The following is a 72,089-nucleotide window of genomic DNA, read 5'->3' on the forward strand; positions in this document are numbered from 1 at the left end:
GAGTGAAGTGAGATGTTCAAATGCCTGAGACACCCAGGTGCCCAATAACGTAAACGATTCTAATATCAGCACAAAAGTAAAACTGCTGAGTAAACCTCTTCAGACATGTGCAGTCTCTGTTAAAAAAAAATGCAAACTCACTGAAGAATATGAATGCAAATTTTTAAAAAGTGGTGAACTTTTTCTTGTATAAAAAAATAGTGAAAACATGTAAAAGGCAGTAGGAAATCTGATGTAGCCTACCTTATAACTTGTATTTTACTTTGTGTAAGTATAAAAGATATTTTTTAACTTGAAGGACACTGAGTAAAGAGTGAGTATGTACTATAAACAGGATAAGACATAACTATGGATTACAGACAGTGTCCAAGAAATGAAGGATCAGGGAGGGTCTGAAGTAGGGACACCCTAAAGAGAGTCTCCTAAATTCACAACACGACTAGTCCCCAGGTCCATGGGCACCTAAAGCCACAGGCAGGTGGGGATTCACATGCACAGGAAACAGCATGGGGGATTTGCTGAGGCAGGGCAGTTACTGAGGGGAGCTGCACTAACACTGGGGGCTGTATAAGGGATGGAGTATGATAACAATGGCGACCAATCATGTTAAATAAGTGAGGAGGAACTGGGGGTATCAGGTAATGTGGAAACCTGCAGGGTAAGAGAGAGAGCAAATGTAGTTTCTCTTCTGTTCATGAATACTCATCACACCCTCATTTTGGACAGAAGGTGATAGTACCTCTACACCCTACTTCCTTCCTTTTGACTTTCAAGCAACTCAGAAATAAACTGGCTTGGTGACAGTTAAACTCTTAAAATAACAGAAGACAGTGGGCTCCCTCACCCTCTCAGCGTTGCTTCTCTTCCACACCCTACTTCCCTGACCTGAAGTCCCACTTTTTCCAACTCCATGCTTTCTCTACCATGCTTTCTCTTTCCATTTGATGCTCCCTACACCCTATGTGTTGTTTGCTACCCATGTTCATGGACGGCCCTCCCCTTCTATTGCCAAGAAGTGACCCAAACTATGATATCCCCACATAGTGCTTTATATGCTCCACAATTTTTGAAAATAAGGCAGGGAATTAACTACATAATCAGTTTCAAACCATGTGACAGCACCCACCTTGCCTCCCCAAATAGATTCTATGCATCATAATTATTTGTCCTCCCTTCCACCCACCAGGGACTGAGCTGTTTACCATTCCTGAATACTCTCTCTCCTTGTCATGTTTTCATTCATTCCCTCCTCCTGATTTTCCTGTGTAGCATTTCTTCCAAACTCTCTCATGATCCCTGTTTGCTTTCAAGCCTGCCCTGTTCTCCAGACAACTCTCTGCCTCCTGTTCTCAGCATGGGATTTCACGGACTTACATTCGCCATCCATCTGGTATGTCCTCTTGTGTCCTTGACCATCATCACCTATTATGTCTTCATGCAGGATACTTCTACATCTAGATTCGTTCCAAACTGATACTACATATTCCCACTTCTAGAAGCCTCATCCAAAGAAATTTCTTCATTATATGTCAACAAATGTATAGAGGATTCTCACATAGCAAAATTGGAAATAAAAAAAAAACCTGGTTCACAATGAGTTGCTTCTAAGGTGTGCATTGCAATACTGAGCATATTTTCACGTGAGTGAGGTCACTGTTACGAATTTACAAACATACTCTTAATGGTTTCCTGTAAATGACAACTTGCACAACAGGATATATGAGTTAATCTCATTGGTAGAAAATTCACATAATTATGGACAAATATGTATTCATTTGTGAATGGCAGAGAAAGCCTGAATACAAACCCAAAAAAATGGTTCTTATATTGGAAAGGATTGGAAGGACAAAAACTTTGTTTCAAATGTTTATATTCCATGATATACTGTGGATTTGTTATTTCATATCATAGAATGCTTAAAGTTATATAACACCTATATTAATGTGGAAAGTACTTCCATCATGAAGGCCCAAGGTAGAGAATGAGGCCTAGTGTGGCTCAAAAGACTTTAGCATAGGAATGAAAAACTATTTTGTCTGCTATTTGAGGTTCACTGATTCACTAATATTGCAAATCATATTAGAATGTCTAAAGAAACCAAATGAAATGTGAAAATATTTTATTCAGAGAGTATTACACTTTTCCTAAAGTATAAAATAAGATTTGCAGAGGTGCCAGGGGTCTCAGTTGGTTAAGTTTCTCACTTGGCTCAGGACATGATCTCACAGTACCTGGGTTCGAGCTCCACCTCAGTCTCTCTGCAGTCAGCACAGAGGCTGCTTTGGATCCTCTGCCCCTCCCCCTCTCAAAACTTAAATAATAAATTAAAATAAATAAAATAAAATATGATGTTAAAATAAAGGATTTCATGGAAAGAATGGAAAGACACTTTGAAAACTATCGTCTCAGAACTTATAGTTCAAGGCAGAAATTTGCCATGAGGGTGATAAGTAGAGAGCTAGAGGATTGATGTTGGCTTTTATTGTAGTGATTTCATTTTTAGCTTCATTGCATCATAATTGATATGTGGAGACTGCACATTGCATATAACCATGAGGAGGGGCTCTGAGAGATCAGGTCCTGATGTGCCAGTGGAGGACATGAGTCCCTGATTGAACAATTCTTTATACACATTATGTTTTATTGTCTTATAACCATTCCAGAAGTATTTCTAAATGTGTTTCCTTCCAAAACAGCTCATGAGGGTGTAGGCAAGAGTTCAACCCAACCTGTTCTTCCACTTGGGCCCTGTGCCAAAGGGCAACATGTCCTACACTGCAGACTTTGGCATGGTATTACAGCTAGTAAGCTGTAAGCCTTGTCTATCCATGTGGCAAGGTAACAAACCAGCTTTCAATTGTTTTGGCATGCTTTCTAGTGAAAGGTGGGGTTATTCCCTTCCCTGGGATCAGAGGGGACACTAGTGCTTACATGACATGGACAGGCACCTTAAAAATAATGCTGTGTAACTTTCACGTTTATGCTGGAAAAATTCCATGAGCCCCTGCTGGGTCACTGGTTTCACCACCCTGTGGAGCCCTCAGCCTTTAAGAAGCCTACATGAGCTGGAAAAGCCTAGGCCAATGGGAGGTCTCATTGAGGTCCTCCAGCCAAATGCATTTCCAGGAACAAACATGAGAAGGAGTCACATCCAGAGGATTCCAGATCAGTGCCAGCAAGCTTGTTTCCTTACTGAACCATGTACCAGTGACACCACAAGAAGCATTTTCAGAGGGTTTTACCTAGATATACTGACTTACTCTTCATTTATTACTTCATTATTACTCCAGTTATTAGATACAGAGAAGCTTTCTCCCAATTGAAAACATTCTTTATTCAGAGCAAGGTAATATTAACAGTTCTTTCCCAACCAGTTGACCCTCAGTGGGATAATCCTTGGTGAAAATAAAGCACCATGAGTATTATGCTAGTTTTCTACCTCATTCATGACCCATTAGGTTGGTTCCTTCTAGGTACTTGGATGAATCCACACTGGGAGAGTTTTGTCGCATAGCATTTTATTCCTTGAAGGGTACCTACTGCATTTTAAATATGGCAGACTCTCCATTTATGTGATAAAATTCACTTGTTCCATGTTTTGTGTAGCTGCTCACCTCCATTCCTATGGTTGACTTTCATGACCATATGGTGAGGATCATGGTAATTATAGGATGAATGAAGAGTCAGAACACATATTTAATTCTATAGTTTTGTTATCTGCCATTATTCATTTAGCAAATGGCAGCTGGGTGGCTCCACATGTTGAAGGTCTGAATCTTGATTTCACTCAGGTCATAATGCTAGGGCTCTGGGACTATGCCTCATGTTGACCTCTGTGCTAGCATGGAGCATGCTTTGGTTTCTCCCTCTATCTCTCTCTACCTCATACCCTCTCCCCATATCAAGATCTTCAGATAAGTTAATAAGTAAATACACACAGAAATAAACAAAGAAATAAATAACCACCTTAAGAAAAAGATTAAGAAAAAAATAGGCTTGATTATATTTTTACTGAATACTTGCATGAGAATATTTTGATACTTTATTAATTTCTCAGTGAATATGTATCACATTAGTGACAATATTCAAGGAGTTCAGAAGAATTAACTAAGTGTACAGATATTGTTGCATACACTGTAAATGTATGTAATATAGGATGATGATAAGATATAACTTGATACTTATGTTCCAAGAGAGTAATATGACTTTTTAAAATTGAATTCCTATTGATGCTCACTTTTTCTCTAGAACAAATTCAAATTGTTTTATCTAAATGTGTCACATTAATGAGGAATAGCAGAAATGGGATGGGCTGGGATTTCTACTCAAGAAAGGAATCTTTTTATTCTAAACATGTTCCGTTAATTCCTCTCCAAACTGAAACTTTCACTGTTAACTCCATAAGAAGGCAAAACATTTTTTTTTCTGTTATCCCTGTTTTCACAAACAGAGAAAAATATGGTGTGGGATAGGAATCAGGGTTTGAAAGAAAACACACCATCTTAAATGGCCCACTTGCCCATGAGGACACACACTAGGCCAGACAGGAGCAAGCTGGAACCACAGAATGTAGAGGTGCCTTCACTCTGGAAGTTCTCTGATGACCCATCGCCATGGAGATGTGATGATGCACCTGTACTTCCTTCCCAACTGTCACTGTGTGAGCTGAGCTGTTGCAGTTTGGTCACTGGTGAAAAGTTCCCCATGATAGGAAATGTGAATTGCCATTCTTTAGGTATGTTCGTATTCATTTACTGAATTCTGTTCTTTCAAGTAGGCTATTTTTCACTCAACTTTTCTATTGGTGTTCATCTCCACCCCCAATTTGTCAACTGATTTCTATGAAGGTAGTATCTTGTTTTGCTATAATACTTAAGTTCTACTTTTGATTTTTCCACGGAGCTGGATTTCATAAAGATCTTCCTTAATACTGAAAACTGTGCTGTTTCTTAATGCCCAGTATGTACACAGTCTTACTGAGTAAACACAGAGCGAACACACTGACACTGCTCTCACTGGGTCAGGAGAATCTTGATTCCACCCCAGCAACAGACATGACAGGGAAGGGAAGTGGAGCTCAACTCTTCTCAACACAGATGTTAAAATATGAATGTAAATATGAGTAGTCTAAATCGTGACATTTTTAGAAGGAAAGAAGCTGGGATTTCTTGGGTATTGTCATGGGTTGATATGGAAGGGACCATGAGCTGTCTGGGTGATGCCGGAGTGCAACAGAGAAGGGAACATGCCATCAGGTCTGTGGAATGAATATTTGGCAACTAAGTAGTGGACTGTCTGATAACAATCAAAGGGAGACCTGGGGTGGGGTCTCCAGGCTGTACACAAAAAGGAGATCCTCTTAGAAGAGACAGGAGTCTACCTTATGTACCTACAGTGCCCAGATAGGATAAAGAGACCTAAGAATAAAGACTAGATGTGGAGAGGAAGGAAGGAGCGAGGAGGTGTTTGCTGCAGCCACTGCATCCAAGCTTGCTCTAGGCCAGACCTTATTCCAGGCCCCTGAGGATTTTCCTCAGATCAATAGTAACACTCTAAGCATTGTAGGCTTAATTAATTCAATCCTCAAGCCCCAGAACAGATGGTAACTTTCCTGTTCATTCCCATGAACTTCTCATCCAGAGTTGGCCAGTTGAAGGGAAGTAAATTCTTGTCTGAGTCCTAGTGTGGCATTTGGTCTGGAATGTCCAAATTTTGAATCAGCTTTGGAGCCAAGCAGACCACTGGTCCATGTGAGTGGTCAAATGGCTGCTGGGAATGCCCTAGGTGAGTAAGCTTTCTGAAAAGATAGGGGAGGATGGCCAAAGGTGCACTTCCCTCGTCTTCCATTGGGGCTTGATTTGGGAAAACTGCACCGTATTTTCTGTCAGGAACTGAATCAGAGAGACAGCAGGCTGGGTTAAGATTCAGATTATTCTCCTAGCACAGACCCCTCCTGCCCAGAACCCACTGTCTCCCAAAGAAACCTTGGGACAGGAAGATGTCTGAAAGTGAGGACAGTTCTTGATTGAAAGTTCCAGAGCACTTCCTCACAGACCCTGGGCAGGTCTCAGGTGGCCAGGGATCTGTGACCCAGAGATCTACGTACCTTGCTGTCCAGGATTCATCACACATCATGGCGGACACTCCATTCAGGTCACTTCCTGTTCCTAAGTTACTGTGTCCACCATTGTAAGATATGAGTGATAGCCTGTACTTGCCCTCCCAACAGTGCTGACATGGGGTTGACAGGAGTAGATAATACATGTACTCTCTGAGTTGTAGAGAATAATTCCCATGGGAAGGCAAGAGAGTGAGCTTCCACCCTCTGACATGGTGCTGCCCTCCAAGTCTCTCTCAAGTCAAGTGTTATCATGTGTCTAGCTCCTTCTGCAGACATGCAGTAACATAACACTTACAGAGCAATTGTGAAGCACCCAACATTTATTGTTCTCAAGGTTTCACTTTTAGTACATCACTTTTAACCCCATCCTAGCACACAAATGAGCACAACATATTAACACGTTCACATGTGAGAACAGGAAATGGAGGAATGGAGCCCTCTCCTACCTCTCTCAGGTATGTGTAGATACTCATTGTGATGTCTACCCTGGCCATCACGTGTGGTGACTGTGCTTTACTGCATTTATATTAATGTCTCTGCTAAATAACAGGATTGGGCCACCAATCCTGACTGTGGGCCATTTTCAGTGCAAACCAAAGCTCAACATCTTTCTAAGTCCATTTTTGATGCATGAAATTTGTTGGGCAGCTGGTGAGTAGGAAGAATGGGAGTTTGAATATGAATAAAGTATGACGAATTGTTCTATGGTCTTCCGCAAGCAAGATGCCAACCTTACTCTCAATTTCTCTGCATTTCCCAGGAAATTGCTGTAGCAATGAAGCAGAAGATGTGCCTCTCAAGACGACAATATCCATAAAGAAAAGAGACTGCTTCTGCTCACACATCAGGGTGCACCCTCTTCCTGTACCAGAGGAAGGTACCGTGGAAATTTACTCATTAAGTTGATTAAGAATAATTTTTTTTTCAACGTTTTTTATTTATTTTTGGGACAGAGAGAGACATAGCATGAACGGGGGAGGGGCAGAGAGAGAGGGAGACACAGAATCGGAAACAGGCTCCAGGCTCCGAGCCATCAGCCCAGAGCCTGACGCGGGGCTCGAACTCACGGACCGCGAGATCGTGACCTGGCTGAAGTCGGACGCTTAACCGACTGCGCCACCCAGGCGCCCCGAGAAGAATAATTTTTTCATTCATTGTTCTATACTACCAGAACAGTATAAAATGTTGAGGCAGGTTTTTCTGTGATTCCATGGGTACAAATTTAAATTTCTTAAGTCAATCATAGTATAATTACTATAGAAATTAAGAAGCATTTCTATTTCAAAGCAGGATCTGTGTTGAATGGTACACAAGTGTCTAGGACCTGACTGTATGCGCATTAGCTACCTTATGAACAGAGATCAATATTGATCTCCTCTGAAACAGTGTTTCCAGATTTTTTTGAAAATAGTAGTCATGATTGACAACAGGCTCACCTAACATAAATTTTGAACAAATGATTCAGCAAGTTCCAATATACCACCCCTCCACTTTCCCCCATTGACAACATCTTACATGAGGGTATTACATATGTCACAATTCATGAAAGAACATCAATACTTCTTATGACATCAAGTCTGAAGTTTATGTTGAAAGACCTTCTATGTGCTTTAGGATTCTATGCGATTGACAAATGCAGAATGGCAAGTATACCCATTACAGTAACAGACAAGAAATTGTGAACCAAATGTTCATGACAGCACTATTCCCAGTAGCCTTAGAGACACCACCGAAAAGTCCATCAAGTGATGAGAGGATAAATAAACTACGATCCATGCAGATAAGGGAAAATTATTCAGACATAAAAAAACAAATTTTACAATATGCTACAAAATGGATGGACCTTGAATAAATAATACGCTTTTTGAAAGAAGACACATCTGGAAAAACATACACCTATATGAGATATTAGTCCTGAGTCCATGACGTTATTCATGTAAAGAATGCCATTCAGTGTGTACTTGCACAGTCATAGAAGGAACAAACTGGTGTATGTTTCATCCAATACAAATCTAATAATGCAACATAATAGAAGACAAATTCGGTAGCAGTATATATGCAGGCCTGGAAGTTGAAATGGTCCTATAGCAGGTGAATTAGTGGGAAAGTGGCTCTCCTTTCAAGTGGGCAGGACAAGTCAGGGGACTCTGTCACTGAAACACATTGTGCATTGAGTGTTTCCCTATTTGAGACTAGTGATTTCACACCGAGTAGATCTCTTTGGCTTGAAAGCAAAAGCTCTCTTTCTCGTTTCCTTCCTTCTCACCTCTCCTCTTTCTTTATCCACAAAGTACATTGGACCAGCATCTCAGGCCTTTCTCATTCAAGAATCACATTCATGCACTATGGCTCCGTGTCCACTCAAGCAAAACTCCCTGAGTCATTCATGAGCAGCACAAGCAATGTCCTGGCAGGTACTCTGTGTCCTCCCAGATGCCAGATAGGGGCCAACTGAAGACCTTCTTGGAGACAGGGCAGAGGAAGTGGTCCCATTTTGTTCCGAGGTAATCTCACCTCACTTTCTCTGAGATAGAAATGTTACTCTTTTCTTACCTCTTCAATCCAATGCAGAGAGGTAAATCTGACAACCTTAACCATGAGATATGCAGTTTCCTTGCTTGAGGGAATGCTGAACGAAAGTGTATTACAAAGTGACAGCAGCTACAAAAGGGCAATAAAACATGACAGCCCCCACTTCAAACTCTATGCAAGCGAACACCTTCCTCAGCAGGACATGTTCCTCCTAAAAAGAATTTTGCATTTGATGATAAGAATAAACTTGACACATCTGCCATAAAAAGCTCAAAATCCTTACATGTGTCCTCCTTAACTCGGGGGTGGGCAGTGACTCAACCACTGTACCCAGTCTTTTATTTCCTGATCTTCACCAAACAAAAGACCTGTGCCAAAGTGTATAGGATGGTGTGATCTTCATCGTGTTTTATTTTCTCAACTATAGGTCAACACTGGGGCAAAGGAAAAGTGTACATATTCAGGAAAATCAGTCTTTGGGAAAAACTAAGGGATAAAGAAGGTTGCGTCCTGATTCTGGGTTCCTCCTGGAAATGATGGTTAAGGTGTATGGAGAGAGATTGTCCAGTGAGGTACTGTGACCATGTATGCTGTATGACCCAAGCCCTTGTCCTATTACGTGGAAAGCCAAGGTATGAACGCAGGAGTCAGTCCCCAGTTGCTCTGGACTACTGATCTGTTCCCTGGCATTCAGCCATCGCACCATTAGTCACACAGGAAAGGAATTTTAGCAATGTATAGCTACCTGGAAGTGCTAGACTCTACAAAGCTCAACCACTTACCAAACCTACACAGTGGCCTAAATGGTCACATAAGCAGGGCACAGAAGTAGGTGCAGATGATTCGGACATGTCGTTGGTCTCACATGCACGTAGAAAGGCCACATTCTTCTGGTAGCCCAGAGATTCTGGAAGGTGTGATGCTGCATGGAGGACAGTGCAGGCCCACATCTCTCATAGCTGGGGGCATTGCTTATACATGGCCAATAGCAGGAAAGGAACAGAGAGATAACTTAGTGTATTTGGTAACATTTCTGTAAGCATTAGAAATGCTCCAATTCTGGGTCTTTTTGTGTGGCACAGTCAGTTCAGCATCTGACTCTTTATTTCAGCCAAGGTTATGTTGTCATGGTTCTGAAGATTGAGCCCCATGTCAATCTCTATGCTGACAGCACAGAGCCTGCTTGCATGTTCTCTCTTGTTGTCTCTGCTCTTACCCCTCTCATGCACTTTCTAAAATAAAAGAAATAAACCTTAACATAAAAGGAAAGAATTACTATACTGTAATCATATACGCATAGGCCATTCTGAAACAGCAACTCAAAGTAAAACTGGGTGGTAAGCTATATGTCTAGCACTCTTATTTCAAACCACCTTCATGGCAATAGTAGAGATTTTTCAGTGCTCATTCCAGGCCTCCCCTAAGTAAGGAACTTCTTATTTGTTGGATGGCGTGGGCCATGATGGACAGCCACTGACTCACTGGACACACATAATTTGTATAGGCAAAAGAAAAGTGGGAGGAGTGTATTAGGGGATCGATAGTGTTTCCTTTCACATGGTGGGATGTCAGTATATTCAAGGCTTGTAGATGTAATAATCTTTAAGACAAATGATTAATGAGGAAATCTCAGAGGATTCTTTTCCTAGGATGAAATACAGCTTCACATTCAAGGTTGCTTTTCGCCAAGTACAAATTTCAAAGTAGATATGATGAATACAAAATCCTAGCAAATACACGATGGGGATTCTGGCAGAAGAACAGATTTTCAAAGAGTCAGACAGTGATAACCTGGCTGAACTTCAAACAATCAAGAGAGGCTATGAGACTCAATCTTGACATACAAGGCCCTTCAGGGTTCCCACGATTTTCAAAAACTATCTCACCTGCACCAGGATCATCTCTGCTAGAAAGACAAGAGCCCTGTTGCCCTTTTCTATCTTGTTCCTCTTCTGTGCCATCCTTGGTCCCCATAGAGAATGCCCAGCTGCAGCACAGTCCATAATTACTATTAACTTATATGCACACACTCACCTCATATTCAATCAATAAAACCTCTGACTAGTTCCTGAGCTGCCCCCACCAGTGTCTTGACGGTTGCTCTGTTTCCTCCTAGCTCATCCCAAGGGCCTGATGCAAGAGTTTCCCAGAACAAATGCAGAGGAAGTACCCATAACACTTCCTGAGGTAAATATATTTTCTGTATCTGAAGGAGCACCATTACTTTACTACAATTTCAAGGGAATTAAGATATGAGCATCTGTGCATGTCCATCTGAGAGAATATATATAATTTCCTGTTGCTGAGGGTTTTTCCTGAGATTCTTTCACCAAATGACATGATTTCCCAAGAGAAAAAAATAATGACAAAACCAGTTGGAAACTGTATGGTAATAAGCATTTGTTGGGAGATAATCTTCCTCTGTGGACACAAATTTTGTATTCGCTAAAGTGACTTGTGAGAAGTGACCCAGAAATTGGGAGCCTTTTCATAGGTGACTTTATATAATTTTTTGAAGTCACTGACTCAAAATCTTCATCCTGACTAGCTCCTAACATCACCAAGAGAACAAAATCCACATGTAAACCCTGTGCAAAGATGATGTGAACCTTATAGTGTTGCCTTTTCTGTAATTCCAGGGTGAGGCCACAGTAACTGTTCACAGTATATATTCTAGAATTGGAATCTTGTTGAGAACAACTCTTGCTGACTATGAGGGTGAGGCTTTCTCATCTGTTTTGGTCTGGAGAGAATCCTGATTTCTGGGTTCCTGCTGGGAGTGGAGGATGGGGTTTTGTGAGAAAAACTGATTGTATGGTAAAACAATATAACCATGTTCTACAGGTCTGGACAGCCCAGAGGCCATTTAGGTAGTGTGGTTTTTGTGTATGAGGGTCGTGGGTTGTTTCAATGTGATGTGATGTGATGTGATGATGTGATGTGATGTGATGTGGGTGTGTGGAGTGTGTTTATTCAGAAGATATGTGCTTACACACAACAATGCAGGTATCCAATTTCCAGGACTATAAGTCAGGCTCACTGCATAAACAGCCTACAACAGCACATTCTTCCCTCAGAACAGCTGCACCTGAAAGTTTGTTTGATATTCCCTTTCTGGAGATGGAGATAAAGGAGAAATAAATGGCCAAACATCTTTCATACTTAACAGCATCTCTGATGTGGGGTCTAGGCAGCGAAGAATCAGGAAGGTTTCGAGTCAATTTCATAACAGTATCATAAGACTTAAGACATACTCAAACCTTGTAGTGTATACTGAAATGACTGTGGCAAACAGGAACCCAGAGTAAACTTTGGCAGTGAGGATTGTTCCCACCTCCCTGGTTGCATATCTCCTGCACAGTCAGGGAAAACACATTGTCTTGAAAATGTGCACAATGCAGGATCATTGCCTGAACTTCCAACAGGCATTAGGGTCATAGGACTCATCAGCAAAACATAGCATGCATCTCAGTGTTGGCAATATTTCACATTAATGAGATTCCTTGCAGCTAAAATTCAGAGGCCCTTTCCTGCTCCTTTCCTCTACCTTCCTTTATCTACCAAGGATGGCCTAGCAGCAGGTCAGTTGATACTCAGGAACTACCCATCTCCATATATTTGTATCCTTTGACCCCAAAAAGCAAAGCCCCTGGAACAATTCCTGAGCAGTCCCACTGGCATCCTGAAACTATGTGCATATCTTCTTAGGTTCCATCAATGTCCTGATGGATGAAGTTTCCAGTGACATGGGAGACAGAGACACCAAATGGACTTCCCATAGTAAGCTTGCCTTTCTTTGTATAAGAGTAAAGGTTGCTTTATTTCTCCTTAAATTAAATTAAGGTATAAAATACTCAGAATGTGCACATCTGTTGGTAAATACAACTTACTTTATAGGGAGAATGTCCAGTGAGAGTCTATTGCCAACAGATACATGATTACAAGGGTGTTTCAAAATAGCGTATCAGGTACCGTCTGCAGGACAGTGAGTTTTTTCTCCAGCAGCCAATTTTCATTCTTGGATATCATTTTTCCAATCTGACTTGGGAAGTGCATGGGTGGCTGAGTCATTTAAGTGTCCAGTCTGGGCTCAGGTCATGATTTCATGGTGTGTGAGGTCGAGCCCCACATAGGGGTGTGTGCTGACAGCTTAGAGCTTGGAGCCTGCTTCGGATTCCATGTCTCACTCTCTCTCTTCCCCTCCCCCAACTTCACTCTGTGTGTCTCTCTCTCAAAAATAAATAAACATGGGAGGGAGGAGAGGGTGGGTGATGGGTATTAAGAAGGGCACCTTTTGGGATGAGCACTGGGTGTTGTATGGAAACCAATTTGACAGTGAATTTCATATATTAAAAAAGAAAAAAAAAGAAAGAAAAAAAAAAGGGTGCACCCTCCTGGAATGTGAAAGCGATATGTATTCTGGAGTCCTTCACTTGGTGAGGAGAAATCTGGAAGATGAGAAAGGTAGGGCTTTCTTGCAGGCTTCTTGTGCAGAGCCACCCTGATTCCAGCTTCTGCTGGAATAAGAAAAAGACACATGGCAGTACATAGGGGTTTTCCTGGAAAAGACCTATGGTCACACTATAGTGTCCCTGGAAGCAGCCATAGTGCCATTAGGTGGTGTAGGTTTGTGTGCGGGGAGGTAGGTGTGTCTACATGTGCTGTATCCATGTGCTGCAACTCTCAGTGCTTGTGTGTGTGCGTGTGCGCTTGTATGAGTGAATTTTCTGTATGGTGTGTTTTTCTAGATGGAAGTATACTTCCCAAAGTAATGGTGTTGACTATCTCAATAAAAAATCCCGTCACTATTACATCAAGAGTGTTTATGCATATAAAAGTGCATCAAATAATAAAATTTAAATGTGTTCATTCTATGCCCAACACATGTAAATGTACCAGGAAAAGAAATCTCACCTCATACAATATCTGTCACAGAGGCAGTGACAATAGGACCTCACCTCCTGGTAGGTCTCGTGGCATGATTGGTCATGATACATCACTCTTGCCAGTTTCTTCTCAGACAACACTCTTCATCTGAGGCTCCACAATGAGTCTTCCCAACGTCACTTGAGTCACAGTGTGCTGGGGCAGGGTCTCTTCCTTCTGCAGGTGGCTTCCAGTGCAGTCACCTGCCACACACAGATCCATAAGCAATTGAAGAAAGCAGGAAATGACAGGATTAGCTGGGGAGAAGTCACTCCTTCTTTTGCCACCTGTTTAGAATGGGATCTGACATTTATCTTTAGATACTGTTGTTGATAATGAGCCTGTCTTTCTCAGATGGAAAATCATCACCCCCCACCCCAGAACCTAGCTGTAGTTGTGTATACTGGGAAAAAAGTGGAACTCAGAGACAAACAAGATCTTCTTCAGAGACTGAGCATCAGTGTAAGCACTTGGCTGTCTTCCAAAGAGCACAGAAGGGTACATTGTGTACTGCAAAGTGGGGAAAGAGAATCTCAATAGTGTGACTGGACAATCGCCACTCACATTTGTGTCCATCTGCCATTGGCAAGAGGGTCTCGATGTAGTCTGCAGAAGGGATTTACAAGTAAAGAACTTAAGATAGTTATTCTAAGACAGTATGAATATAAACAGAGCCAAATTATAATTTGAGTTTCCTTTAGAGGGTAAATCTTATGAAAAGTATCTATTTTGATAGAATTTTTTATTACCATATGTGTGTTTCCAAGAAAGAAACAAAAATAAAAAGGAGACTGCTGGATATATGAATGTCATTGTGTACTCCAGAAACTGAGTGGTTAAAGCAAGGTTGTCCAAGAAATTTTATCTACAGAGCATAATTTTGATTGATGGGGTTCATTACAAAGAGTCAAATCAGGACAACCCAGATCACCTGAGCCCACCTTGCCCACAATTACCACGTTATTGGGCTCCTTGGTGAATGAGGATGAGAAAGGATAGGGCCACCTTGCTGGTGTGAGACATGTGTACACATCTTCAGCACCTGGACAGATGGGATTCCTGTCATTTCTCTCCAACAACCTCTATGACCCTTCTCCCTGTAACTCACTTTATTTGTTTTTTTAATTTTATTTTTAACTTTTTAAAATTTACATCCAAATTAGTTAGCATATAGTGCAACAATGATTTCAGGAGTAGATTCCTTAGTGCCCCTTACCCATTTAGCCCATCCCCCTCCCACAACCCTTCCAGTAACCCTCAGTTTGTTCTCCATATTTATGAGCTCTTCTGTTTTGTCCCCCTCCCTGTTTTTATATTATTTTTGTTTCCCTTATGTTTGTCTGTTTTGTCTCTTAAAGTCTTCATATGAGTGAAGTCATATGATGTTTGTCTTTCTCTGACTAATTTCACTTAGCATAATACCCTCCAGTTCCATCCATGTAGTTGCAAATGGCAAGATTTCATTCTTTTTGATTGCTGAGTAATACTCCAATATATATATATTGGAGTATGTATATATATATATTGGAGTATGTGATATATATATATATATATATATATATATATATATATATATATATATATACCACATCTTCTTAATCCATTCATCCATCAGTGGACATTTGGGCTCATTAGTGCTGCTATAAACATGGGGGTGCATGTGTCCCTTTAAAACAGCACACCTGTATCCCGTGGATAAATGCCTAGAGTGAAATTGCTGGGTTGTAGGGTACTTCTATTTTTAGTTTTGTGAGGAACCTCCATACTGTTTTCCAGAGTGGCTGCACCAGCTTGCATTCCCACCAACAATGCAAAAGAGATCCTCTTTCTCCGCATCCTCGCCAGCATCTATTGTTGCCTGAGTTGTTAATGTTAGCCATTCTGACAGGTGTAAGGTGATATCTCATGGTGGTTTTGATTTGTATTTCCCTGATGATGAGTGATGTTGAGCTTTTTTTCATGTGTCGGTTGACCATCTGGATGTCTTCCTTGGAGAAGTGTCTATTCATGTCTTTTGCCCATTTCTTCACTGGATTATTTGGTTTTTTGGGGTGTTGATTTTGATAATTTCTTTGTAGATTTTGGAAACTAATCCCTTATCTGATATGTCAGTTGCAAATATCTTCTCCCATTCCGTCGGTTGCCTTTTAGTTTTGCTGATTGTTTCCTTCGCTGTGCAGAAGCTTTTTATTTTGATGAGTTCACAGTAGTTCATTTTTGCTTTTGTTTCCCTTGCCTCTGGAGATGTGTTGAGTAAGAAGTTGCTGCGGGCAAGATCAAAGAGGTTTTTGCCTGCTTTCTCCTCGAGGATTTTGATGGCTTCCTGTCTTACATTGAGGTCTTTTATCCATTTTGAGTTTATTTTTGTGTATCGTATAAGAAAGTGGTCCAGGTTCATTCTTCTGCATGTCGCTGTCCAGTTTTCCCAGCACCACGTGTTGAAGACACTGTCTTTATTCCATTGGATATTCTTTCCTGCTTTGTCCAAGATTAGTTGGCCATACGTTTGTGGGTCCATTTCTGGGTTCTCTATTCTGTTCCATTGATCTGAGTGTCTGTTCCTGTGCCAGTACCATACTGTCTTGATGATTACAGCTTTGTAGTATAGCTTGAAGTCCGGGATTGTGATGCCTCCTGCTTTGGTTTTCTTTTTCAAGATCGCTTTGGCTATTTGGGGTCTTTTCTGTTTCCATATAAATAGTAGGATTATTGGTTCTAACTCCGTGAAGAATGCTGTTGTTATTTTATAGGGATTGCATTGAACATGTAGATTGCTTTGGGTAGTATCGACCCTTTAACAATATTTGTTCTTCCTATCCAGGAGCATGGAATATTTTTCCATTTTTTTGTGTCTTCATCAATTTCTTTCATAAACTTTCTATAGTTTTCAGTGTATAGATTTTCCACCTCTTTGGTCACATTTATTCCTAGGTATTTTATGGGTTTTTTTGTGCAACTGTAGATGGGGTCGATTCCTTGATTTCTCTTTCTGTTGCTTCATTGTTGGTGTATAGGAACACAGCCCATTTTTGTGCATTGATTTTATATCCTGCAACTTTGTTGAATTCATGAATCAGTTCTAGCAGTTTTTTGGTGGAATCTTTCGGGTTTTCCATATAGAGTGTCATGTCATCTATGAAGAGTGAAAGTTTGACCTCCTCCTGGCCAATTTGGATGCCTTTTTGTGTGTGTGTGTTGTCTGATTGCAGAGGCTAAGACTTCCAATACTATGTTGAATAACAGTGGCAAGAGTGGACATCCCTGTCTTGTTCCTGACCTTAGGCGGGAAGCTCTGAGTTTTTCCCCATTGAGGATGATATTAGCGTTGGGTTGTTCATATATGGCTTTTATGATCTCGAGGTATGCTCCTTCGATCCCTACTTTCTTGAAGGTTTTTATCAAGAGGGGATGCTATATTTTATCAAATGCTTTCTCTGCGTCTATTTGAGAGGATCATATGGTTCTTGTCCTTTCTTTTATTGATGTGATGAATCCCGTTAATTGTTTTGTGGATATTGAACCAGACCTGCATCCCAGATATAAATCCCACTTGGTCGTGGTGAATACTTTTTTAAATGTATTGTTGCATCTGGTTGGCTAATATCTTGTTGAGGATTTTTGCATCCTCAGGGAAATTAGTCTATAGTTGTCCTTTTTAGTGGGGTCTCTGGTTTTTGAATCAAGGTATGCTGGCTTCATAGAAAGAATTTGGAAGTTTTCTTTCCATTTCTATTTTTTGGAACAGTTTCAAGAGAATAGGTGTTAACTCTTCCTTAAATATTTGGTAGAATTCCCCTGGGAAGCCATCTGGCCCTGGTCTCTTGCATTTTGGCAGATTTTTCATTACTAATTCAATTTCCTTACTGGTTATGGTTCTGTTCAAATTTTCTATTTCTTCCTGTTTCAGTTTTGGTAGTGTATATGTTTCTAGGAATTTGTCCATTTCTTCCAGATTGCCCATTTTATTGGCATATAATTTCTCATAATATTCTCTTATTATTGTTTTTATTTCTGTTGTGTTGGTTGTGATCTTTCCTCTTTCATTCTTGATTTTACTTATTTGGGTCCTTTCCTTTTTCTTCTTGATCAAACTGGCTAGTGGTTTATCAATTTTGTTAATTCTTTCAAAGAACCAGCTTCTGGTATCATTGATCTGTTCTACTGTTTTTTTGTTTGTTTGTTTCAATAGCATTAATTTCTGCTCTAATCCTTGTTATTTCCTGTCTTCTGCTGGTTTTGGGTCTTATTTGCTGTTCTTTTTCCAGCTCCTTAAGGGGTAAGGTTAGGTTGTGTATCTGAGATCTTTCTTCCTTCTTTAGGAAGGCCTGAATTGCTATATACTTTCTTCTTATGACTGCCTTTGCTGCGTCCCAGAGGTGTTGGGTTGTGATGTTATCATTTTCATTGACTTCCATATACTTTTTAATTTCCTCTTTAACTGCTTGGTTAGCCCATTCATTCTTTAGTAGGATGTTCTTCAGTCTCCAAGTGTTTGTTACCTTTCCAGTTTTTCTTGTGGTTGATTTCGAGTTTCATAGCATTGTGGTCTGAAAATATGCATGGTATGATCTCGATCTTTTTGTGCTTACTTAGGGATGATTTGTGTCCCAGTATATGGTCTATTCTGGAGAACGTTCCATGTGTACTGGAGAAGAATGTATATTCTGCTGCTTTAGGATGAAATGTTCTGAATATATCTGTTAAGTCCATCTGGTCCAGTGTGTCATTCAAAGCCATTGTTTCCTTGTTGATTTTTTGATTAGATGATCTGTCCATTGCTGAGTGGGGTGTTGAAGTCTCCTACTTTTAAGGTATTACTATCGATGAGTTTCTTTATGTTTGTGATTAATTGATTTATATATTTGGGTGCGGCCACATTTGGCGCATAAATGTTTAAAATTGTTAGGTCCTCTCGGTGGATAGACCCTTTGATTCTGATATAATGCCCTTCTGCATCTGTTGATACAGTCTTTATTTTAAAGTCTAAATTGTCTGATATAAGTATGGCAACCCTGGCTTTCTTTTGTTGACCATTAGCATGATAGATGGTTCTCCATCCCCTTATTTTCAATCTGAAGGTGTCTTTAGGTCTAAAGTGGGTCTCTTGTAAACAGCATATAGATGGATCTTGTTTCCTTATCCATTCTGTTACCCTATGTATTTTGATTGGAGCATTGAGTCCATTGACATTTAGAGTGAGTACTGAAAGATATGAATTTATTGCCATTATGATGCTTGTAGAGTTGGAGTTTCTGGTGGTGTTCTCTGGTCCTTTCTAATCTTTGTTGTTTTTGATATATATTTTTTTTTAATCTCTTCTCCCCTCAGAGAGTCCCCCTTAAAGTTTCTTGCAGGGCTGTTTTAGTGGTCACAAATTCCTTTAATTTTTGTTTGCCTGGGAAACTTTTTTATCTCTCCTTTTATTTTGAATGACAGCCTTACTTGATAAAGAATTCTTGGCTGCATGTTTTTCTGAGTCAGCACACTGAATATATCCTGGAACTCCTTTCTGGCCTGCCACGTTTCTGTAGTTAGGTCTGCTGCAAACCTGATTTGTCTTCCCTTGTAGGTTAGGAACTTTTTTTCCTTTGTCGCTTTCATGATTCTCTCCTTGACTATTTTGTGAATTTGACTATGATATGCCTTGTTGATGGTCAGTTTTTGTTGAATGTAATGGTGGTCCTCTGTGCTTCCTGGATTTTGACGTCTGTGTCTTTCTCCAAGTTAGGAAAATTTTATGCTATGATTTACTCACATAAACCTTCTACCCCTATTTCTCTCTTCTTCTTCTGTCACCCTTATGATTCTGATGTTGTTCCTTTTTAATGAGTCACTGATTTCTCTAAATCTTAAATTGTGCTCTTTTCCCTTAATCTCTCTCTTTTTTTCTGCTTTGTTATTCTCTATAAGTTTGTCCTCTGTGTTACTGATTCTCTGTTCTGCCTCATCCATCCTTGCCGCTGCTGCATCCATCTGTGATTGCAGCTCAGTTATAGCATTTTTTATTTCATTCTGGTTATTTTTTATTTCTTTATCCCTGCAGAAAGGGATTCTAATCTATTTTCTGACTCCAGCTAGTATTCTTATTACCGTGATTCTAAATTCTGGCTCAGACTTCTTGCTTTTATCTATGTTGGTTAAATCTGTGGCTGTCGTTTCTTCGTGCTCTTTCTTTTGGGGTGAATTCCTTCATTTTGTCATTTTGAAGGGAGAAAAGGAATTAATGAGGTAGAAGAAAGTAAAATAAAAAATAAATTAAAAAATATTAAAAGTAAAAAATTTAAAACACACAAAAATTGAATAAATGATGCTAGATTCTAGGTGTGTTTCGGTCTGGGTGTTGAAAGTGGTTTGACAGATTAGAGGAAAAATAAAAGGGGGGAGAGAAAAGGGGAAATCATTAAAGAATTTGAAAAAATGAACACTGAAGAAGACTAAAAAGAGATGATGGGAGTAAAATAGAGTTTGAAAAAATATACACAAATATAAAGAATAAAGTAGAAAAAATAAAGAAAATTAATAAAAATTAAAAATAAATTTGAATATTTTCTTTTTCTGTAGTCAAGAAAAAGAAAAGAAACTAAAAAGAAAAAAGATTTTTAAAAAGATTTAAAAAAGAAAGAAGAAGAAAAAGGAAATCGTTTGAAAATTTGAAAAAGTGGATACACTGTAGTAGACTAAAGCAAAATGATGGACGTAAAGAGAATTTCAAAAATTTATGTAAGAGCAAAAAATATAGGAAAAAATTAAAGAAAAAAAATTTTAATAGAAATTGAAAGTAAAAATGAAGTGTTTCTCTTTCTGCATTCAAGAAAAAGAAAAGAAAGAAAAAGAGAAAAAAGAAAAAGAAAAAAAGCAAATTGAAAATTTAAAAAGGTGATACACAGAGGTAGACAAATTTACACAAAAGTAAAAAATATAGTGATAAAAATTTAAAAAAATGTTTTTAATAAAATTGAAAATAAAGATGAATTTTTTTCTCTTTCTGTATTCAAGAAAAGGAATAGTGTAAAAGAGAAACAAAAGGAAAAAAAGAAAGAAAATTGAATAGATGGAGCTTCTAACAGATTGAAATAGGAATGAAATTACTTGGTTTCCCCTAGAAGTCAGACTACGTAGTGCTTTATAGTCCATAAACTAAGTACACAGTGAGACTTGTGTTCTTGAAGAGTGAGGTTGGCCCAGTTGTGCGGGGCTCAGTGTAACAGCTCTGTTCACTAGATGGCACTGCTAGCCTACTCGGGTGGATTGTTGCAGTGCTCATAGGTGTGTATGCACATGCGGTGAAAATGGTGTCACCCATCTACCCAGTCTCTAGTGTGGGAAAATGATGATCTCTCTGATCATCAATCGTGCACATGTCCTCTGTCTTCAGCTTTTGTTCACTCCCCGCTTCTTCACTCTCCATGACCAAACCCCAGGAAGTACCTCTCTCCCAAGTTTTGTCTCAGATGTGGCTGTTTTCCCTGGCCCCTTACTTTTGAAGAACTTCAGCTTTGACCTGTTCAGCCCCTCTGCCAGAGGGTTTCACCGAGCAGTGGCTGAATGAGCAATGGCCAAATGTCGGCTGCACCCAAGAACACTTGCTGGACCTTGCTGCTGCCAGTGCCCTGAGACTACTGCCAGGTGCCAGCCTGCCCCAGAAAAAGTCCGTGAGATAGTGTGGCAGGGGTGTTTCAGGGATTATGGAAAATCACAACACACATCTGGCACCAGGCTTCACCCCCAATGACTTTGCCCCAGCACCAGCGAATGTGGCTGCCTTCCGGGGTCTGCTGGGACCAGGTACTTCAACAGTCTCTACCAAATGTCCTTCCAGCAGTGGAACCGCTTTTTTCCAAGAACCTCCTGGACCCCACTCTGTTTCTGGTGATTCGCCCTTCCCACCAGAGCACCGCCAGGTATCGAGCTGCGGAGTTGCAGACTGCACTCCCCTTGTTTACAGTCTTAATGGAATTTAAACCCTCTCCTTTCTCCCTTTTTAGTTTAGTCCCTGCGGCTGTTTCCAATTTTCCACTTTCTCTCCAGCTGCATTTGGGGATAGGGTGCTTTTCCCATATTCTCCGCCCTTCCCCCTCAGTCTCCGTCCTCTCTCTGCTAACAAAAGCACCTCCCTTCCTGCACCTTCTTGCTTCCCAAATTCACTTCTCCATGCCGTGTACCTGCTGAATTCTGTGGTTCAGGTTGTGAAGATTGTTGTGTTAATCCTCCAGTCAGTTTACTAGGTGTGTTGGATGGTTTAGTGTTGGTCTGGCTATATTTCATGGACACGAGACACAGAAAAAACTTCCATGCTGTTCTTCCATCTTCCTAGATGATTAATTCTTCTGAATTCTCTTCTTTAAAATTTATACTTTGTTTTACTTATATTTTGGTGGTAAAAACACAGGGAATGTCACACATTTCCAAGTAGACAGCACATTATTGTTAAATTGATGCAAAGGGTTGTGCCCCATGTTCCAGACTCTTCCATCTAATAGGACAAATTCTCCACACGCATGGAATAGCCACACCTCATTGTCTCCTCCCCAATTTCTTGGAAATCACCCATCTGTTACTCTGCTACCAGGAAACCTTGAGTATTTTCCACTCCACATGTAAATGCAGTCAGTGAGTATTTGTTTTGCAGAGACTGACTTGTTTCACTTAGATGAATGTTTTCCATGACATTCCTGTTTCCCATAAATCACAGGATATCCTCATCATCTAAAAGCTAAATAATGCCATATCCTATGAATATATCTCTTTTTCTTTGAAATTTCTGTGTTTATGGGCACTGGAGTAAAATATCCGTATCATGGCTATGGTGTACATACTGTGATGCACATGGGATCACAGGTATAAGTTCGACATAATGAGTTCCTTTCCATTGGATGTATACTCAGATGCATGTTTACTGGATTTGATGGGAGTTCTATTTGCCATTATTTGAATAAACTCAAGACAGTCTTCCGTGATATCTTCCATTTTGCCTTATGATTAACCACAGTCAATGTTTCAAATTTTCCCCATCCTTATCAACACCTGCACTTGGTGTTTGTTTTTTGGTTTTTGGTTTGGATCCTAGCCATGCTAATAGATGAAGCGATATCTCATTTTCCTTGCAGTTGCATTTCCCTCGTGATTAGTTATGTCAGTATCTTTTCTTAAATCTGTTGGCAATTGATTTTGTTTTCCCTTGGAGCCATGAATATTCAAGTCTTTTGCCTGTTCTCAAATTGGTTAGTTGCCCTTTCTTCCCATTTTGCAAAAAACACTTTTTCTGATAGAAGGCTTGGCAATATGTTCTTGTATTTTGTAGGTTTCCTTCTCAATCTGTGGATTGTTCAAGAGACTACCCTTGCCCCATGTGTAGTATTGGCGAGTATGCCTTAAATGTGAGAGATTACGTGGGGGCTCTTTATACTTGTCTATCATCTATCCCCTTGTTTAATTATCCCAGTACCATGGTGTTTGCTTTCTGTATCTTTCTAATGTGTTTTCTTCTCCGCAAGTATGGAGCCACCAGCTCGTTCTTCATTCACAAGAATTTGTTGACTATGTGGGCAAATTTGTGCTTCCATATGTTTTTAGGCTTTTTGATTTCTGGAAAGTGACAATTGTGATTTTGATAGGTGTTTCATTGAAACTGTGATCACTATTCTAGGAAGTGGCTGTTGACTTTCCTCTTTTGGTGTCCCAAGGCCTCAAATGGTGCCTGGCAGGAGCCCAGGAACTACTTACTTACACATCAAATATCAGATCTGGCCAGAAATTGATGTCAGAGGAGTAAGCAGGGAACACATGTTATGTCTTCTTCATCTTTGGATTTCATGCTGTATGATTTAGTGTGGAATAGGTGTAAAACCAATTTTACACAATCTTTAACTCAGTGGCCTACACTATCATAATAAAATAACATAAAACCTCTGATTGCTCCCTCATACTAGCAACATTTCAAGTGCCCCATAACAGTTGGAATTTCTGGATGTGACATTTAGAGAGGCAAGGTGTAATGCAGATGTAGAAATGATAGTATGAAAGTGATTTTGTTAGTTTCTCTGTCTCATGGGAAAGTTTGAAAGTGTGATCCATGTCTTCTTGAAGGGCTCTGCCTCCACTGAACCCAGTGAACATTTGAGAATGGAACAGAAAGTTCAGGCAGTTGCTATATGACCCTCGGAAACCTCAACTTGAGTAGGACTGCTGGGCAAACCCCTCTTGCTAAGAACAAGATTTCTCATATTTGTCTTCTTACAGGTTTGTGTCTGGAGAGCATAGCGAACTCCAGCAGCGAAGAGGAAGACTCTGCAGGTAGGGAATAGCACTCAGTTAGGAGCAGTGGGAGAGGTCTTCAGGAACTGTGGGGATGCACCTGCTGCTCCAGAGACCAAGGAAGCTGGCTAGGAAACCAGATGGAAAGCTAAATAGGTGTATAAGTCTGATGTGTTCTTCTCTAGTTGATGGACATAAAATAAATGAAATTGTGTCCATGGGCATTGAGGGAGCTGTGTTTGTAATCAACATTTCTTACTTTGCTATTTTAAATCATCTTTCCCATCAAATCATCACTCCCCTCCCTTTGCCACAGCAAAATGTCAAAGCTTGGACTGTTTGGTTAGCACCTTTCAGGAAGTGTGCATGAGGGATTAGGGTCTTTCTTGTCATTGACCTACAATACACACGAGCTGAGAACCAAATACCCCTCTCCCAGATATGAGAACCAGTTCCAGCTTGAGCCAGGAGGTAGATGAGAGGAAACCCTCTCCAAGGTAACCTACAGGAGTTATAGCAAATCTTTACGTTTCTGTCCTGTTTGCTCTACCAAAATTACCTCCCCCTGAGCTGGATAAATCCCAGAAGATTTCCTCTGTGGTCATTATGTATCCTTCCATGTCCCTTAGCTCATTCCAGCCTTCCCACAACTGTGGAATTTGATGTATGAATGTGCTTCCCTGAGAAAGAGCCTTGAGCAGCTTCCCTGGAGACCCTCCATTTCCAGCATGTGTTCTAGAGGCCTGTGTGAAGGGCATGCTGGGCCTGCTTCCCATACTTGCTGTCACAGCCCTGTTGCCCTGTCACATGGCACTAGCTAGGCATAGGACAGAGCTTCTGGAAAGCCAGGCCATGGGGTCAATATCCCTCTCTGAACCCAATTTTCCTGCCTCAAAGCACAAGTCCTATCTCCATACACCGTGATCATGACCTCTATGTGACCATTCCTTAGTCCATCCCAGGGAACAAGCCCTCCATTGTTTCCCTTGATGACTAGTGAGATCCCTAGGAGTTACTGTGTGTTTGTATGGCTCTGCTGTTGGACACTTTCCAGGGTCTCACATAGAGATTCTGGAGAATTTGACTCACTACTGTCCTCTCATTTCCACTCATTCCCTGAAATGGTTAAGGAAAATATTGAGGTTGTTTTTGGCTAAAGTGTGTCCCAAGGAAGGTCATCTCAGTGACAAAACAGACACTGGATATGTTCATACTGTCAGTGCTCTCCCTTTCGGTACCCAGCAACACAGACACATGACAGGTGCTTCCCCAAACAGGAGAGATCAAGGATTGATTGAGTAGTACCAGGAAATCATCTATCTTTCCTCGTATTTGAGAACAGTATGACTGTAGAGGTTTGCAGAAGAATGGAAATGGAATATATCTGGAAATGGAGGAGGAAGGGGGACATGGAATATGAGTGGCAAGGAGGGAACAAAGCAAAGTCCTGCACAACCATGGGAACAGTGACCACCTGGGGATGGGAGGGATGACACAGGCTTCATTCCTGGTCATGGAGAGAACCTGAGATGGTACAATTGAGTGTTAGATACGAGACCCACTCCTCCCCTGAAGTGGTCAAGGGCCTGAGGTCCAGAGGACTCAGAACTGAAGACCCATCACCCTTTAGCCAGGATCCATCATTCCAAGAGCAGAGGACCACAGGTTCTCACCTCCACTAACTCTCCACTGCCCTTTTCAACAGCCACCCAAACATCATTGATGCCCTGTCCAAAGGAAGGCAACTCCAAGGATGGCAAGGATTCAGAAGAAAGGAGCAACGTGGTGCCTGTAATTCATCTCCTCCTCCATGTCTTGTACAAACTCTTTTCTGCCATCCATAAGCAGCTTTTTGGAGCCCTCCCCATTCAATTCTTTTATAATTCCCACGCTAATATACCTGGACTCATACAGGCACTGATGCCTTGCACATGCAGCTTGTATGCAACCTCTCTGCAGAATCTCTCAGTCCCTTTCTTAGTGTCCTTCTGGACACTTAGTGTCACCCTGGTGCTGAAGCATGAAGTCTGGAGAAAATGGCCGAGGAGGGAGTGGGTCTGGAACTCAGCAGGGCTGAGCCCAAATTTTTGGAGCTGCCTCAGGAAGTGGGGATCTACCTGGGTGATGTCTCTGTGTGCTTCCTCCCTAGATGGACCTGGTCATGCTGGATTATTCTCTTCCTTTCAGTTCCCAAGAAGCACCCCTTCACCAGATTTAGGATTAAAATCAAGGGAAGCAGGTTTGCAGTCACCAGAGGAACAAATGCAAATGTGGTAAGGAAACCTGGGCACGTGTTCTCCATCTCTGCATAGCTTACATGTCAATTCAGGAAAACCATCCAAAACCTGGGATGCTGCCCAGGCTTGTGACCACAAAGAGGAGATAAGAATAATGCCATAATCCCTGTAGGCACTGAAGGATATCCTGAGCACACTCCCCAAGGAACCTTAATCCAGTCTATACAAGGCTCTGAAGTGCTGGGCTGTCATTCCACCAGCAGCTGCTGAACCTGGAAGGAGTGCTGTGGATGCCAGTAAGGGACCCTGGAGGGAAGAATCCAGGAGGCATATGCACTGTATTCTGAGAAGAGAGCCCAGGAGTTGATCATCATCTCACCCTGCAGGATTCAGCCCTGTCCTCCCAACCTGCTCAAGTCAACCAAGAGCTTCCACAGAACATCACTAGTGGGCATGAGACATTGGGCAGTTTTTGATCACCCCTTCAAACATCCAGGAGCTTAGGGAACATGACAGAGTTCCCGAGGTTCATGCTAGCAGGACAGCTCAACTCGCCTAGCTGTGCATCTCTGGGAGCACTTAGTAGATGCAGTTTCAATGGGGAGGGGCTTGTAGGATTCCTACCTGATTGGGAGATTCCAATGTCCTTGGGTCCCCTGAATCTCCAATGATGCCATGAGTGATGCGGGGTCACCTCAGGTAACACTTCCCAGTATGAGTTTCAGGTTCTGTAGATGCTGCCTCATGTGTAGTCAAGTCGATCAGGGAAGTCCACACTGTCTGTTACCCACACACTCATGTCCTGTAGTCAGTGTGTAAAGTCACATCCATGTGAAGCAGGAGCACATATCACCACCATGTATACCTAGACACTCAAATGTGACAGGGTCCACAGCAGAGCAGAGCATGTTGAGAGCTCTCAGAGTGTGAATAGGACAGGAAAGCAGTAGAAGAACTCAGCAGTCAAAAATGTAGGGCATGGGGCGCCTGGGTGGCGCAGTCGGTTGGGCGTCCGACTTCAGCCAGGTCACGATCTCGCGGTCCGTGGGTTCGAGCCCCGCGTCAGGCTCTGGGCTGATGGCTCCGAGCCTGGAGCCTGTTTCCGATTCTGTGTCTCCCTCTCTCTCTGCCCCTCCCCCGTTCATGCTCTGTCTCTCTCTGTCCCAAAAATAAATAAATGTTGAAAAAAAAAATGTAGGGCAATCAGGGATGGGGCCCTGATGACACTGGAATGTAGCTTTCATTCAGCCCTGGGACAACCATGGAAGGGTCTCTTCCTTCATGCCAGCCATGAGTTCTACAGGGAAACTTCCACCCCAAGACTTCAAAAGGCATGTTCCAAAATAAGCCCTAGACCTGTTGTCAGATCTACCCCAAACAACCTGCCACACGATCTCATGCAGCTGCACCTGATGTTTCCCTGAAGCTGCAAAAGAAAAAAGCTGAACCATGTCCACGATGCTCCAGATGACGCAGAAGATGTAACAGAAAGTGAAGCAGGAGTGCCCTCGGACCCCAGCAACAGCTTCAGTGGTGGCCCAGAAGAAGAACCAGACGAAGATAATACCTAAGTAATATTGGAAAAGAAACAACGCTGGAGCAACTCCTCCCCTGCACCTGACACTTTCAGGCCATACAAACAAAAGATGTTTGGGGTTGCAATGAGCAGAGAAGACTGTGATTTCTGGGGACAAGGGGACCTGGCAAGATGGCCACCACAGCCTGGGTGGGTTTCCAGGCACCGCTGATGACTGAGACTATGAGGAGGAAGCAGCACTCCAGACCATCAATAGAGCACTGTGGGGTGAGTGTGTGCCCATCTTGAAGTGTGGGACTGAGCAACTCCAAGGTTTCCCCCTGCCTGGTGTAGGGCTGCTCCTGCTTCTACTGTCCCTCCAGCCCCCAGCGGGAATGCACAGCAGGAGAGATGCAGGAAAATTCAAGTCTGCCAGGGTCAAAGTCCACGCTGGAATCCACTTCAGGGGCAACCTGGCTGTATCCTTTGTGTCAAAGGACACCAGGCTCAGCTGGACCCCTCTCTTCCCTGACATATCTGCTTCCAGACATCTCTTGACATTCACTGTCCTCAGTCTGTTGTACCCATATGGCCCTTGCTGACTTCCGAATATAAAGCCAAGCCAGCAAGTCTTGGGAAGCACCACACAGGTAGCTTTTGTTGATTCATCACCTATTACTTCTCCCTTGGGCACAGGCACCAGCACCCAGCCAGGCTTTGCTGCCACCCAGCTAGGTTTCCCTCTGGCACAGTCCCTGGATTGCTTCAAACCTAGCAGTGTTTATAATTCATGTTAAACACTCAAGAAATGCTGTCTGTCGGGAACCCTCTTGCACTGTTGGTGGGAATGCAAATTGGTGCAGCCGCTCTGGAAAGCAGTGTGGAGGTTCCTCAGAAAATTAAAAATAGACCTACCCTATGACCCAGCAATAGCACTGCTAGGAATTTATCCAAGGGATACAGGAGTACTGATGCATAGGGGCACTTGTACCCCAATGTTTATAGCAGCACTCTCAACAATCGCCAAATTATGGAAAGAGCCTAAATGTCCATCAACTGATGAATGGATAAAGAAATTGTGGTTTATATACACAATGGAATACTACGTGGCAATGAGAAAGAATGAAATATGGCCTTTTGTAGCAACGTGGATGGAACTGGAGAGTGTGATGCTAAGTGAAATAAGCCATACAGAGAAAGACAGATACCATATGGTTTCACTCTTATGTGGATCCTGAGAAACGTAACAGAAACCCATGGGGGAGGGGAAGGGAAAAAAAAAAAAAAAGAGGTTAGAGTGGGAGAGAGCCAAAGCATAAGAGACTGTTAAAAACTGAGAACAAACTGAGGGTTGATGGGGGGTGGGAGGGAGGGCAGGGTGGGTGATGGGTATTGAGGAGGGCACCTTTTGGGATGAACACTGGGTGTTGTATGGAAACCAATTTGACAGTAAATTTCATATATTAAAAAATAAATAAATAAATAAATAAATAAATAAAAATAAATTAAAAAAAAAAAAAAAAAAAAGCATGTTCCCCACCTCCAGAGTGGGTCATTCCCTGTGATGGGATGGAACATGGGCACCTGCATTTTCATCCAGCTGTTTCCCAGGACCTCCACGTTGACCCAGGGCCATCTCACCCCTCAGTAGTGGCCACAACCTCACTCATCTCCAGACCCACTGTGTCCACTTCACTCTGACATCACACCAGAAATTATAGGAACACTTTTTATATAGTTTCCTCACATCTTTTTGGTAACCTGAAATCTTCAATTAGAGAGAATTTAAGGTTTAAGTTAAATTATCTACTGCATATCTGGATCATTTCCAATAATATGAAATAATGAAACTTTCATTATTGAAGGCTGGTTTACCTACTTTTGGCTTCATCAATACAGAGAAACTAAAGATAAATTTGGGTCTCTTAGTAAACATGTCTTGTGCTTTAATGAAAGATTGTACTGAAGAAGCACACGTTTCTAGGATTCAGGAAATATATTCAAAAAATTTCCCTTTGAACAGATGGTGGTGCAGCCCATAGTTCATAATTGCTTACCACTTAGTTCTGTTAGGAATTAAGGGTTAAGAATTCTATATCCGGTTGAAGCTACTAGAATGAATAAAGAAGGCATCTCTCCTTGCAGAAAAGTAGGATGAATGCTTTAAAGAAAAGGAAAGGAAATCATTGTATGTTGAAGAAAAGAAAAAAAGAAATTGTTTCCTAAAGTGAGGCTGATTATTTAAAGATGGAAAACTTAGGAAAAATATGAATTTAAAAACATTGTAGAAGTGTTGTGGAAAAGGAATCTTTTAGAACAAATTTTAGTGTGTGGTCAAGCTGGTTAAGATCAAAATGAATTTATTCTTTCTCCTATAAAAACGGAGATGTTCAACTAATTAGGCTATTTAATCATGTTAAATTATACAGAAAGTATCGTAAAACAGGTGACTCTAATCCTTCCTAGATTTTATTTATGTGGATAAGTGCTATTAATGACAACATCCCAGAAACTGTATGCAATTCTTAGAGATATAATACATCCTCATGTATTAACACTTGTAATTCTAGTTACTGTCTTAAAAATATTTGCAGTAACCAAATTTCTTCAATTGACCTGTAATTAACTCTAATCAAATCTTTAACCACACCAATGTTAAGTCGTTTACAATTCACAATTATTCTTTGACTCAGAACCTTTCATAAAAGTGTTCCTGCAAAAATGCTTCATTCTCAAGGAGTTTCATGAAAAAGATTCTAGAGAACAGATTTCTGTTAATTTTAAGGTCAAAACTGAACTGGGTAAAACGTTCCAGATCTAATTTAAAATTTTAAAAATTTAAAATTTCCAGATCTAATTTAAAAACGTTCCAGATCTAATTTAAAATCTAATTTAAAAATTACATGAATGAATAAACTAAGGTTGATTAGAATTCTTATGACTTCTTGGTAATATTGCTGGCTCCTTGATATTTTGTTTCCAGCTACAAGGACATCTTTCCCTGTGAGCCTCACGTCACTGTCCCCACCTCCAGTTTCTCACCTGGGACAGGAAGTCAACCACAAGGAACAAGGCCCTGCCCTGAGAGAGGATGTGCATCTGCTGGTCCCTCCACAGAGGGATCCAAGATGCCCCACGGAGGATGAGGGCAGGAGAGTGGGGGGTGAGAGCTGCCTGGTGATTGGACATGCAAGCCTGAATAAGCTGGGAGTCACCTTGTGATTGGTCAATGAACAGAGGGACCGTGATGACAGTCACCTGTTGATTGGACACATGAGCTAGTCCTTGCTGAGAGCCACCTGGTGACTGAACACATGAGAGGGACCATGCTGAGAGACACGTGGGGATTGGACACATAAGAGGGACCATGCTGAGAGCCCTCTGGTTATTGGTCACATGAGCGAGACCATGCTGAGGGCAGCTTGGTGATTGGACACAGGAGGGAGACTGCAGCGAGAGCTGCTTTCTGATTGGCCATTTGTGTGAGGCCATGATGTAAGCTGCCTGGTGGTTGGGCACAGAACAGAGCCCACAGTGAGAGTCGTCTGCTGATTGTCCACAAACTGAGGTGAGTGGTTAGCCATCTGGTGATTGACCCTGTAGGCCATCTGGCGCTGAAAGCCACCTGGTGATTGGACGGACATAGGAGTGAGACTGTACTGAGAGGAGCCTGGTGTTTGCATACAGGGTGCTGCGGTTATGTTAGGAGGGTCAGGACTTTATAAAATCCAGGCACCCATAGGATTCCACTCCCCTCCCCTTCCCCCTGCCAATGGCTCCTGACCGCAAATGCAGCAAGGGGCAGTCCCCAACCTGCCCTCAGAGAGCCATGGACACCAGCCCACCTTCCTTCTTTAATTCCACAGTTTCCACATCAGACTCCCTGCTCAGCAAAGGGAAACTTCCAGTGCACACAGAAGGACCCCTGTACCTCTGTGCCCCTGCAGACCTCCACACAACAAGGTCAACTGCCTACCCATATGCCACCCTCTAAGACCCACCAACATGCATAGTTAGAATCCAGCCCCAGGCTTTATCTTGCTATTCCCAGAGACCTCCTCAGCTTGTGCAACTCAGCGTCACTGCCTGGTCCAGGGAGCTGGCTGTAGGAGTCCCCAACCATCCCACCCAATGCTTCCTTCCAAGAATGTGAGCCCAGAAGTTGCAAGCAGTGAGGAAAGGGGCCTTAGAAACCTCCCACTGCCTCTTGCCAACCCTGGCCACGACCAGGTTCTTGTTCCCCAAGTGGTTCCACCATTGCCAGAAAGGGAAAAACTGGTCCCAGGGCCCCTTCTACCCTAATACATTCAGTGACTCTGTAAGAAACATGAAAAGTCAGGACACAGAGAAGGAAGAACAACCCAAACCCGGAAAAGTGGGGCATCTGTACACAGACATGAGGAATTTGAGGCTACTTCCCAGATAAAAATTCCCCCTCCAACAGAGTGTCAGGTATGGGGTGTGTTATACCCAGAATTCGTGACCCCCAAAGACCACCAGGGAGCCGAGTCCAATGCAAAAGCAAAGAGCCTTTATTCAAGCTAGCTTGAGCTCAATCCCTTACCTGCACCAATGCAGCGGTGAGATGCCGGAGAGAGAGCGAGTTTCAAAAACACAAAGGTTTTACAGGGACCCAGGGACAGTTGGTGGGGTGATGGTCATGGCCTTAGCCAATTGGCTGGGGAAGGGTCAGAGTCCCATTGTGCAGGTTGCCGGGCGTGGTTTGAACAGGAAGTTTGAACGGGTGAGCGGGAAGTTATTCAAGGGGAGGAGGCGTGGTCTGAGGTTTGAGCGGGAATTTCTTTCTGCGGTTTTCCTGGAAAGGGGGCCATGTTGGGGACATAGTCACTCAAGATGGAGGACACAGAACAAAATGGAGTCAGCCAGCCTAGATCCACTCTTTCAGGGTGGTAAGGAAGGTAGAGGTTGTTCCCTCTCACATGTCAGTGATTCATGGCTGGATGCCAAGACCTGGCTGCTTGCAGCCATTGAGAGTACAGTGCCAACACTGGGTCACTGTGCCAGGTTCTGATGGATCCATGAACTACAGGTCTGAGGCCAACTTCAGCCTGATGTCCTGGTAACACACCACTTGGGGAGCTTTTATCATTTGGGGAGTTCTCTCCTGAGTGAAAAAAGGCTGCCATGACTAAGGACAAGAGAAAGGCCTGCAGCTCAGAAGCTGTCCTTAGGAATGAAAGCCATAGAAACAGCTTTGAGAGAATTGATTGAAAGCCCAAATTTATACAAATGGCTTTTAACACAGGCAGGGAGACAGGGACAGTAATAAATAACTCTCCAAAAAAGTCTCAGCTAAAGAATTCCTTCACAGTGTGTGTGAAAACACATCAAAGTATGAAAAATCTGCTTTTTAAATTCACATACCTGAAGGACAAGACTGAAAGTTAATGCCAGAGGGCTCCCTGGACATGGCCCAACAGGAGGAGGAGGGGGCTGATACAAAAGGAGGAGTCCCAGCCCCTGACAGCAGAGAAGTCATAGGCTGAGCTCCTCCAGTCTAAGGAGAGGTCTTCCACATTGGAGGTGGAGATGTCAGGGGCAGGTTAGGTCTTTGAGCTTCAAAGATTATTTTTCCAAATTCAGTGCTTCCTTGGAATTTTTGCCTTCCATGCCACATTTTCAAAGGAGAGAGGTCACCACACATTACTATCCCAGGAGGACATAGAAGGGAAGCTGGGCTGTTGTGTGAGTCAGATCCTGGAGTGGGAGTGTCATGACATTCAAGGTGTCTACCAGCTTTAAATAAATAGTTGTGTTGGAATGCAAAAGAGTTTCCTGGTGTTTGTGATGCACAGCTCATGATCATAGTTACCACTGCACCACACTACTAACTGCATTCTCCAAAGAGTGAGCAGGGGTCTCCATGGCTCTGAGAAAGTACAACCTGCCCATCTTAGTCAACATTTTTCACATACATTGGCTCCTCTAGAACTCAAAGCCAGCTGCTGAGGTGAGTTCCATTCTGATAGAAAAATGGAGGCAGTGTCTACACACAGCTATTTCTGAATAGACCATTTCTGACCTACGACCTCACAACCACTTTGTGGCAAAACGTGGCTCCAAACTCTGGATCCTTAAAGTTTCTGTTTGTAACAATGCCATTCACATCCCATTGACAAAAGCAAGTCATATAGCCAAACCTATTTGAAAAGAAAAGTAAATGTGGTCCACGGGTTGGGCCATGTCCAGGAAAGAAAGGTGAAAACTTGGGGGCAAATAAGAGAATTTACCTTACTCTTCTAGCCTATAATCCCTTAAAGGGAATTATCTTATTTATTCTGTTTTTCCAGTGCCCAGAACCATGTCTGGCATTAATAAATAAAGTCAAGAATATTTTTCTTTTTTTTTTAATTTAAATTTTACTTAGCCAAAATGCATTGCAATATTGGTTTCAGGAATAGAATTTAGTGATTCAACACTTACATACAATACCAAGTCCTCATCACAAGTGGTGTCCTTAGTGCCCATCACCCATCTAGCTTATCTCCCACCCACCTCCATCCATCAACCCTCAGTTGGTTCTCTATAATGAAGAGTCTCTAGTGATTTGTTTCCCTCTCTCCTCTTCCCCCCCTTCCCATATGATCATGTTTTGTTTCCTAAATTCCACCTATGAGTGTAATCATATGGTATTTGTTTTTCTCTGATTGACGTGTCTCACTTAACATAATGCCTTCTAGCTCCATAATGCATTCATTGTAAGAATCTTGAAGGAAAGAATGTGAGCAGCTTTCGTTTAGATACGGTTATGATTCTATTTCTTCCCATTTTGAATCCAGAAGGATTTAGATTTGATGAAAGCATGTATATAGCCCACGATTTGTGGCAATAACATCCATAATAGTAAAATAAAAATAGAATTTCTTGAGTGCTTACCATGTGCTAAAAACACCGCTAAGGATTTTAGATGTGTTATGTCATTTTAATCTTCAAGCAAATTTATGAGGTAGGCATTGCTCTCTCTCCATGTTGTAGATGACACGACTGAGAATCAGAGAGGTTCAATAATTCATTCAGTGTCACATAGCTAGAAGGCAGTGGAGCTATGATGTGAACCCAGGCTCAGTAGGCTCTATAGCCTCCTACTATGCATCATGCTATATCATCTCTATATGTTAAGTAAAGCCCAAACAATGTCATTTTCCTCATCTATAAAACAGGGATAAACAAGAAATGGCCACTTTGTAGAATTGTTAGAAGGTTAACAGAAAAGTTCTATATCAATTCCTTGATCCAGTGAAGCTTACACTGTGGACACTTAACAAATATGCCCTTTTGTTCATGTCCATTTCACATCTGACTCCTGCTCCCAGATTTGATGGAAATTCTCTTCAGGGTGTGATGCTCATAACCCATATTATCGCTTTGTTAAACCTTTAGTACTCAACTTCTAAAACATACATAGGTCCTCTATTGACATTTTCTCCAAAAATCAAACTATTAGCAGTGGGGTTCTAAAACCCTTGGGAAGGTCCAACTCTTAGTATTTCTCTTGGATGCTAAATTATTCATGAACCTTGATGGATTCTGAAGTTAGCTTCCTCCAAAGGAGGAGGATTGATAGAGGAGGCTGGAGTCAGTCACTTTCACATCTCAGGTGATGAGATGGACAGAAAGCAAGCAATTGGCACGGGTAAAGTTGCCAAAGTGACCTGTGAGGTGCGAAGGCCAGGAAGAGGGTGGGTCTTCTCAAACTCTGCTCAGAAATTTCAGACATCAAGGGTGGGAGGAGCATTTTGTGTCTGCAAAAACAAGGGTCATTTGTTTTGGAAGTCACTGTGTTGGACAAGAGGAAGAAGAAACATTTAATAAGTACCTACTGTGTGCCAGTCACCTTAGATATGTAATCCTATTGGATCCTCAAAAAACAACAACAAAAAAAGTCTGTTTCACAGACAGGAAACTGGGACTCTGACAAGTGAAATAACTTGAGCAAGTTTATGAAGTGAGTCGGGGTTCCAAGATAGGGACCTAACTCACCTAACTAAAGGTGAGGCGGTAAACTCACCTCCTCCATGGACACAACACATTTACATCTATTTATAGAGAAGTTCCTCCTGAAGAGGAGGTGAGGGCCCTCCATATATATTCTGTACAAGGAAAGGTAGACAGCACAGACAGAGGCAAGAGAGACAGAGACCCAGTAACACAGGGGACCCCACTCCCAGCCTACCAACCATGGTGTGGAGTGATAGTTCTATGGGGCTGTAACAGATTTGTCTGCCCTGGGACACAGATAAGGAGCTGCATTTGAAAAGAGAAACCAGAAGGCAAAAGATCCACTGCTAGAACTCCCACAAATGGGGGGAGAACTGCTGGATTTCTTTCTTTGTGGAGGGGCTGACAAGCGCCTGGTTCATATGCCTCTCCACCTTAATAAGCATGAATACCAGCACCCCATTGATCCTGCCTCCACCCTCGCACTGTTACAGACACCGCTGAGCCCACATACCCTGGGTATCACCCCCATTTCCCTCACAGTCCCACTCCCACCTCCTTCCCCTGCATCCTCACATCTCTGCATTCCCCACTTGCACTGCTCCATTGTATCCCAAGTCTCCCCTTCCCATCACCCCTACTCTTCCCCCACTCCTTCCTTCCCACCCTCCCAATTCCCTTATCTACACCTCCACACACCCATATTCCCTCTCCAGCACAGCTCCACTCCTCTCTGCACACCCTCATGTTCCATTGGTCACACCTCACCCATGGCCTGGTTGGGTTCCCCCATGCACCCATGTGCCCACGGTCCCTCTCTAGCATCCCTCACTTCTCCTTATACCCCCACGTCCCCTTCACTTTATCCTTGCACCCCCACTCCCCCGCCCCAGCGTTCCCACTTCTTTCCCCACTCACACTCCCATGTCTCCAGCTCCACCTGCACAGGAGTGCCCACTGAGCATCCCCCCAGCACCCTGGTATCCCCACCCCTGAGGCAGGAGGAGCACCACCAAAGATGAACTGATCATCCCTGACCTCCACCTCCTCATGCTGAAGCTCCAGGACCAGGAATCAGGCACGCTGGAGAAATTCTAGTTGGAAAAAGAGTCGCAAAACTAAGAAAGTGGGTTTCCAGGCACTTCATGAGGTCACACAAGTGTCACCACATCAGTCCAACCAGTTCAAAGCTTGTGGTCTCTCATACTACATGACAAGTTAGAAAGGCCATCTTTGCCTTAGAAGCCAATGGTTTTCCAGCAGTGCAAATTTGGGAGAATTCAGAACAAAGTCTTGTAGGAATGCTAACAATTAGATTTCATAAATCCACTACATAGATACCATCTGTCATTCATGGTACACACTTATGAATTAGAGGAACATGAAATGGAAACATGGAGGGAGTTTATTTACAAGAAACATTGACCTTCAGTGACTACAGCTCCAGATGTAAGCCTCTTTCATGCTGTATATTTGTTGATTAAAAATGAAAATCCACATATTGCAAGTTGTTGATCCTCTAAGTGGGAATGCTTTTCCTATGCTTACCCACAAATGAATTCTCAAGTTCCTCAGGTTTGCATGTCTGATATACCAAAGCCTGCCTTTGTGAAGCAGGACCCAGATGCTCTTGCACTTGGGACCCACCACAACATCACCTTCATCCACCCGGACACTCCCTTCAGTAGAGCCTTGAACATCTGTGTAGAAGAACAAGTATCAGGCTTGTCTATATTGCATGAGTCAGGGAAAGGTGTAGATATTTGCTCCAAATATGATGTAATTAACCTTGCTGCTAAAAAAAACAAAAACAAAAACAAAAAAAAACAACTTACACTAACCTAGATATAACAGTGTCCCAGGCCATTTAGCACTTCTCACAGTACTTCATGTTTATTGGTAGTTACAGTAATCTGGAGAAATATCCCGGACAGCATATAGTGGGCTGAGGTGCATGGGATGCTGGTAGTGAATGAGGCAGATAGCATCATGGGTATCATTTCCCTATCAAATATTCTACAGATTCTGATACACCTGCAGGTGACAAAAAAAGGAGACAGAAAATGAATGGCCACTGAAATGCAGAAGCCCTTGTACGAAAGCTTGAACAAAGATTTTGGGTCTTATTAGAAATGTATATCAGGAAAAAAATGTATATCATGGATTGGCGATGGGTATTTTTTCCAGTGATGCTGAATTGTGCATAAGAAATGTATTTTATGTGCTTGAAGATTCAGGCTTGCATTAAAGAGTATTTTCAGACCTTCTTCAGAACAATTTCTGATGCTGTATGTTATCAAAATACACTGTGTCCTGGAATTTTTGTTATTTTTCATCTCTAAGAATTCACTGGTCTGTAATAGGTAATGTGACATAAGGGGAGCACATGGCCTATTGAGAACTACTGCCTATGTCAGAACATGCAGTATGTCATCACTGTGACCCATTGCAGCAGGAGCCACATGGTGGTGAGGTGTGAAATTCTTTGAAACTTTTCCAAATCAGTTTTTATTTTATTTTATTTTATTTTATTTTATTTTATTTATTCATTTCATTTCATTTCAATTTAGTTTTTAAACGTTTATTTATTTTTGAGAGATAGAGAAAGTGTGCACAGTGTGCATAGGGAAGGAGAAGAGAGATAGGGAGACAGAATTTGAAGCAAGCTTCAGACTCAGGGCCAACAGAGAGCCCTACATGGGTCTCCAACTCAAGAACCATAAGATTATGACCTGAGCCAAAGTCAGGCGCTTAACCCACAACCCCTGACCTACCCAGGCACCCCACAAATTAGTTTCTTAGAAATAGTTTTTTAGAATTATAAAAGCAGCAAGGGGAAAAATTCCTTAATCAACAAGGGAAGATGGATGAGGTTCACAACAGACCTATCCACAGAAACTTGGCAAGCCAGAAAACAGTGGCAGATATATACATTGTGCTGAATTGGAAAAATATGGAACCAAGAATTCTTTTTTTAAAGATGGCTTAAACTTTTATTTACTTTTTAAAATATAATTTATTGTCAATTTGGCTAACATACAGTATGTAATGATTTTGGGGTGGATTTCCATGGTTCATAACTTGCATACCACACCCAGTGCTCATCAAAACAAGTGCCCTCCTCAATGCCCATCACCCATTTTCTCCTCTCCCCCACCCTGCCATCAACCCTCGGAGTGTTCTCTGTATTTGTGACTAGTTTTGTAACTACTTTTTTTCCCTCTGTTCTCTGTTTGAAACTTTTTTCCCCTTCACTTCCCCCATGGTCTTCTGTTAAGATTCTCAAGATCCACATTTGAGTACAAACATCTGTTATCTGTCTTTCTCTGACTGACTGTTTTCACTCAGCATAATACCTTCCAGTTACATCCAAATTGCTGCAAATGGCACGATTTTGCTTATAGCAGCACTTTCTTTTTTTTTTCTTTTTTTTTTAACGTTTATTTATTTTTGAGACAGAGAGAGACAGAGCATGAACGGGGGAGGGTCAGAGAGAGAGGGAGACACAGAATCTGAAACAGGCTCCAGGCTCTGAGCTGTCAGCACAGAGCCCGACGCGGGGCTTGAACTCACAGACCGCGAGATCATGACCTGAGCCGAAGTCGGACGCTTAACCGACTGAGCCACCCAGGTGCCCCATATAGCAGCACTTTCAACAATAGCCAAATTGTGGAAAAAGCCTAAATATCCATCAACTAATGAATGGATATAGAAGATGTGGTTTATATGTACAATGGAATACTACTTGGCAATGACAAAGTATGAAGGCAACCAAGAATTCTTTATCCAGCAAGGCTGCATTCAAAATGGAAGGAGATTGGGGCACCTGGGTGGCTCAATTGGTTAAGCATCTGACTTTAGTTCAGGTCATGATCTCCTGGTCTGTGAGTTAGAGTCCAATTTAGGCTCTGCACTGACAGCTCATAGCCTGGAGCCTGTTTCAGATTCTGTGTCTCCCTCTCTCTCTGCCCCTCCCCTGCTTGCTCTCTCTCTCTCTATCTCTCTCTCTCAAAAATAAAGATTAATAACAACAATTTTTAATAAATAAATAGAAGGAGAGATAAACTTTTCCCAAACAAAAACTAAAGGAGTTTGTGACCACTGAATCAGGCCTGCAAGAAATTTTAAGGCAGACTCTTTGAATGGTGAAAAGACAAAACAAAACAAAACAAACAAACCAAAAAAGGCCAAAAGAAACACAAACTAGAAGACCAGAGACATCACCCGAAACACCATCTACACAGGAAACACAATGCACTGAATTAATATATTTCAGGACTCACTCTAAATGTAAATGGATTAAATGCTCCAATCAAAGACATAGAGTATCAAAATGGATAAGACAGCAAAACCCATCTCTATGCAGCCTACAAGAAACTCATTTTAGATCTAAATCCAGCTTCAGATTCAAAGTAAGGGGATGGAGAACCATCTAGCATGCTAATGGTGGTCAAAAGAAAGCTGCAGTAGCCATACATAGACAAACTAGAATTTAAAATAAATACTGTAAAAAGAGATGAAGAAGAGCATTACATCATAATTAAGGGGTCTATCCCCCAAGAAGATCTAACAATTATAAGCATTTTTGCACCAAATATGGAAGTACACAAATATATAAATCAATTAATCACAAACATACACAAACTCATTCATAAGAGTAGAGGACTTCAACACCCCACTCACTACAATGGGCATATCCTCTAGGCAGAAAATCAACAAGGAAACAATGGCTTTGAATGACGCACTGGACTGGATGGACTTAACATATCTATTCAGAACATTTCATCCTAAAGCAGCTGAATACACGTTCTTCTTGAGAGTACATGGAACATTATCCAGAATAGATCACATACCAGGTCACAAACTAGCTCTCACCAAGTACAAAAAGATCAAGATCATACATTACATATTTTCAGAACACAATGCTATGAAAATCAAAATGAACCACAAGAAAAAAATTATAAAGATGATGAATATTTGGAGATTACCTCCTACTAGAGAATGATTTGGTTAAAGAAGAAATTAAAGAGGAAATTAAACGGTACATGGATACCAATGAAAAGGAAAACCCAACAGCTCAAAACCTCTTAGATGCAGGCAAGGCGATCATAAGAGGGAATTATAGCAATCCAGGTCTTCCTAAAGGTGGAAGAAAGGTCTCAAATATATAACCTAAACTTACACCTAAAGGAGCTGGGAAAAGAACAGCAAATAAAGCCCACAAACAGCAGAAGAAGGGAAATAATAACGACTATAAGAAAAAAAAAAACAATGATAATAATGAAATTTAAAAAAAAAAAAGTAGAACAGATCAACCAGGATCTGGTTCTTTGAAAGAATTAACAAATTTGATATCTGCTTAGCCAATTGATCGCAAAGAAAAACAGACTGACCCACAGAAATAAAATCAAGACTGAAAGAGGAGAGGGGAGGAGCCAAGATGGTGGAACAGGATGGAAGTTTTTTGTGTGTCTCATGTCCATGAAATACAGCCAGACCAACACTAAACCATCCTACACACCTAGAAAACTGATTGGAGGATTAAACAACAATCTGAACACCCTGAACCACAGAATTAAGGAGGTACACGGCATGGAGAGCTGAACTTGGGAGAGAAAGGCCACAAAAGGTAGGGAATTGCTTTTGCAGGCAAAGAGGACAGAGACTGGGGAGGGGGGAAGAATACGGGAAAAGTACCCCTCCCCAAAAGCAGCCACAGAGAAAGAAAATTGGAAACAACTGCAGGACTAAACTAAAAAGGGAGAAAGGAGAAAGGTGAGGGTTTAAATTCTATTAAGACTGTAAACAAGGGGAGCGCAAAGGCTGCAACTCGATACCTGGTGGTGCTCTGGTAGGACGGGCCAATCCCCAGGAACAGAGTGGGGTCTGGAAGGTTCTCGGGCCACACGGGGAAAAGCGGTTCCACTGCTGGAAGGACATTTGGTAGAGACTGTTGAAGCTTCCTGGTCCCAGCAGACCCTGGAAGGCAGCCACATTCACTGGTGCTGGGGCAAGGTCATTGAGGGGGAAGCCTGATGCCAGGTGTGTGTTGTGATTTTCCGTAATCCCTGAAACGTTGCTGCTACATTGTCTCGTGAACTTTTGTGGGGGGCAGGCTGGCACCTGGCTGCAGTCTTGGGGCACTGGCAACAGCCGGATCAATCGGGCATTCCTGGGTGCAACTGACATTTGGTCATTGCTCATTCAGCCATTGCTCAGTGAGACCCTCCCACAGAGGGGCAGAGCAGGTCAAAGCCACAGCCCTTCAGAAGTAAGGGGCTAGGAAAACAGCCACATCTGAGACAAAACTTGGGAGAGAGGTACTGTCTGGAGCCTGGTCACAGAGAGTGAAAAAGCGGGGAGTGGACAAGAGCTAAAGACAGAGAACAGGTGCACAATGGCTGATCTGGGAGAACAGACTGGGTAGCTGGAAGAGCCATTTTCACCGCTACCACACAAGCGCATAGGAACCTAAAGCATGGCAACAATCCACCCCAGTAGGCTAGCAGCGCCATCTAGTGGAGAGTGGAGCTGTTACATGGAACTACTCCCAACTGGGCCAACTTAGCTCTTCAAAAACAAAAGCCTCACCTCCAGCTTAATTTATGGACTATAAAGAGCTACATAGACTGACCTCCAGGGGAAAACAAACCAATTTCAGTCCTACTTCAATCTGTTAGCAGGTTCATCTATTCAATTTTTTTCTCTTTTTTTTCCTTTTTCCTTTTTCTCTTTTTTATTTCTTTTCTTTTTCTTGAATGCAGAAAGAGAAAAACATAATTTTTACTTTAATTTATTTTAAAAATATTTGTATTTAATTTTTATTACTATATTTTTTGCTTTTATGTACATTTTTTCAAATTCTATCTTATTCCAGTCATTTTATTTTACTATACTACAGTGTATTCACTTTTTCAAATTTTCAAATGATTTTTTTCCTTTTTTTCTTTTTTTATCTTTTTTCTTTTCATTTTTCTTAAACACAGAAAACGAAACACTCATATTTTACTTTTTATTAAAAATATTTTTCTTTAACTTTTTTCCTACTATATTCTTTACTTTTGTGTATATTTTCTCAAATTCTATTTTACCCCCATCATCTCATTTGGTCTACTTCAGTGTATTCATTTTTTCAAATTCTCAAACGATTTCCTTTTTTTTCTTCCCCCTCCTTTTTTTTCTCTAATCTGTCAAACCAATTTCAACACCCAGACCAAAACAAACCTAGGATTGAGCATAATCTATTAGATTTTTGTGTGTGTTTAATTTTTAGTTTTAATATTTTTGTAATTTGAATTTTTTTAATTTGAATTTTTCTACTCATTAATTCCTTTCCTCCCTTCAAAATGACAAAATGAAGGAATTCACCCCAAAAGAAGAAGCAGGAAGAAACAACATCCAGGGATTTAACCAACACAGATACAAGCAAGATGTCTGAACCAGAATTTAGAATCACGATAATAAGAATACTAGCTGGAGTAGAAAATACATTAGAATCCATTTCTGCAGAGATAAAACAAGTAAAAAGTATCCAGAATGAAATTAAAAATGCTGTAACTGAGCTGCAATCATGGATGGATGCAACGGTGGCAAGGTGGACAAGGCAGAACAGAGAATCAACAATATAGAAGACAAATTTATAAAGAATAACAAAGCAGAAAAAAAGAGGGAGATTCAGGCAAAAGAGCACAATTTAAGAATTAGAGAAATCAGTGACTCATTAAAAAGGAACAACATCAGAATCATAAGGGTCCCAGAGGAGGAGGAGAGAGAAATAGGGGTAGAAGGGTGATGGGAGCCAACCATAGTGGAAAACTTTCCTAACCTGGGGAAAGACACAGACATCAAAATCCAGGAAACACGGAGGACCCCCATTAGATTCAACAAAAACCGACCATCAACAAGGCATATCGTAGTCAAATTCACAAAATACTCAGTCAAGGAGAGAATTATGAAAGCAGCAAGGGAAAAAAAGTCCCTAACAAACTAGGGAAGACAGACAAGATTTGCAGCAGACCTATCTACAGAAACGTGGCAGGCCAGAAAGGAGTTCCAGGATATATTCAGTGTGCTGACTCAGAAAAACATGCAGCCAAGAATTCTTTATCAAGTAAGGCTGTCATTCAAAATAGAAGGAGAGATAAATTTTTCCCAGGCAAACAAAAATTAAAGGAGTTTGTGACCACTAAACCAGCCCTGCAAGAAACTTTAAGGGGGAATCTCTGAGGGGAGAAGAGATTAAAAAAAATGTATATATACCAAAAGCAACAAAAGATTATAAAGGACCAGAGAACACTACCAGAAACTCCAACTCTACAAGCATCATAATGGCAATAAATTCATATCTTTCAGTACTCACTCTAAACGTCAATGGACTCAATGCTCCAATCAAAAGACGTAGGGTAACAGAATGGATAAGAAAACAAGATCCATCTATATGCTGTTTACAAGAGACCCACTTTAGACCTAAAGACACCTTCAGATTGAAAATAAGGGGATGGGGAACCATCTATCATGCTAATGGTCAACAAAAGAAAGCCAGGGTTGCCATACTTATATCAGACAATTTAGACTTTAAAATAAAGACTGTATCAAGAGATGCAGAAGGGCATTATATCAGAATCAAGGGGTCTATCCACCGAGAGGACCTAACAATTTTAAACATTTATGCACCAAATGTGGCCGCACCCAAATATATAAATCAATTAATCACAAACATAAAGAAACTCATCGATAGTAATACCTTAAAAGTAGGAGAATTCAACACCCCACTCAGCAATGGACAGATCATCTAATCAAAAAATCAACAAGGAAACAATGGCTTTGAATAACACACTGGGCCAGATGGACTTAACAGATATTTTCAGAACATTTCATCCTAAAGCAGCAGAATATACATTCTTCTCCAGTACACATGGAACGTTCTCCAGAATAGACCATATACTGGGACACAAATCATCCCTAAGTAAGCACAAAAAGATCGAGATCATACCATGCATATTTTTAGACCACAATGCTATGAAACTCGAAATCAACCACAAGAAAAACTGGAAAGGTAACAAACACTTGGAGACTGAAGAACATCCTACTAAAGAATGAATGGGCTACCCAAGCAGTTAAAGAGGAAATTAAAAAGTATATGGAAGTCAATGAAAATGATAACACCACAACCCAACACCTCTGGGATGCAGCAAAGGCAGCCATAAGAGGAAAGTATATAGCAATCCAGGCCTTCCTAAAAAAGGAAGAAAGATCTCAGATACACAACCTAACCTTACCCCTTAAGGAGCTGGAAAAAGAACAGCAAATAAAACCCAAAACCAGCATAACACAGGAAATAATAAAGATTAGAGCAGAAATTAGTGCTATAGAAACCAAAGAAACAGTAGAACAGATCAATGAAACCAGAAGCTGGTTCTTTGAAAGAATTAACAAAATTTATAAACCACTAGCCAGTTTGATCAAGAAGAAAAAGGAAAGGACCCAAATAAGTACAATCAAGAATGAAAGAGGAGAGATCACAACCAACACAACAGAAATAAAAACAATAGTAAGAGAATATTATGAGAAATTATATGCCAATAAAATGGGTAATCTGGAAGAAATGGACAAATTCCTAGAAACATATACACTACCAAAACTGAAACAAGAAGAAATAGAAAATTTGAACACACCCATAAACAGTAAAGAAATTGAATTAGTAATCAAAAATCTGCCAAAATGCAAGAGACCAGGGCCAGATGGCTTCCCAGGGGAATTCTACCAAACATTTAAGGAAGAGTTAACACCTATTCTCTTGAAACTGTTCCAAAAAATAGAAATGGAAGGAAAACTTTCAAATTCTTTCTATGAAGCAAGCATTCCCTTGATTCCAAAACCAGACAGAGACTCCACTAAAAAGGACAACTATAGACCAATTTCCCTGATAAACATGGATGCAAAAATCCTCAACAAGATATTAGCCAACCGGATGCAACAATACATTTAAAAAAGTATTCACCACGACCAAGTGGGATTTATATCTGGGATGCAGGTCTGGTTCAATATCCACAAAACAATTAACGGGATTCATCACATCAATAAAAGAAAGAACAATAACCATATGATCCTCTCAATAGATGCAGAGAAAGCATTTGACAAAATACAGCATCCTTTCTTGATAAAAATCCACAAGAAAGTAGGGATCGAAGGAGCATACCTCGAGATCATAAAAGCCATATATGAATGACCCAATGCTAATATCCTCAATGGGGAAAAACTGAGAGCTTCCCTGCTAAGGTCAAGAACAAGACAGGGATGTTCACTCTCACCACTGTTATTCAACATAGTATTGGAAGTCTTAACCTCTGCAATTGAACAACACAAAAAAATTAAAGGCATCCAAATCGGTTAGGAGGAGGTCAATCTTTCACTCTTCACAGATGACATGATACTCTATATCGAAAACCCAAAAGATTCGACCAAAAGCTGCTAGAATTGATTCATGAACTCAGCAAAGTTGCAGGATATAAAATCAATGCACAGAAATTGGTTGCATTTCTATACAGCAACAGCGAAGCAACAGAAAGAAAAATCAAGGAATCAATCCCATTTACAGTTGTACAAAAAAACATAAAATACCTAGGAATAAATCTAGAAAGAGGTGAAATATCTATACACCGAAAACTATAGAAGGCTTATGAAAAAAATTGAAGAAGACACAAAAGATGGAAAAAGATTCCATGCTCCTGGATAGGAGGGAGAAATATTGTTAAAATGTCACTACTACCCAAAGCAATCTACATATTCAATGCAATCCCTATCAAAATAACACCAGCATTCTTCACAGAACGAGAAGAAAAAATCCTAAAATTTGTATGGAACCATAAAAGACCCCAAATAGCCAAAGCAATCTTGAAAAAGAAAACCAAAGCAGGAGGCATCACAATCCCAGACCTCAAGCTATACTACAAAGTTGTAATTATCAAGACAGTATGGTACTAGCACAAGAACAGGCACTCAGATCAATGGAACAGAATAGAGAGCCCAGAAATTGACCCACAAATGTATAGCCAACTAATCTTTGACAAAGTAGGAAAGAATATCCAATGGAATAAAGACAGTCTCTTCAGCAAGTGGTGCTGGGAAAACTGGACAGCGACATCCAGAAGAATGAACCTGGACCACTTTCTTACACCATGCACAAAAATAAACTCAAAATGGATGAAAGACCTCAATGTAAGACAGGAAGCCATTAAAATCATTGAGGAGAAAGCAGGCAAAAACCTCTTTGATCTTGGCCACAGCAACTTCTTACTCAACGTCTCCAGAGGCAAGGGAAACAAAAGCAAAAATGAACTACTGGGACCTCATCAAAATAAAAAGCGTCTGCACACTGAAGGAAACAATCAGCAAACCTAAAAGGCAACCGACAGAATTGGAGAAGATATTTGCAACTGACATATCAGATAAAGGATTAGTTTCCAAAATCTACAAAGAAATTATCAAATTCAACACCCAAAAAACAAATAATCCAGGGGAGAAATGGGCAAAAGACATGAATAGACACTTCTCTAAGGAAGACATCCAGATGGCCAACCAACACATGAAAATATGCTCAACATCACTCATCATCGGGGAAATACAAATCAAAACCACCATGAGATACCACTTACACCTGTCAGAATTGGTAACATTAACAACTCAGGATGCGGAGAAAGAGGATCTCTTTTGCGTTGCTGGTGGGAATGCAAGCTGGTGCAGCCACTCTGGAGAACAGTATGGAGGTTCCTCACAAAATTAAAGATAGAACTATTCTACAACCCAGCATTTGCACTACTAGGCATTTATCCACGGGATATAGGTGTGCTGTTTCGAAGGGACACATGCACCCCCATGTTTATAGTAGTACTACCAACAATAGCCAAAGTATGGAAAGAGCCAAATGTCCGTCGATGGATGAATGGATAAAGAAGATGTGGTATATACAATGGAGTATTACTCGGCAATCAAAAAGAATGAAATTTGCCATTTGCAACGACGTGGATGGAACTGGAGGGTACTACACTAAGTGAAATTAGTCAGAGAAAGACAAAAATCATATGACTTCACTCATATGAGGACTTTAAGAGACAAAACAGATGAACATAAGGGAAGGGAAACAAAAATAATATAAAAACAGGGAGGGGGACAAAACAGAAAAGACTCATAAATATGGAGAACAAACTGAGGGTGGCTGGATGGGTTGGGGGAGGGGGGATGGTGTAAATGGGTAAGGGGCAGTAAGAAATCTACTCTTGAAATCATTGTTGCACTATATGCCAACTAATTTGAATGTAAATTTTTAAAAAGAAAAATAATAATAAAAAAAGACAAGGATGATTCACTCTTTATTGTTAGTGACAAAGATGGGGTGTAACACAAAAGCACCTCCTTTGGTTTTTGGCAAACACTCATCAAGCACTTGCTATCTGCTACCCACTGTGTTAGCAATATAGATACATGAGGGGTTGGGGGAAAACATGTCATCTCTGACTTCATGGACCTTGGTTTACTGGTGAGTGCAACAAAGGATACCTGGGACTGGTTCATGGAGGAAGAGATGCATGAGTTGGGGCAGGGTACCTGGAGGACAAAGAGAAAATTCTCATTGCCCAAAGGAGGAGGAATTTTGTCTGGAACAGAGAGAGAAACACACAGAGCCAGGGAGAGCATAGGACAACATGTAGCCATTAAAGGGCTTTTTATGTATTAGGGTCCTGGTGGTCAGATTTGGTCAAGACATCTACAGGGCCACTCTTTCAGCAATCACCCATGACTGAGAACCCCCTCACCTCAAAGATGGATGGTGCTCAAAATCTTTCCCACCCCTTTTCTTTATGGTTTAGCACACCCCAAACATGTCCCACCCTCCTCCCAGACAGAAAAGATTCCGTTGTGCTTTAAATCAATTATCTTAAACTTTTGAATGTGCACTCCACCAGGAAAACCTTTTTGGCCATGCAGCCTGATTCACCCATCCATTTGCAAACTATGTTCATTCTCAACTGTTTCTATACATAGAATAAAACTCACATGACCAGGAATTAAGATCTGGAGAAGAAGGCTACAGTTAGAAGTTACTTTATCTGCACACAGGAATGACTCTTCTGCTATGAGCCTGTCTCCCATTTGTGAGACGTGGGCATCACTAGGAGACAACCTGCACCTGTACCACTTACTACAATTCACTATCTGCTCACAAAATAACTCCTATCAAACTCACACAAGCAACTCCAATTACAAAGAGATAGTACACAAAACAGCATGGTACTGGCATAAAAATAAACACATGGATCATTTGAAAGGAATGGAGAGAACAGGAATGAAAGCACATACATATGGTTAATGAAATTACAAAGAAGCAGCCAAGGACACACAATGGGGAAAGAAAGCTCTCTTCAATATATGGTGCTGGGGGAGTCAACAGCCACAAGCAAAAAAAAATTAACCTGGACCCTTATCTTCAACCACACCCAAAAGTCACTTCAAAATGTGGTAAGGGGTGAAACATAAGACCTGAAATCATAAAACTGCTAGAAAGAAACATGGGTGGGAAGCATTTTGGCATCAATCTTTGAGATGAATTTTTTTGATGGTGGATTTGACACCAAAAGTAAAGGAAATAAATGTAAGAATAAATAAGTGAGACTAAGTCAAACTAAACAATTTGCACATCTAAGGAAACAATCAATAAAAATGAATAGACAACATATTGAAAGGAAGAAAAAATTCAAATAGTAGTCTGAAGAAAAGGCCAATATCATATACATATAATATACACCTCAGACAACTCTGTAGCAACACAGTGAAGCCATGCAAAGTGCTGAAATCACTAAACAGCAGGGAAATGACAATCAACACCACAAAAAGCTATCACCTCACCCCTGTCACAGAGTTGGCAAGACTGTGGAGGAAAGGGATTTCTGTACACTGTTGGTGGAAATGTAACTTGGTGCCGACCCTTCTGGAAAACAACACGAAGGTTCCTCAAAAAAATTAAAAATAGAACTACCATATAATCCAGCAATTCACTTCTGGGTATTTATCTGAAGGAAACAAAAACACAAATCCTAAATGATATACCAACACTCACATTCACTGCACCATTATTTACACTAGCCAACAGCTAGAAAGAGCCTATGAGACCATAGATGGATGAATGGGTACAGGAAACATCACACACACACACACACACACACACACACACACACACAGCAGTACTATTTATCCATGAAAAGAATGAAATGTGGCCATTTGTGTCAACATGGATTGACCTTGATGTCATTGTGCTAAAGGACAGAAATAAACCAGAGGCAAATACACATGATCACTTATATGTGGAATATCATAAAGAATAAAAAGCTCATAGACACAAAGAATAGGTTAATAGTTCCCTGAAGAGGGGTCAGGAGGTGGGAAAAATGGCAGAAGGTGGTCAAAGAGTAGAAACTTCCAGGTACGAGATACATGATTCCTGGGCATGTAATGTGCAGCAGGGTAACTATAGCTAATGATCTTGTCTATTTGAAAGTTGCTAAAAGTTTATTTCTCCTACAAGAAAAATTGTAAACATGCATTATGATGAATACTAACATGTATTCTGTTGATATTTTCACACTATATACAAATAGTAAATAATTATGCTGTTGTACACCTAAAACAAATGTTATACATCATTTATATCTCAATTAAAACAAAACAAAACCATTATGCAATGTGTAAGAAGATACATTGGGAGAATGTGAATATTTAGTGACATTCAGGATAATAATAGTGATGATCCTTATGGGGCACATTCTTAGGTTAAAACACTGTGCCCCAGGTTGAACTCACATTATCTCATTTAAACCACAGCAACACTAACAAGATCTGCCCACTATGTCATTTTGTAGAGAATGAAACTCCGGCTTACCTAAATTAAGCAATTTTCCCAAGACAGCAAATGGTAGAGCATGGATTCAAACCAAGGTCTTCTGAGTAGTAAAGCTAATTCAGAGCACAAGTCATGAACGTTCCCTAAAAAGAATTCTCCTGAAGCAGGTAACTGCAGGCCCAGGTAGCAGGTCTCTGCAGGGAGGTGAAAGGGAGGGAGTCCAGGAAGTAGAACCACAGGAACTATGCAGAACCCCTGCTGTGGGCATGGTCACAGGCCCAGGATTGTGGGGGCACTGTGGGTCTCTTTCAACCTCTGCCCTCACTCCCAACCACCACTGCTTACCTGAGGACCCCAGGCTCAGGAGGATTCTGATTGGCTGGTCCTCTATGACATCATTTGTGCACAGGACATTCTGCATGGGGTGCTACCATGAAGGTATTTGTGATGCAGTCCTCCTTCCTTCGTCCTTGTGCACATGAGCACACACACATTAGTGCACACTAGTATACACAAGGGTATACATCAGTACACACTTAGCACACACACTAGATCACACAAGGATGTCTAGCACATTTTATTGCTCACTAGAACACACCAGCACACAAGCTAGTACTCATACCTGCATAAATCCACGTATACAGCTATATCACACACTAGTATAAAACTGGCATATATCTGTACACACAGTAGTACGTCCAGTACATACTACTACTCACTAATACACAATAGCATACAATCTACACTCAATTGAGGACAAATACTAGAACACAGCTAGTACACATGCTAGCACAGAGTTTCAAACCTATTACACACTAGTACATATGCTGGTACTAGTGCACACTAGTGAATGTACTGGCATTTACTAGTACACACACTAGTGCATTCTAACATACATTAGCACATCTCGTGTGCATTAACACACACTAGTACACGTGCTAGTTCCCAATCATTAGTTTACAAGAGTACACCTATTAGCACACACTCTACCATATGCAAGTACATATGCTACTACACACACCAGTATACAATAGCACTAATTGTAAATTCACTGACACACCTAGTACACATACCAGCACACACACTAGTACACATGCTAGTTCCCAAATATTAGTCCACACAAGTACATATACTAGCACACACAAGTACACATGCTAGTATGCACATGATTGCACAGTAGCACTAATTGTAAACTCACTGACACACCTAGTACACATACCAGCACACACACTAGTACACATGCTAGTTCCCAAATATTAGTCCACACAAGTACATATACTAGCACACACAAGTACACATGCTAGTATGCACATGATTGCACAGTAGCACTAATTGTAAACTCACTGACACACCTAGTACACACACTAGCACACACTCTAGTACATATGCTGGTATAAACACTAGCGCACACTGGCACTCTTAGAACACATTAGCACACACAGTAGCAGACATATGTATACATGCTGGCATATACACTAGTGAATGTGAACACAACTAACAGTACACACACTGAAACACCTGGTATACATAAAGTGGTATGTCTGACACAAAACTTGTGACATGTGTGTCTAAATACCCAATTTAGTGCTCTCAGTACTAAAAATATGCACTTCAAAGGTCACCTGGGTGGCCCAGTTTAAGCATCTGACTCTTGATTCTGGCTCAGGTCATGATCTCCCAGTTTGTGAGTTTGAGCCCCGCATCAGGATCTGCACTGACAGTGTGGAGTCTGGTTTGATTCTATCACTCCTTTTCTCCCTGTCCCTCCCCTTCTAACTCTCTCTCTCTCTCAAATAAATAAACAATTTTGGATTACAGTTAAAATACCTGGAAATTGAAGAGTATCATTTGTGCCATTTCGATTGGTTTTACCTTCCTGGAGGTCTCTTATGTAGAAGTTCAAGCCTGCAAATGGTAGCGAGTAGGTACAAAATATCAATATGTTGCTTTCAGAAAGAAAGTCAATCACTTATCATGATTAACAATAATAATTTCCAAAATTATCATTTTGGTTTGCTATTGACTCCCATAAACCAATAAATGAAACAGTTTTGTTTTTAAAGTAAGACTGGCTCTTTGGTAGAAACATAGTTTCGTGTTTAGTCATCAAAGAGAGAAATATAAACCCCTTTTCTAAAGCAGTTTTTTAGTTAGGAGTCGGTATCATAGAAGTAATACCAACTTCTCTGGTATTCTAATAAATACCAACACTCACACACACAACCTGGCAGGTGGTCTGATCAGCTAGGAAAGGATATGTGAGCAAAGAGACAAAGGGAATCACAAGGTATCCACACAGAGAGGACATTTACATACAACTGATGAAGTGGAGCATTTATTTTCAATCCATTTTAATATGTTTATGCTAAATACATGCAACTCCCTTTCCCCTGTGTATGTTCAAATGCCCTTCTGAGTTTCCTGTTCTCTGGGAGGTGTCTTTGACAGCCAGGTCCATGTGTCTTCTCAGAGTGCCCTGGGTTTTCTTCTACCAGATCACTGATCCCACAGCATGGCAACAGCCTGTCAGCTGTTTCTTCCACTGCACTGTCAGGAGCTCCTTGAAACAGGGATGATTTTCTCTTTATTGTTAAGAAAGGGCCTGGCACACAACTGCCTCCTTCCCTTTTTGGTAAACACTCATCAAGCCAGAGGAGGGAATGGGTCTGGAGCAGAGAGGGACACACACAGAACCAGGGGGATGACAGTCTACATCTTTATATACATCATCTGAGATCAAGAGGAAAAGGGAGGTACAATGGACCACGTGACGATTACCTAGGGGTGGAGGGACAATAGCCCCCTCAGAATGCTGATCATTAAATGTCTTCCATACTCATTCCCAAATATCCAGATCATAAGTTCTTAGTTTTGGGAAGCAATGGCAGTGTTGTTGGGTAATCATTAATAATTTCAGGAGTGCTTTCTGACTGAGGACAGTGCTGGCTCTTTCCCAATGATTGTAAAATGCGCATGTATTGTTTCTGTTCTGAGGAGAGGGAATCTCCCATAACAATTTTCTCAAAAGTTCCATGGCAGTATATCCTAATACAGTTTTGCTTTCCTCTTACCTCCTCAGGAAGAGATTGAATTTCAGTGCATTTCTTGTAGAGCTCTTTGGTCATTTTGTTGTGATCTGCCATCTTTGATTCGCACCACTTCCTAGTCACATCAGCTTCTGGTCACATCAGCTTCTACTCACCTCTGCTTCTAGTCACGTCAGAGTCGCTGTCTGTCACAGATTTTGAGTCTAGAGTTCTCTCTTGTCCAGCAAGAGAACAGGTGCATAATTGAATACAAGAGTGGCTAATGTCAGTGAGGAGACAAGAAACCTGAGTAAGGGCCTTGCTCTGTATTGATTATGATCAGAAGGCTTACAAATGTAATAGACTTGCAGAAACAACAATAAAACAGTGATTGGTAAGTCATGTGTGTGAGGCAAAGGGGTTTCAAAGATATGCAGTGTTAGAGGTTTGTGTCAATACAAAACAAAATTCTGGCGCTCATAAGATGGCTGTTTATGGCAGGCACCAGGCACCAGGCACTGTATATTTATCTCATCTATAGGATAAGACAGATGGAGCATGGTACCTCAGGGTCAATAAGGCCTTTTTTTAAATTAGCTCCAGGCAATTTAGCCCTACTGTGCTTGTCTTTCACCCTGTTTACTTATTAAACAAAGTTATCATCCTGTGGAAGCTTCTTTCCACTCTGCCCTTTGCTCTACCCATGGGGCGCTTCTGCCCTGTGGCCACTTTCCACTCTAAACCTTGTCAAACCACTGGTGCAACCTCAAGGAATTCCTAAACTTATTCCCCACATTGTTGTATGATGTCTCCTGTCAAATCTGTTGGTGGTAGCAACACCTCATCACTGGCTTTTGGGAGTTTATGGATTATATGACATGATCAAGATTATATTTTTCTGGGCTTTTATCTTGTGAGTGTTCTTAATCATACATCTTTCATATTTGGGGTGGTTTATGAGACTCTGTATCTTTTTAATCTGATTAATTAGCAGGTGGTGGGTTTGTAAGAATGTGACTAGCAAATGAAGCCTCAGTTCTGTGCCCAAACCAGAAGGAGCAAAGTGAATCCTGGACAGACACAGCTGGGAAGTTACAGGGCAACCTGTGTGGAAAGTCACATCATTGTAGCTTTCTCCTCTCCAGGCACTGATGAGTGCACATGGAAGCTAAAAACACGTTGTTTGCTGAATATATGTATTTCTAAGGATGGAATAATTAGGACTTTGTAAAGACCAAAAGGCTGGTTGGGAATGGAGATTTTTCAGGAAAGTGTGTTCTGTGTGTTGAAGTCATTTGAGAAGTTTAGTTTATGCTGATGGCAGTAGGTAAGGATGGGCTTTACTGGGATGGTTGTCATTGATGTTGGGCTTGCTCAAAACTTACATCAACGTGGCTCCTCTTACTAGGGTCTTCAGCCTAAGTATAATTCCTTCAACACCTGCCTAATGGAGACCAGGTAGGGGAGTGAGCTCTGAACTGGGGTGCTGACTTGTGTCAGATGGGACACATCCCTCTCACCCCCTTTACCCAAATGCCTGCTTGAATGACCTTTGTATTCATGCCCAACACCATAATGGAGTCACAGAAGAAGAAGAGCCTTGGGGTCATCTCACCTGGAAACCTCAAGGCCAGTCTCTCCGTCTCTCTGCATGAACCTGGGGCAGGTGTGGGGTCCTTTGACATTCACCGTGGAAACGCCTAGGGGAAGTGGACCTCTCACCATTGACTACAGGATCAAGGGCCTCATGTTCTCCTTTCAGGCATACACCCAGGACCATTCCCATCCTTGTACAGCCTTTTCTGTGCTGCAAGCCCCAGGTGATTTTTCTTTTTCCTTTGGCTCTCCTTAGCCAAAGCCAGCATCTCTACGGTGACACAGAATGGCTTCAGTACGTTGACTTTTCACATTGCCCCAATTAGGCAATATGAGGGAAATATCCTTGTACCTCCCAATGTTGGATCAGTCATTTCACCCAAGTCTGTCTCTACCAGAACACCTCCCCCAACAGTGCATCAGTCTGGTCCAACAGATGGGGGAGTCCATTCATTCTGGGCAAAGCAAAACATATCTTTGGGAAACTTTTTTGCCAAAATTAACCTGACCCTTTTCTGCAAGGAGTGGGTTTCTTGAAATGTAAGTGATGTCCTTAACCCCTTCTCAAAGTCAGACACTTAAATTCCACATGAGAAAACTGAAGACAAGCACAGCAGTGTGGCAGCAGTGGGAGGACTAGACTGCACGGTGGAGGGTTTGAGGGAATGATCCAGGCACAGCTGCAGTGATGCCCCAGGTACAATCACCAAAAACAGTGTTGTGAGGGTGTTCCAGGACAGTGAACCTGAAGGAGGAGCATGGCTGCACCACAACTTGCAGTAGCCTTTGTAGACATCATCTTTCTGCTGTGAAAATGAATAACAAACTGTGGGGCAATTCTGTACAAGTCCATAGTGATGACCACCCCAACAACCCTTCATCAGATGGCCCCATTCTCCTACCTGCTTATGCCCCAAGCCAAAGTGTCTTCATGGATGACCTTCCTGCACACAACCATATCCCTGAGTTTGTTGCTGTCTGCCTAGGCAGCTGTTCCGTGCAAATCCCCTGTATCCCACTCTGGCCCTGCTCAGACCTCCTGTGTATCATAAGACATAGGTTCCTCGTTACACCACACCTAATAGAGCCCATCAGGCCTACAGTCACCCCCTCTGTCACTAACTATCTCCCCTGAAGTTCTCCTCCCCAACTGCATGTGCCTGGACCACTCAGTATTCCCTCATGAACCCCTCAGACAACGTCTCCCTCCATAAACTAGTCCATCACCTAGAACCCTCCATCCATCCCAGGAGCTAACATGCTGGGCCCAGGAGTCATTGGGATTGCCTCACTTCACTGTCTACTTTCTCTGAGAATGGTACCTCCATGAGCACAGGGACTGAACCCCTGAATCAGGTGTTTAGTAGATATTTTTGCACTAACGAATGTATTGCTCTTTAGGGCAAGCCACACTGAAAGAAACAGTCTAATTCAATCTAGTTCTATGCAATACGGAGTAGTATCTGAACATTAGCATTTCATCCGAGTCCCCCAGTGACTGGCAAATCATTATTAAGTGTCTGTGCCTTAAAGAATTGTCCTGATTAACAGGCTAGAGTACTGCCCTGAACCCAGAGTTGGCCTTGTTATTGGATAAAACACTCATTAAATCCAAATGGAGATGAGACCCAGGGTAGATGGAGATTCAGAACAGGACCAATGTAAGGAGTTGGGGAGTAAAAAAAGCAACTCTGAGAGACCCATGGTTCTGGGATTGGCTTATCATATCAGGGTCCCCAGTTGTGGGTTCAGCTTTATGCTTTCTCCAGCAAAGTCAAGGACAGCAGGAAGGATTTCTCTAGACTCCCCAATCAAGAGAAGTGAGAGGGAGTCTAAAGGAACTCTCCCTGAGCTGCTTTCAAGCTCCTGAATTTATTAGGCATACATTATAGAAAACACTACACAATATGTCAATGGCTACATGCCAGTAAGAACTTATAGAAAGGGTAAAAAATGAATAAGGCATTCCCAAGACTACAAAAGAGCTAATGCCAAAAGCAGGGTGGAGAACAAACAAGATAGTCCACAGATAACATGGTCTAAGGTATTCATGAGCACAGGCAGAACCCAACCTCTATATACTCATTAACTAGATACTGGTCAGCTGTTTTCAGCAAGGCCAGAAAACAGTGTAATGTGTTCCCTATAATTTCCTTAACCAGGACACAACTATTTGGTTTCCTACACATGTTGGGCACATTTCAGACTCTAGGTGACTCACACAGGCATCAAGTATGAACTGCCCATGGACACCTCTCAGCCCATGCTCCTGAGGGCAGCAGGTGAGGGTGAGGTGGCCACTGGTGCCCTCGTGTCCCTCTTTGGGTTCTGTGTCTAATCTCTACCTTCTGCATCCTGGGCCCCTGAAGCCTGCTGCGTGGACTACTCTGCATAATGACTCACTTGGGCCACTGGTTCAGGGGCAGATGTGCCTGCCAAGTAGGTTGCCCCCAGGATCCCCTGACACTCTGGCTTCTGGCCTTGGGGGATACAGAAGTGACTTCTTCCAAGAGCCCCGCAGGATCAGATGGTGACCATACAGGAAAAAGCCTATGGCTAGCTTTGAAGGTGGACTTGGAGGCCATTGGGGAAGCTGTTCTTCCAGCAAAGAATGCTGTGAGGACACTGGGCAAACACAACATGAGTCTGGAGAAGTCTTTCTATCCAGACAGGACACTCATGAAGCTGGCATGTCCCCATATGCCAGGCTTTTGGTTCCTTCAACACAAGCCATTGAGCATAACAAGAGATCGGAGGGGGGGGGAGGTGGGGAAATGGTGGAATATCAGATAACTGCATTCACACATTTTGCAATGATCAGCTATTTTAACTACTGTAGTGCCCTGTTGTATAGAAGATAATTTTTCCCTGCCTGTCACCATCTGTGCTCTTCTGTTTCTTCAATGACATGATCATTTAGGAAACGTCTTGGATACTTTCTGTTTCTCAAGCCTCAGTGGGGCTGAGGTCAGGTGTTTCTGCCAGTCGTGGATAAAGAAATTCCTGGGTGGGGCCACCTGCTCACATACTGGAGGCTTTATTGCAGCCTCTGAGCCTTGCTGAGTCCTCTTCTAAAAGAAAGGTATCTCAGGAGCACTAAGAGCCAACGTCAGAGGTAAACACACCCAGAGCTAAGTTGGCCCCTCAGCCCTCATCTCTCCTCCACATACACATCCCCCTAACAAAGCCAGACTGAGCCCTGTGTGATTTCCAGAGCATCAGCATCAACACCAGGACAAGGACTAGCTCCCCCCCACCTCAATGCAGTCAGGGATGGGGATAGAGGAAATCTCAAGACATAGGATTTGGATATGGATTGTGGTGACAGCTGCCAACATGTCCACGAGCATGGAGCATCCATCCTCAGGACAAAAGGGGTTCAGCCATGGCTAGAGCTCCAGGGAGCCCATGGCTCCCTCTGGGCACTAATAGATCTGAGCTTTCAGAGTCATAACCCCACCATGCCCAAGCATGCATGAGTAGAAGGAGTATGGATGAGCATCGAGAATTTGGGGTCCTTAGCTTGAGGTCTTGTCTCTTCCTCATAGTCAGTTGTGTGCTGCTGGTACAAGGCACAAGATCTCCTTGGACTGAGTTCCCCAGAATGAACTGCTATGTGAAAACGCAGTCCCCTTCTCCCAACACTTTGAAGAGCAAAGACTTCACCTATCATAAAGTTGCAGTAGGCAAATGGTGCAGGTGGCCTGCTGCTGAGACAGTGGTAGCTGGATTTCTTGATGTTTCCATTTTCCTTCCTCTTCTGTATTCTCTGTAATGTCAGTGCTTTTGTGCATATGGCTTCCATTTAATTTTCCAGGACAAAGAATTTATTAATGTAAACAATCTTGGCAATAGCAGTGAAACATCCTGACATGTTGAATTATCATTTTGTGACCAGGGCACACCCTTCTGATGTCTGATTAACCCACGCCCTGGTTCCCATGAACCCCCTGGGTCTCATCTAGGGGATATGTTGCACTGAGATCATAGACAATTTATATTCTATGGGATGAAGGGAGAGCTTCTGTGATGCAGATACAGATTGTAGCCTTTCATCCACAGCTTGATTGTTGACACTCACAGTCTAACAATAAAGAGGAAAGAATGTCCTGTCTGCCTCCTTGTTTGTCTCTGCCTGGACACACAGCAGACTACAGTCACCAGGCCCTCAGGCATGTCTGGGACGCTGCATCACAGACTCTGTCCTGAGCACACACAGATAGTGTCTGTGTGTTTATTCTTCATATTTCAATACCTTAAATTCCTTGTATGGGTGAAAATATATAACATCATCATCTGGCCACAGATTCACATTCCCTTGAGATGTGATATCAGGGAAGAGGCAGACTGTGGGTGGGCCTGGCCTCACCAGGGAGGGGCAGGTGAGGAGTGGGTAATTAGCTCCAGGGGACCTCCAGGTCTACAGGTGCAGAGTGCTCCCCTGACACTTCACTTCCTCCTGCACTGGGGTCTGCACATCAGTATCCATCTGCACCTGGAGGAACAGGAACAGGAGATGGGAGGGCACAGGGACTCCTGCAGGTAAGTGCAGGAGACTAGTGTGACTGGGTCTCACTCAGTGCTGTGGCCCATCCACGCACTAGGTCCTTGTCAGCATGTCTCAGCCTTGGGCTCCCATCAGCAGCACCTGAAAGTATGTCCCCCATGTCCAGAGTGGCTCCTTCCCTGTGACGGGGTGGAGCACAGGCACCTGCATTTCCATCCAGCTGCTTCCCAGGACCTCCATGCTGACACAGGGCCAGCACAACCCTCAGCAGGAGCCACAACCTCACCCACCTCTGGGCCCGCTGTGTCCACTTCATGCAGGCATCACACCAGAAATTTTAGGAACACTTTTCACATAGTTCCCCCACATCATTTGGTAACCTGACATCTTCAATTAGGGTGAATTTAGGGGTTGAGTTAAGTTAAATTCACTACCGCTCACCTGGATCATTTCCAAATAAGATGAAATAATGAAATGTTCATTATTAAACACCTACTTTTAGATACTTTTGGCTTCCTCATTACAGAGAAAGTGAAGATAAATTTAGGTGTCTTAGTACACATGTCTTGTGCTTTATTGAAATACTGTACTGTGAAGAAGCACATTTTTCTGGCACTTATGAAATATATTCAGAAAGCTGCCTTTCAAATGGTTGGTGATATAGCAGACAGTTCACAATTACTTACTACTTAGTTCTATTAGAAATTAAGGGTTAAGAACTCTAATTAATATATGTGGTTGAAGCTAGTAGAATGAATAAGGGAAATATCCCTCTTTGCAGAAAAGTAGGATGCATACATTAGGTAAAAGAAAAGCCAAGGACATCCTTTTTATGTTGAGGGGGGGGGAAGTAATTTTGTCCAAAGGGAAGCTAATTAGTTAAAGAGGGGAAGTTTAAGAAGAATATGAGTTTTTAAACAAAATGTAGAAGTGTTGTGGGAAAGGAATCTTTGAAAAGAAATTTTAATGTGTGGTCAAGCTGGCTAAGATCGGAATGAGTTTTTTTTTTAATTTTTCCTATAAAAAGGGAGATATGCAACTAATTAGGCTAATTGGGCATGTTAAATTATACAGGAAGCATTGTAAAACAGGTGACTCTTATCCTTCCAAAAATATATTTATGTAGATACCTGCTATTAATATCAGTATCCCAGAAATTGGATGTGATTCTTAGAGATCAGATATGCCCTCATGTATTGTTAACACCTGTAATTTTATTGTCTGAAAACATTTGTCGCAAAATTAACCAAATTTCCTCAAGTGCCCTGTAATGAACTCTAATAAAACTTTTAACCATGCCAATCTTAAGTTTTTTTATTATTTATAGTCAATGATTCGTTTACTCAGATCCTTTCACAAAAGTTTTCTTACAAAAATACTTCATCCTCAAGGAGTTGTATGAAAAATACTCTAGAGAACAGGTTTCTGTTAATTTTAAGGTAATAAAACTGAACTGGGTAAAAATTTCCAGAACTGATTAAAATTTTTAAAGTGCAAAAGTTAATTACAGGAGCAAATAAACTAAGGTTAAGTAGAATTCTTATTTCTTGTTGGAAATATTGCTGGCTACTTAATATTTTGTTGCCAGATATAAGGACACCTTTCCTTTGCAGCTAACTATGACTTATAGCAATTTGGAAAATGACACCTTAGTAAGCAGAATGAAAACACTTATTTTTTTCTCCCTCCCCAATCCCTCCAGAATTCAAAAACTTAGTGAGTATTCCTATTGTTCTAACAGTAGATTCACTTACACAACTTCAATAAGAACATGTTCTCCTTGGGACAGGACAATTGGAAACATCTGTCACGTTACCAAGGCTTTGATGGGACTGGAGTATTTGGGAGAGATGTGCGTAGACTCAGTTGTGACCAGACAGCTTGAAGGAATGAAGCCCCAAGAAATAGCAGCCTTATCCCTTGCGTGCAAGATTCCCAGCAACCCCAGCAGGTGAGTGAAGAAGCACACTTCTGGGAAAGTGTTAGAACCTCGGAATATTTTGGAGACCTCAAGAATAAGAGTTAACCCAAACCAGTGAGTATTGTAGGCAAAGTCTGATGGCAAGTATCTGGCTTGGCTTACACCCTTGAGAAGCTGTTTGAAATTCAATCTGAGATTCCTTATGGAAAGTTCCAGCAAAGCTGGATGAAAAAGGCCTACATAATCAATTGCTATTCTTGACACACTGATGTAAAGAACAAGGCAAACGAGAATAAAACTACACTTATATTGCAAACAAATTAGTCTCAATATGGCAATGTTTGGAAGTTATGGGAATAATTAAGTTTTAGTATTTATTATTTCAACATTTACAATGAACTAAGTAGTTGTGAAGAATCTTCTCCATGCACAGAGCTTCATGCATTTTTTGTAAAGAAAACCCTCAATTGACAGAGTCAGGCATCGGACGAGTGGATGGAGCACCACGGTCCTCAGCTCTGACATGCAGTATGGGCTTCACAGAAAATGGAGCTCAACTGATGACAGAGTGATGTTGGAGATCTTTAACAATATTTGGGGTGATTAACTTAGGGAAAACAATGATAATTCACAACAAGGTGTGTGGGTGTTTGATTCTAAACCTGTTTCAGACAAAATTGCTCCTACACTGACCTCTTCTCAAGACTAAGATCCTGGCTTCATGACATAGGAAACATCACCAATGTAGGACAGGTCTAACCATGCTTACACCACATCCTTCAGGACCTGTGAACCTCAGGTCACTGTCCCTACCTCCAATGTCTCACCTGAGACAGGAAGTCTGGGCCACAGTGTACAGGGAGCCAGGTTTTGCCCCAAGAGAGGACATGAATCCATGTTGGTCCCTCCAATGAGGGATCCAAGATGGCCCCTGGGGGATGAGGGCAGTACAGAGGGGTGAAAACTGCCTGTTGACTGGACACATGAGCAGGACAATGTTGAGAGCATCCTGGTGATTGGCCAGCTGTCAAGCATCTTGATTGGCCTTAGGAACAAGACCATGCTGAGAGCAGAGCCACCTGGTGATTGCTCATATGGATGAGACCACACTTGAGAGCCAGGTGGTGATTGGCCAAGTGAGGGAGAACATTCTAGGAGCCGCCTGGTGATTGGACACTTGAGCAAGACCATGATGAGTGCCTTCTGGTGATTAGCCCCACGAATGACACCACAATGAAAGCTGCTTTGTGATTGGCTTTGGGAGCAAGACCATGCTGAGAGCCACCTGTTGACTCCCCACATGAAGGAGACCACAGGTCTGAGTGGCCTGGTGATTGGCCCCCTGAGTGAGAAAATGCTGAAAGCTGTGTGGTGATTGGCCAGCCAACTGTCACCTGATAAATTGCTGGTCGATCTTCCTGAAGGTTGGTGACTTGAGCAAGATCACAGCTGAGCTCTGCCTGCTGACTAGCCAGAAAATGAGGTGAGGGGACAACTATTGGGTGATTCACCATGTAAGCCATCCCACGCTGAGAGCTGCCTGGTGATTGGACACAGCAGAGAGCCCACACAGAGACCCAAACTGGTGACAAGACACAGGAGCAAGCCCAGGATGAGAGCCCCATGGTGTTTGCCCTGGGGGCACTGTGGTGATGTTAGGGGGGTTCGGGCCTTATAAAACCCAGGTGCCCAAGTTCCCAGTACAGAGAGACATGGTTCTATTCCCATCCATCACTCCATGCCAGTGGTATCTGACCCCACAGGCTTAGCCAGGGGCAGCCCCCAACCTTCCCTCAGAGAGTTATAGAACCAACCTACCTACCTTCTTTAATTCCATGGTTTTCCCACCAGACACCCTGCTCAGTAAAGGGAAACTCCTGGCGCACACGGAAAGACACCTGCAGACCCTCCACACAGCAAAGCCAGCTCCCTACCCCTCCCCACCCTCCAAGACCTGCCCACATGCGTAGTGGGGGTCCAGCCCCAGGCTTTCTCTTGTTCTTCTCAGAGCCCTCTTCTGTCTGTGCAACTCAGCATCACTGCTTGGTCCATGGGAGCTGACTGAAATGTCAGCTACCAGTCCCCATGCACCTGTCCCATTCTGCCTTCCAAGAGTGTGAGCCAAGAAGTTGCAGGCAGTGAGGACAGGGACCTCAGTAACCTCCCACTGCCTCCTGTCAACCCTGGCCATTGACACATTCTTGGCCACCAAGTGCTGCCCCCATTGCCAGAGATGGATGAACTAGCTCCAGGCCCCCTTCCATACTAACACAATCAGTGACTCTGGAAGACACAAGAAAATCAGGACACAGAGCAGGAAGAACAACCCAAACCCAGAAAAGTAGGGCATCTGTACCCAGACATGAGGAATTTGAGGCTATTACCCTGGCACAAATCCTCCCTCTAGGAAATGGCCAGGTGTAGGGTGGTCTGTGAAGGTAGAGGCTATTCCCTCTGTTAGGGGTTTATTCCCACATGTCAGTGATTCATGGCTGGATGTCAAGACCTGGCTGGTGCTTGCAGCTGTTCAGAGTGCAGTACACATTTTGGGTCACTGTGTCCAAATGCTGGTGGGTCCATGACCTGCAGGTCTGGGGCCAACTTTAGTCAGAATCCTAGTAACATAACATTTGGGGAGCCTTTATATCTTGGGGAATTCTCTCCTGAGTGAGCAAAGGCTGCCATGACTAAGAACAAGAGAAAAACCTGATGCTCAGAAACTGTCCTGGGGAAGGAAAGCCATAGATACAGCTTTCAGAGTATTGGGTACAAAGCTCAAATTTATACAAATGACTTTTAACAACAGTAGGGGTAGTGATAAATAACTCTCCGAGAAAGAGTTTGAGTTGAAGAATTCCCTCACAATATATGTGGAAGTACATCAAAGTATGAAAAATCTGTGTTTAAATTTGGTGTAGCTGAAGGACAAGATTGAAAGAACTTGCCAGAGCATCAGGTCCCTGGACATGATCCAACATGAGGAGGGAATTGGGAGCAAGTGAGGAGACCCAGGCCTTAAGAAAGACGAGTCATAGGCTGAGCTCCCCCAGCCCAAAGATAGGTCCTGACAACCTCCTGGGCAGTGGGCCAATCAGGGGCAGGCTTAGATTCCTGGAGTTCAGGACCTCTCTGTCCAAATTCAGGGCTTCCTTGGGATTTTTGCCTTCCAGGCCACATTTTCAAAAGGAAGAGGTCACCACACATAGTCACCCTAGGAGGACATAAAAGGGAAGCTGGACTGGTCTGTGGGTCACCTCTTGGAGTGGGAGCGGCATAGCCTTAAGGATGTCTACCAGTTTTAAATAAATAGTTGTGTTTGAATGCAAAAGAAGAGTTTCCTGGTGTTTGTGATGCACAGCTCAGAATCACAGTCACCAAGGCCCCACACTAGTCACTGCCTTCTCAAGATGGTGGGCGAGGTCTCCATGTCTCTGAGACAGTGGCAGAGAACTAGAGGGAGGTAACACTCAGCAAAACCTGGGCATCCTAATCAACGTTTTTCACATACATTGACTCCTCTAGGACTCAAGACCAGTTGTTGAGGTGGGTGCCATTCTGTTAGAAAGGAAAACAGAAGCAGAGTGTATGCACACAGGTATTTCTGCATAGACCATTCTGACCCAAGACCTCACAACCAGTTTGTGGCAAAACTTGACTCCAAAATCTGGATGTTTAAGGTCTCTTTTGGCAACAAGGCCATTCACATACCATAGGCCAAAGCAAGGCATATTGTCAAGCCCATTCTGAAAGAAAAGTAAATGTGGTCCACATGGAGGACGATGGCCAGGAAGGAAAGGTGAACAAATGGGGACAAATAATACAATGTATTTTACTCTGCTAGCATATGATCCCCTAAACAGAATTATCTTATTTTTTTGCAGTGCCCAGAACCATGGCTGGCATTTAGTAAATGAAGCCAAGAATCTTGAAGAAAAGAACATGACCATATTTATTTTAAACATAGTTATGGTTCTATATCTTTTTATTTTGGATCCTGATGAGGTCCCAATTGTTTATTTCTGCTTCTATTTCCCTTGCCTCCCGAGCCATGTCTACTTAGAAGTTGATGTGGCCGAGGTCAAAGAGGTTGCTGCCTCTTTACTCCTGAAGGAGTTTTATGGTTTCCTGCCTCACATTTAGGTCTTTCATCCATTTTGAATTTATTGTTGTGTATGGTGTAAAAAAGTGGTCCAGGTTCACTCTTGTGCATGTCACTCTCCAGTTTTCCCAGTACTATTTGCTAAAGAAACTGTCTTTTTTCCATTGGATACTCTTTGCTGCTTTGTGAAAATTAGGTTGGCCAGAGATTTGTGGGTCCATTTTTGCATTCTCTATTTTGTTCCATGTTTCTTTTTTTGTGTAAGTACCATACTGTCTTGATGATTACAGGTTTGCAATGTAGCTGGAATTCCCAAATTGTGATGCCTCCAGCTTTGTTTTTTTTTTTTTTTTTTCATCATAACTTTGGCTATTCAGAGTCTTTTCTGGTTCAATACCAATTTTGTGATGGTTTGTTCTAACTCTGTGAAAACTACTGGTGTTATTTGAATAGGGATTGCACTGAATGTGTAGATTGCTTTGGGTTGTAGATACTATTTAATGTTTGTTCCTCCAATCCATAAACATGGAATGGCTTCCCATTTCTTTGTGTTATCAATTTCTTTCACAAGTGTTTTACAGTTTTCAGGCAATAGATCTTTTACCTCTTTGGGTAGGTTTATTCTGAGACATCTTATTGAACTTGGTGCAGTTGAAAATGGAATCAATTACTTGATTTCTCTCTCCTGCTTCATTATTGTTGTATAGAATTGCAGCAGATTCCAGTATATTGATTTTGTATCTTGTGCCTTTATTGCATTTACATATCCATTCTAGCAATTTTTAAGTGGGGTCTTTCAGTTGTACTTCATAGAGTGTCACGCCATCTGCAAATAGTGAAATGTTGACTTCTTCACTGATTTTGATGCCTCTTCTTTCTTTTTGGTGTCTGATGACTGTGGCTAGGATTTCCATTACTATGTTAAATACCAGTGGTGACAGTTGAGATCCCTGTCTTATTTCTGAATAGAGGAAACGCTCTCAATTTTTCCCCCCATTGAGGATTATATTACCTGTAGGTCTTTCATATATGGCCTTTGTGCTGTGGAGGTACATTCCCCTTATCTACACTTTATGGTGTATTTTTATCAAGAAATGACACTGTACTTTCCCAAACATTTTTTCTGCAAATTTTGAGAGGATCATATGGTTCTTATCCTTTCCTTTATTAATATGTCATACCACGGTGATTTTTTTTGTGTGTGTGAATATTGAACTACCTTTGCAGTCGAGGAATAAAACCCACTTGATTGTGGTGAGTAATTTCTTTAAATACACTGTTGGATTAGATTTGCAAGTATTTTCTTGTGAACTCTTGCATCCATGTTCATTAGGGATATTGGCATGCAATTCTCGTTTTTAGTAGACTCTGTCTGGTTTTGGAATCAAGGTAGATGATTTACAATGATGGGCTTGTGAAATTAATTTGAATATTTTGTTTCCATTTCTATTTTTGGGGTCACTTTGAGAAGAATGGGTATTGATGCTTCTTTAAATGTTTTGTATAATTCCCTGGAAAGCCATCTGGCCCAGGATTTTTGTTTGCTGGGATATTTTTGATTACTTATTCAGTTTCTTTGCTGGTTATCAGTCAATTCTGTTTTTCTATTTATTCTTGTCCAGTGTTGGTAACTTGTAAGTTTTTAGGAACTTATCCATTACTTCCATATTTCCCAATTTTAGCATTAATTTTTCATAATATTCTTGTATAATTTTTGTATTTCTTGATGTTGATTGTGATCTCTGCTCACTCATTCATGATTTTACTTATTTGGTTTCTTTCTCTTTTCTTTTTAGAAGCCTTGAAGGGTGTTTATCAATTTTATTAATTCTTTCAAAGAACCAGCTCTGGTTTCATTGATCTGCTCTATAATGTCTTTCTCTGTGTTTGTTTCTATGTCACTTATTTCTAATTTTTTTAACGTTTATTTATTTTTGAGAGGCAGAGCACGAGTGGGGGAGGGGCAGAGAGACGGAGACACAGAATCTGAAGCAGGCCCCAGACTCTGAACTGTCAGCACAGATACTAACATGGGGCCTGAACTCAGCATCTGTGAGATCGTGACCTGAGATGAAGTCGGATTGCTTAACCGATGAGGCCACCCAGGAGCCACTATGTCAATGATTTCTGCTCTAGTTTTCATTATTTCCCTTATGCTGGCTTTAGGCTGAGTTTGTGGCTCTTTTTCTCACTCGTTAGGTGTAACTTTAAGTCGTGTACTCGAGATTTTTCTTGCTTCTTGAGGTAGGCCTGTATTGCCAAATACTCACTTTTATGACTGCTTTTGCACCATCCCAAATATTTTGGACTGTTGTGCTTTCATCATCATTTGTTTCCATGTATTTTTTAAAATTTCTGTTGTAATTTCCTGGTTGACCCAGTCATTCTTTCATAGAATGTTGTTTAACCTTCATGTAATTGTGGTCTTTCCAAATTTTTATTTGTGTTTGACTTCAAACTTCATATGTCGTGCTTGGAAAATATGCATGGTATGATCTCAATATTTAGTACTTGTTAATATGATTTGTGACCTAGTATGTTATCTATTTGGGAAAATTCCCCATGTGCCCTCAAAAAGAATGTTTGAGGATGGAATGTTCTGAATATACCTGTTAAATCCATTTTGTCCAGGGTCTCCTTCAAAGGCATTGCTACCTTGTTAACTTTCTGCTTAGATTATCTGTCCATTGTCATACTTGGGGTGTTAAAATCTTGTCCTATTTTTGTAGTATTGTCATTGAGTTCTCTTATGATTGTTATTAATTGCTTTATGCATTTTAGTTCTTTCAAATTGGGGGGGGCATAAATGTTTACAATTTTTGGATCTTTTTAATTAGACTTCTTTAGTATGTTATAGTGTTGTATTTCATCTCTTCTTACAGTCTCGGTTTATAATCTTGTTTCTCTGATAGCAGTATTGCTACTCTGGCTTTCTCTTCACCTCTATTTGCATGATAAATGCTCTCCAGCCCCTCACTTCCAATCTTCAGGTGTCTTTAGGTATAAAATGAATGTCTTGTAGGCAACATATCCTTTGGTGTTGTTTCTTACTCATTCTAACACCCTATGTCTTTTGATTGAAGCATGTATTGTATTTACATTCACAGTGATTACTGATAGATCTGAATTCAGTGCCATTTTATTACCTGTTTTGTCATTGTTTCTGCAGAGTTTCTCTGTTTCTTTCTAGTCTTTGTCGTATTTGGTATTCCTTACTCAAAGTGTCCCCTTTAATGTTTATTTCAGTGTTGGTTTACTGGTCACCAGCTGCTTTAACTTTTTTGTCTAGGAAAATCATTATCTCTCCTTCTATTCTGATTGACAGCGTTGGTGGATAGAGTATTCATGGCTGCATATTTTTCCCATTCAGCATGTTGAATATATCATGCCACTCCAGTTGGCCCAGTTTCTGTGGGGAGGTCTTCCGTTATTATTTGTCTTCCCTCATAAGTTAGGGACTTCTTTTCTATTGCTGCTTTTAGGATGTTTTCATTATCTCTATATTTTACCATTTCTACTATGATATGTCTTGGTGTTTACCTGCTTTTGTTGATTTTGTTGGGACTTCTCTGTGCCTCTTGAATTTGGATGTCTCAGATTAGGAATGTCTTCAGCTATAATTTCTTTTTGGTATAATTGTAAATGTTTGTTTTTTTGTTTGTTTTCTTTCTGCTACATCATTACGAGTGTACGGAAATACAACACATTCCTGTATATTAATTGTTTATTCTATAACTTTACGGAGTTATTTTTCAGTTCTAATATTTTTCAATTCAATTTTAAATTCTTTTCTTTCAGCTACATCATTATGAGTGTAAAAAATGCAACATATTCCTGCATATTAGTGGCATTATCTACATTTTTTATGCATACATTTTCAGTTCTAATAATTTTTAGATGGATTCATTAAGGTTTTTATATATAGTGTCATGTCATCTGAAAATTGCAATTTTTCATTATTCCTTACAAATTTGGATGACATTTCTATCTGATTCTTTTCTTATTACTGTGGTTACCTCTTTTGGTACTAGTTTACACAGAAGTGGTGAAACTGGATATTTGTGCTTCCTTCCTGATCTTGGTGTAAAGGTTTTCACTTTTTCAACATTGAGTATGATATTACCACTTTTTGATTTTCTCATATTGCCTTTTTCATGTTGAGGTATGTTCTTTCTAAATTCATTTTGTTGTGCCTTATTATAATGAATAGGTATTGTGTTTTGTCAAATGCTTTTTCTACATCTATAGAGATGAATATATGGTTTTTATCCTTCATGATTTTAATGTCATTTATCACATTGAAGTTGGAAACACCAATGCATCCCTAAAGTAAGTTACAGTGGATAACAGCTAATGATTTTTAAAATTTAATATTGAATATGTTTTGGTAAAACCTGTTGAGGAATACTTGCATATAATGGTTTTCATATCTGTGTAATACTGGCCTTTTGAAAGCAATTTGAAAGTTTTCATTTATCCTCTATTTTCGTTTAGTAGATTGAGAATAGTTATTAACTTTTTTTTTTTAAGTGTTTGATAGAATTCCCCTGTGAAGCCATCTGAACCTGGACTTTGCTTTGCTTGGGTGATTTTTGATTACTGATTCAATTTTATTACTAGTAAACAGTCTGTTCCAATTTTCTATTTTCCAATTTATCTATTCCTTCTAGTTTTGTCTAGTCATTAGCATATAATTTGTCTCTATATTATTTTATATTTCTTTGCATTTAAGTGATTCTGTTGTTATTTTAGCTTCTTGACTTATTTTATTTCTTTTTTAATGTTTAATTTAGTTTTGAAAGAGAGAGTGACCAGGGGAGAAGTGGGGGGGGGGGGGGGAACAGAGGATCCAAAATGGGCTCTGCACTGACAGCAGCAACCAATGTGAGGCTCAGACTCACAAACCATAAAGACCATTACCTGAGCCAAAGTCTGATGTTCAACCAACTGAGCCACCTGATTTTATTTTTTTGAGTCTTCTTTTTTCAGTCTGGCTGAAGTTTTTGTTTTGTTTTTTTCAGTTGTGCTTATTTTTTCAAAGAACAACCTCTTGATTTCATTGATATTGTCTTTTTTTTTCTTTTAGTTTATATTATTAGTGTATGGAAACCAATTTGACAATAAATTTCATATTAAAAAAATAAAAAATGCATCCATTTAACCAAAAAAAAAAAATAGTAGATTTTTGTTGAATTTCACAACCAGGAAATGCCGGGTCTTTCATTTGTGGCCTGGTACACCCTCAAGTGGCAGATGGGGAGACTTCCCCTTCATTATCATTGTGCAATAAATGTTAGATTTTAATGGCTTTATATTTTATATTTGAACGGTCATTTATATTCACAGAAAAAATAAGGGTAAGGTATAGAGATTTTCAATATACTTTCTGCTTCCACACATGCGGCTTCCACCAGAACCCACATACTCTACCAGAGTGGTACATTATTTCCAATAGATAAACCTACACTGATACATTATAATCAACAAAAGTCCAGAGGTTACATTATTGTTCATTCTTAGTGTTGCGTGTGTGTGTGTGTGTGTGTGTGTGTGTGTGTTTAGAAAAAAAGTATATTGAGTTGTATGGATCTTTATAGAATTACAGATTCTAAAAGTCCTCTGTATTCAAAATATTCCCCTCTCTCCTTTTCCAACCACTGATCCTATTGTTTTCTCTGCAGTTTTGCTTTTCCCAGAGGTCTTGTAGTTGGAATCACATAGATGCAGCCTTGTTATTGGATTATTTAAAAAACTATCCCAATATCAGATGTTTTTTGATAGTGAAAATGGGCCACAAAAACAGCAATATTGATAAGGATTAAGATTAAACTTAATTATAAGAAGTTGTTCTTGATGGGTATTACAAAAACAAACACGTGGTAAGATTCTAGAGTTGTTTCCTTATTGCTGACTGTGTGAAATAAGATGAGAAGAAACAACTGAAGAGACTTGGAGTTGGAAGTGACAGAATAGTCCACCACAAGAGCCTACAAGTTTGTGTCAAACAAGATACTTCGGCGAGGAGAGTGTATACCTCAACCCTAAATGCTGCTTGAATGGAGATTCACTTTTAACATTTACTAAGTACAACTGACCAAACAGGTGGATGAGTAGATGTTAGAAAGCAGGCTACAAATTTCTCACCATGCAGCTGCCCTGGCAGAGTGCTGAAATCCTTATAAAAGGATTACCTCAGGACACTGCGGTGGCTCAGTCAGTTAAGTGTCCAACTCTTTACTTCAGCTCAGGTCTTGATTTCACAGTTTGTGAGACCAAGCCCTGCATCAGGCACTCTGCTGCATACTTGGGATTCTCTCTCTCCCTCTCTCTATGCCCCTCCTTTCTCTCACTCTTAAAAATAAATAAATAAAAGTTACAGAAATAATTAATTCACCCAAATTAAATGGAGGAGACACTACTCATTCCCACAAATGTGCTGTATCACCTAGCTAGGAACTTGAGACCAATTTAGAATATATGTGAAGACTGCCAAAACCTTTCA

The 72,089-nt window shown here is 41.3% G+C and overlaps 1 protein-coding gene, 1 long non-coding RNA gene and 1 pseudogene across 2 annotated transcripts; all 3 read left to right on the top strand.

Moving 5' to 3' along the window:
- The first annotated feature begins 4,607 nt into the window (after window positions 1-4,607).
- Window positions 4,608-10,842, top strand: LOC131490358 (uncharacterized). Its single transcript, XR_009251067.1, has 3 exons — window positions 4,608-4,735; window positions 6,882-6,998; window positions 10,770-10,842. It is a non-coding gene; the product is annotated as an uncharacterized LOC131490358 (long non-coding RNA).
- Window positions 10,843-11,296: 454 nt separating this feature from the next.
- On the top strand, window positions 11,297-27,043 carry LOC131517795 (uncharacterized). Its single transcript, XM_058740393.1, has 4 exons — window positions 11,297-11,371; window positions 12,362-12,433; window positions 23,819-23,872; window positions 25,539-27,043. The coding sequence occupies exons 2-4, from the start codon at window positions 12,379-12,381 to the stop codon at window positions 26,108-26,110; spliced, it is 681 nt and encodes a 226-aa protein (XP_058596376.1). The 5' UTR covers window positions 11,297-11,371; window positions 12,362-12,378; the 3' UTR covers window positions 26,111-27,043.
- A 9,552-nt stretch (window positions 27,044-36,595) lies between these two features.
- LOC131484050 (5'-AMP-activated protein kinase subunit gamma-2-like) lies at window positions 36,596-37,612 on the top strand (annotated as a pseudogene).
- The last annotated feature ends 34,477 nt before the right edge of the window (window positions 37,613-72,089 follow it).

Source organism: Neofelis nebulosa, chromosome 1 (genome assembly GCF_028018385.1).
Source record: "Neofelis nebulosa isolate mNeoNeb1 chromosome 1, mNeoNeb1.pri, whole genome shotgun sequence".
Taxonomy (NCBI): domain Eukaryota; kingdom Metazoa; phylum Chordata; class Mammalia; order Carnivora; family Felidae; genus Neofelis; species Neofelis nebulosa.

Bases quoted from the DNA above. Each gene is read 5' to 3' on its own strand.
- LOC131517795 (XM_058740393.1), top strand. From the start codon at position 12,379: ATGGATGAAGTTTCCAGTGACATGGGAGACAGAGACACCAAATGGACT. The intron at 12,434-23,818 runs GTAAGCTTGCCT...GTCTTCTTACAG, and splicing joins CACCAAATGGACTTCCCATA to GTTTGTGTCTGGAGAGCATA. The intron at 23,873-25,538 runs GTAGGGAATAGC...CCTTTTCAACAG, and splicing joins CGAAGAGGAAGACTCTGCAG to CCACCCAAACATCATTGATG.